At 34.5% G+C, this 72,089-nt stretch overlaps 1 protein-coding gene across 1 annotated transcript; it reads left to right on the top strand.

Annotated features, from left to right (window-relative positions):
- Positions 1–35,114: 35,114 nt before the first annotated feature.
- On the top strand, positions 35,115–53,580 carry LOC145686281 (brachyurin-like). Its single transcript, XM_081759412.1, has 7 exons — positions 35,115–35,224; positions 42,538–42,613; positions 43,176–43,323; positions 47,426–47,595; positions 50,804–50,893; positions 52,790–52,929; positions 53,369–53,580. The coding sequence occupies exons 1-7, from the start codon at positions 35,180–35,182 to the stop codon at positions 53,516–53,518; spliced, it is 819 nt and encodes a 272-aa protein (XP_081615538.1). The 5' UTR covers positions 35,115–35,179; the 3' UTR covers positions 53,519–53,580.
- The last annotated feature ends 18,509 nt before the right edge of the window (positions 53,581–72,089 follow it).

Below are 72,089 nucleotides of genomic sequence, written 5' to 3'. Positions count from 1 at the left end.
CAATAATATTTTCACTATTTACAACTATCTTTTTTTTAAATAAACGTTCTTTAGGACCCCAGGGGCCCGGTTAAATAACTTTTATTCCGGCTCTGTTTTTGTGAAGAAACATAACATTATACAACTTTTGCACGGTACTGAAACAACTTTCTAAAAATATTATTTTAGTCGAGGAGCCGTACATAGGTCCTGTTGGAAAGTTTGACTTCAGAGAATTTCTCTTCAGATATTTGTTAGACAGTTGAAATGCATGATTTTTGGCTTGGGTACGTTGCTCCAGTACCGTCAGTTTTTTTCAAAATGGCCGCCAAATCTAATATGGCGGCCAGATTTCATATGTTTCAAATAATAGAAAACTCATATATTTTTTAAAATACGTTAAATTTTTATTGTAACTTTTTCTACATAAAATTAGCTTTCCGAAGACATATAGAACGTTAGTGTTCGAATTAAACTTTTGGATTGGGGGGTGCTTGTGCTTATTAGTATAATAGATATAAATTAAAATGTAATGTATCTTATAATCTCTTTTTGTTTCGTTCGTTCTCTTCAGATATTTGTTAGACAGTTGAAATGCATGATTTTTGGCTTGGGTAAGTTGTTCCAGTCCCGTCAGTTTTTTTCAAAATGGCCGCCAAATCCAATATGGCGGCCAGATTTAACATGTTTCAAATAATGAAACAGAAAACTCATATATTTTTTAAAAATACGTTAATTTTTTATTATAACTTTTTCTACATAAAATTAGCTTTCCAAAGACATATAGAACGTCTGTGTTCGAATTAAACTTTTGGATTGGGGGGTGCTTGTGCTTATTAGTATAATAGATATTAAATAAAATGTAATGTATCTTATAATCTCTTTTTGTTTCGTTTGTTTCAGATAAACAGTAAATCAACATGGAAGGAGTTCCACTGAAGCGATCACCTTGTAAAAGACGGCACTCTGATTCTTTAGAGGGATCGTCATGTGTCGTGTGCCTCCGCTATGTTCGTGGAAAACCTCTGTATGGAACTACCAACGGACGCAAGAAATTGAACGAAGCTTCCCTGAAATGTGGTGACAATATATTTGAAAGCATTACAGAAGAAGATCGTTGTAGGGTCGTTTATCATATGCAATGTTATAAAACTTACATCCTAAAAGCAAAACGTATTAAGAAGACATGCGATGAAGTTGATGTAGAAAATGTAGGTGATTTGCATCAAATGGGCCGAAAACGACGCTCGAGTAGGCATTCAGGCTCTCTTTCCGCTGACCGGTGTGTTATTTGCAACTACAAGTCCTACAAACGCGACACAAAACTCTATCGAATATGTGAAAAGGATCGAGCCAGTGTCTTTTTGTCTGCCACTCGACTCATAAAGGATGATGTTTATTACCGAACCAGTACTATCACGGATGAAAACAGTGTTTTTGCAGCTGACATTATGTATCACGCGGTGGGTATGAGTGGTTATCTGTCAAAATGTGTTCATGCTCAGAAAGAAGTCAAAGCAGAAACTGAACAATCTAATAACGTCGATGTGCCTTTTGAACTACTACTTCAAAAATTAGATTTTCCCACAAAAGGCTACAGCTTAAGTGAAATGTGCTCTTTCATGAACACTGAATGCAATCTTTCCTCTCCTGTGACTAATAAGGAGCTAAAACACATGCTTATTAAAAAATTTGGTGATCAAATCATGTTTTCGTATACCAAAGAGAGAAATTTGTCGCAACTTGTGTTTTCATCAAACGCTAATATTTCACCTGTTGTAGACAAAATCAGAGCTAATGAACCTGTAGTAAATGCCGCCAAGTTACTACGTAACGAGTGCTTACAGTTTACCTTCGATCTGGATAACAAGTTTGGTGATGAACGTGATCTCGAAGCTTCATTCAGTAAATACACACATAACCGTCCACCTTTGTGGGACCAATTCTTGAGTGTGCTAATTCCGAAAGAAAAGAGTGCAGATGATGTTCAAAGAAAATGCGACACCATTTTCAGATAATCTTTTATCTGGTTCATGGTGGGAAGAAAAAGACTCCGCTGCATGTAAGCAACGCACAAGCAATTCATGATACATGCAGATCCAAATCCCTTATTACTGCTTTCAACCACCTCGGTCTGTGTGTCAGCTATGACACTGTGCAGAGACAGGACCATTCCCTTGCATGGAGAACTGTATCACTTGCAGAAGGCAACAGATTGCCATTACCACCAGTAATTCGTGCGAACCGGCCCATTAGAGCAGCGATGGATAACTTTGACCAGGAAGAAAACATACCATCTGGGATTGGAGGAACACACGACATTGTTCTAGTTCTTTTCCAGGATAGTGCCACTCTGGACAAAGACTTTGCTTTACCAAACATGACACTAGACAGTTTTGAGTTCGATAAATGGAGGAAAACATTTGATAACATTCTAGAGTGCCAAAAGTTAGTAAATTTCATTACACCTAAAACTAGAGGTTCTATTGGGCAGGATTACATTGCAAGTGAAACGATCGTCAGTGTTGAAGAATCCGTTCGAACCGCGATTATTGATCGAATCTGGTATTTGACTAGATACTTCCAACACCTTCCTATTGAGTCTGAAGAAGAGTTTCCTGCAGACAAGCAAATACCTTCCTGGAGTTCCTTTAATTCTATTGTGACGAGTAAACAGTTGCCAAAGACGAATGTTGCATATACTCCTATTCTGCCTCATCCAGCCACTGATGTCTCATCCATTTATACAACAATGCTGAATTTTCAAAACGGGATGTGCCAAGTTCAGATTAATGAGGGTTCTCTATGGTGCGACGAAGGAGTGTATCGAATTGCACGGGAAATACAATTGTGGGAGCCACAAAAATTTTCAAACATATTTATCGGTTTAGGATCCTTTCATATGTGTAAAGTAATAATAAATTGCATTAGGCAATTTCTGGAAAATAGTGGAGTAAAGGAAGTGTTGATCGAAACAGAAACATTTGGTCCGAAAATAGTCGAGAGTATCCTTAATAGTAACCATTACGCACGGGCTGTTCGAGGACTATTTTTATTTTACGAAGCAATACAACGCCTTCCGTTCGAACAGTTTTTCAACACTTCTGAAGGCTATAAACATTTAGAGATACGCGAGTTGTTTCGAACGCTGCAGGAAGCTTGCATAAAGGCAGACGATCAGAAAGCAAGTGCTGAGGTAAAATACGTGGAGTCCAATCTTCACGAATTTGACAAATGTTTTCAAGCATTTCTCAACGAAGGAAATGCAAAGTCAGTGATGTTCAAGTACTGGAATACATTCCTTACTGAAATATTCCCCATTCTTCGTGACATTATTCGTGCTGACCGGGAAGGCAATTGGAAACTGCATCTCTCAGCAGTTCGAAGAGCACTACCTCTTTTTTTGCATTCGGAAAAATCAAATACGCAAGATGGGACTCTCTGTACTTTGAAGACTGCATGAAACTTGAGTTTAGTCAACCCAGCGTTTATTCACTGTTTCTTGCTGGTGGCTTCGTTGTGCAGCATGGAGATCGTAAGTTTAGCAGCGTTGCCATGGATCAAGCTTTAGAGCAACTGTACAACAAGCCTGCAAAAGATCACAGTGGGATTATCGGAATAACGCGAAGAAAACAATCTGTAGCACAGCGTGACCTCATAAAGCATGAAAAATCGAACATACATCAGTTCCACCAAAAGATGTCCGGTCTCCTTGAAGAGTCGGAGTACACTGTGCATCACGAATTTTCTTCATCAATTACCAAAAGGGATGAAGCAAACATAAAATGCATCATGAAATACATCAGTGAACGTGGAAATCCATTTGACTTGAAGCTAAATGGTATCTTTAATACCGTCACTGGGAAACACTTTGAAGAAGATGATCAGCACTATAGATTAAATTGTGTTTCACACGGCGAGAAAGAGTATGAATCTTTTAAACGTGAACGTTTCTTTGATAAGACCAAAAGGGTATTAGATCCTCTTCCAAGGCTGAAGAAAGTTATACCAAAGAAGTTGCAGAAACCAATCAGTGTTGAGAAAGAAACTGCTGAGGCACTCCGTACTATTGATGTTGCTCGGGAAAGAGAATACCCTATCGATAAGTTACTATGTTGGGAGCTGACATCGACTTCATTCTTTCTAACAAAAGATGGCTTTCTTCAAAAACCTAATAAGTCGGATCTCGTTCATGAGCTGGAAAGAGAACTTACGGAATGTAATATTTCTCTTCTTCCACCTTCAAGCTTAAAGACTGCAACTGTGTTTGACTTCATGCTGCATGCTAGAGTAATTTCTTCAGTCAAAACATCAATGAAAATATTTGGAGATTTTGCACATTTAATTTTACAGCGTATTCAAGCTATTTCCAGTTGTTCTTCTCGAATAGATATTGTCTTTGACGTTTATAATGAAAACAGTGTCTAGTCATCGGAACGTTGTCGAAGAGCAAAAGTAGATCCCATAGAGATGACTATTTAAGGGTTAAAAGTTCCTCTTCCAAAGAATATGGAAGCATTCTGGGCATCGGCAACAAACAAACTTAGATTCCAGCAATTTTTCGTGGAATATATGCGATTGACAGACATTGAATGGCCTGACAGAGAGATATACATCGGTGGATTTGGTGAGCATGGAGAAAAGAGTGGGATTATGAATGGTAACGAATTCATTGAAATTGCTGACCTTTCGTCACAACTTGAAGAAGCAGATGAACGAACGATTATTTCTTCACATTCAGCACGCTGTAATTGACACAGGTGTTAAAAGAGTAGTGCTTGCCTCATCCGATGCTGATGTTTTTGTCTGCGCAGTGTATTACTTTTTAAACACTTTTAGGAGCAATGGTTTGAGCGAACTTTGGGTTCTGTGCGGAAAAGGTCTTTGGCGATGTTCTGGACTACAAAGTGATTCAAATCCTTCCCGCTATTCATGCATTAACAGGGTGTGACACAAGCAGTAAAATAGGAAGTAAACGTTCAGCTCTGAATTGTGCCAAGTATAGCCCACAACTTTTAACACAGTTCGGGAAAACTGAATTGTCAGACAATATGGTGGACGACGCAGAGAAATTTGTTTCTCAAGTCTTATCACCGGAATTCACCTCAATAAATGCTCTCCGCATTTATCAGTACAACAGAATGAAGAGACTTGATTTCACTAAATTAGCTCCAACATCTTCAAACTTACGACTGCACATAAAACGTGCATACTTACAAAGTTATAGTTGGTTTCATATTTTTGACAAGATGCCCAAATTAACTCCAACTGAATACGGTTACGTGCGTAAAGATGATGATATTATCCCAGAAATTATTGAAAGTAGTTTGCCAGATGATTTTCCTCATCCATGCCATTGTAAAAAGTGTGCTAGAGAAAATACCTGTGTTTGTCGAGTTCACATTCATTGTCCCAATCAGTATGAATGAAAGTGACGTGCTGCGATGAACGCTTGAGTCTTATTATTTTATAGCTAAATAATCATTGTGATAATTATATCAACACATGTGTTCTGTTTCTTTGTGATGATGTGAAAGTAATAGTGTGTAAGTTATGTTAATGTGAAATTAACAAACCGGCTGAAAGAAATTTACTTTCGTTTTTATTTTGTTTGGTGCAGAATGTTTTGTGGGTACTTATCCTAAATAATATGAAAATGGACCTAAAGTGCAAGCAACATCAACATAGTCTAGAGCCCATAGGTCCTTTTTGAAATTTTTTGTATAGGAATTTCTCTTGAAATCAATGCTACTGAGTCCTTTCATCAAAAGCATTTTCATCAAAAGCATCATTTCATATTTTCGAAAGAAAACACGTTTTTATTTCATTTTTTCACACATGTCAGTTCTGGCCGCCATATTGGATTAGCCGGGCAATTTGAAAAAAAAAACTGACGGGACTGGAACAACGTACCCAAGCCAAAAATCATACATTTCAACTGTCTAACAAATATCTGAAGAGAACGAACGAAACAAAAAGAGATTATAAGATACATTACATTTTAATTTATATCTATTATACTAATAAGCACAAGCACCCCCAATCCAAAAAGTTTAATTCGAACACTAACGTTCTATACGTCTTGGGAAAGCTAATTTTATGTAGAAAAGGTTACAATAAAAAATTAACATATTTTAAAAAATATATATGAGTTTTCTGTTTTATTATTTGAAACATGTTAAATCTGGCCGCCATATTGGATTTGGCGGCCATTTTGAAAAAAACTGACGGTACTGGAACAACGTACCCAAGCCAAAAATCATGCATTTCAACTGTCTAACAAATATCTGAAGAGAAATTCTCTGAAGTCAAACTTTCCAACAGGACCTATGTACGGCCCCTAGACTATTTTAATAATATTTTCATCGGTCGCTACTGTTTTTTTTAAAATTACCATTCTTTCGGGCCCCTGGGGCCCGGTTAAATATCTTTTTATCCGGCTCTATTTTGGTAAAGAAACATAACATAATATTATACAACTTTTGCATGGTACTCACACTTAACTTTCTAAAATGATTATTGCAATATTTTCACTACTCGATACTATTTTTTTTTCAAAATTAACGTTCTTTGGGGCCCCCGGGGCCCGGTTAAATATTTTTATCCGGCTCTATTTTGGTGAAGAAACATAACATAAAATTATACAACTTTTGCACGGTACTGAAACTTAACTTTCTAAAAATATATTGTAATAATATTTTCATTGGTCGCTACTTCTTTTTTCAAAATTAGCGTTCTTTCGGGCCCCTGGGGCCCGGTTAGATATCTTTTTATCCGGCTCTATTTTGGTGAGGAAACATAATATAACATTTTGCATCTTTTGCACGGTACTCAATCTTAATTTTCTAAAAAAAAAAAAAAAAAAAAAAAAAAAAAATCGGTCGTTTTCGGCCCACCCTACTGTCCAGCCCATAATGCTACCATGTGTAGGGAAGTGCTAAATGTTCTATTTCCGCAACGCTGGAACGAAAGAGGTTCCAATCCACAGTTTCCTCCGCGGTCGCCCGACCTTAATGTATGGACTATTTTCTCTGGGTTCGAATTAAGGAACTTGTGTATGCCAACCGACCAACTACAATTCGCAATATGCAAGACCGCATTACAACCGAATTCTGTACCATCAACGTAGCCGAGTTGGAAGCTGTTGCTCACAATTACATACAGCGAATAAATCGCTGTATTGCTGTTCGGGGACATCACTTTGAACTTTTGTGAAAGCCAGAGGGCGTCAACTACACTCCGCAGAAGGTAAGCTGATTCTTTAGCTCTTTGCTCATCTTTCTCCAATGGCTTGATTCCCAAGCCTCAGCCTTCTGTTCCCATGTTTTGTTCCATGCTTTGGCAACAGCACATTCCGTTCGTCTTTCTTCGTTGCAACCAATAGTTTCTTCTTCCGTTTTTTATAGCATCGTACATTGTCCCTCATCATAGTTCTCCCCATCCACTGCGCTTCTGTCGCAGCTATACGGAAATCACTCTCTTCAAATGTCGCCACTTACACGATGTGATTCCGCGTATGTACAATTGTACGTCCCGTTCGTTTCAGACCAGTATTTACTCTTCCCTTTGGTTCCGTATGCAGAAACCCTCGCATCATCCGACTTTGACCTAGTAATGCGATCATATTGCTGCCACAGAGGAAGAAATTTGACAACGTGTTTCCTCTCGACGTTTCTCCCATTGCGCGCTTGTTTCAATGCAGGCACAACCAACCCATGTTTCCGTGTCAAATTTTGCAGATGATCCCCGTTGGAGATATTCACGATACGCCACTGGTGTCGCTACTATTTTTATTGCATTCTACACACACGATTTGGTAGTTCAATTGTTTGTTTGACGGCTCTATGTGCATTATTAGCTGGGATAAACGCATGCTATGGGTAGTCAGATACAAGTCTGCAACAACGCCTCTAGCGGCTAAATGGGAAAGGATATGACAAGATTTGTCCTCTAAAAGTTACGTGACATTTAATGTCCTTTCGAACGATTCCAACAGTTATACCACTTTCCATTTCAAATTTTGATGTTGCCCCCGTTGGAGGTATTCACGAGACGCCAGTGGTCTCGCTACTATTTTTATTCCATTCTACATCTACGATTTGGTAATGCAATTTTTTGTTTGAAGGCTCTACGTGCAGTATTAGCTGCGATATAGGCCTGATACGTTCTTATTGAATCACCCTAATAAATTTTTTATTCCCGCCCGACTATCGTCGTTGTGCAAACAAACATCGCAAGTTAAAGAAAAATATATAATACCAGATATTATATTTTAAAATAATTTCGTCTTAGACTAGCAACGACTACATTTACTTCAAAATTGAGTTTCTCTATTGCACAGTATGAGCGTGCCTAGGAGAAAACTTCAATAAGAATGGTCGTCGGGATTCGAACCTAAGGCCATCCAAGTGGGAATCCCTTATATTAAGCATTCATGTAACAGAAAACGACGCATAGTATTTGACACTATATTATCATATAGTTCTTTCAAATATAACTTAATGAACACAATAAGTACAAATTTTACTGGTTTAAAAAGTTTTCCTGAGGTAAGTAAGCTACAAGAAATCTGCGTCCTATCTGAACGGCGCATCCAATGAGTCAACGCTTGGAATATCCCATTCTAGTAGGTAAATGAAAAGTATGTGAGATGTTACGTAGAGTTCTACGTGGCTGAGTGGATAAAGTCATGGATCGATAACTGAAAGATTCGTCGTTCGAAACTCAGCTCGGAAGCTAAAGATTTTTTAAATTCTTATTTCTCCAAATCTTAAGAGTCTTCATCCCGGTGAAATTAAAATACCACTAATTTCACAGTAATTATGTGATATCTTCAAATAGATAAAAGATAATCGAAATGTGGAACAAGAGCGCCCTAGCCAATATCATTTTACACGAGAAACGGTTATCACGATTCACTTATCTGCTTTCGATTCCGAGCCATTTTGAAAATCTGCATTTATTTTCGCGTTTCTAAACAGCTGAAAACGGAAAGCCACTAGGTGACTTGTGATAACGGTACCTCACGCAAAATAATATTGTCTAAGGCGCTCTTGTTCCATATTTCAATTATCTTTTATCTATTTGAAGATACCACATAATCACTGTAAAATTAGCGGTATTTTACTTTCGTCTGGATGAAGACTCTTAAGATCTTACTCTCCCTTCGTAATCGTCTGATGCTCTAAAAAGAATTCTCCATCTTTATTCAACAACTGCCTAATGTGATTCTCGTGGTTTGAATTCTTTCCTTCTTCTGTTTCACAAAGTCACAAGTTTCATCTTAATACGGATGCTTGCCAATCATTTTTCTCCAATTCTAAACTTATATATGTAAATCATTCCTTTCTGTCTCCATATTTGAATCTCTCTCTCTCTCTCTCAATGTCGTACATGAACTCATATGGCTTGGAATCAAACCTTCGACTCTTGAAACCAAATGTAAGCGCTCTAGCAATGTGCTATCGAAACTATATAGGTTTGTTGTTATAAGCAGCGTCATTTTAGATTTTGCATGAGTCCGGGGAGAAGGAAGAGGCGGAGATTCTACGCTAACATAATAGTTTTATTTTTTATTAGAAAATAAATGAAATGAAATCTTTAAGTTTTCCGTCCCACGATTATGCGGGGAGGATGGAGGAGACGATGACGATAAGCAATGAAGGAAATGGTGGAGTGAAAAAGTAGGAGGAAACGGTAGAACCCACGCTCACGGTGTTTGTCCACCTTGAAGTTTACTTGGCGGGAGCTGGGATCGAACTTTTTTATTATATTACTACACATTTGATCAACTACACATTACATTACTACACATTTTATTATATTACTACACGCTATGGTCCATGATCCCCAAATGGGGATCAATGTCATTGTATATATATTTCAGATCGTAAGTATAGTCAAGCAATTTTATTCAGTTTAGTGCAATGTGGAAGCATTGTATGTACCGTAGTGTGAAACTAAAACCCAAATCTACATTCATTGTAAACTTATTGATAAAATAAATTTATTGTGTATTTTCAAAAGCGAAAATTTGAAAGTGTTTTAATTTATTAGAACGTAACTTATTATTTTGTGTATAATAATGCCAAATATTGGTTGCATACGTTAACTGTAACATTTAACTACAAACCGGAACAACCAAAACACGATGTAAAGTTAAGAGGATTACAGAAAAAAATATTTTATCACCGATCCCCAAATGGGGATCATGGGCCCTAATGGGTTAATACATGTTATAATTAATAATGGGAGAAATGGGAATTTTTTCGGGAATTTATGTACAATTTTAAATAAAATTGCATTCTATTACTATATTATGGTTTTAAAGTTATTTTTTTTTTTTATCACAGTAGCTATATTCTTTCGGTTGTCTCCAGGCCCGGATTCAGGGGGTTAGGGGGTCCCTTAAATTTTGGCTGCCCCCTAAAATGTCCACGATAGACTGGCAAATGAACTAATATATGGTGATGAAATATAATATGGTTGCATCGCCCTCCCCCCTAACTGCAGTCAGACCTAGTGATGATTAGATTCCCGGGAAGATACTTTTCGGGAATATTCCCGAGAAGATTCCCCAAAATGGAAATTTTCCGGGAATTTGTGTACAATCACAAAGAAAAATGCATTCTATTACTATATTATGATTTCAAAGTTAAATTCGTTTATATATCACATTTCTACATAATTCTACATTTCTACATAATTCTACGTTACTGTACAAAATGGATCCTTTTCATCATTTTAAAATTAATTAGTACTTTGCTACTTTTGGCGATTGTTTTGCTTTGACGGGTCAGATTTTGCACCTACTTTTTTGCGATATTCTATTCCGATGTTATTGTTTTATGGTTTCATACGTTACATTACGTTACCAACATTAAATTTAGGCAGCATTGCCGAGCAAACGTTAGCGACTGATGGCGGATTAGAGCCCCGCAGGGCACGTTGTTTTCTATCTTCGTTACCAACAATTCACTTTTTTTTCTCACATAAATCACTTCGACTTACTTTTACGGTTTGTACAAATCCCCTACTGCCCTAAAAAAATAAAAAAAAAAAAACGTGTTCGATACTTTCTTGACTACTTGAACACTGTTTTCAACTCATTTCTTCCGTAAATCATCCTACTTTTTGTTGGTTTTGGCCCCCCAATACTAAACAATTACTCTACTTTTTAGTGCAAATGGAAATGGAACATAAAAAATAATATTATTAGTTATATACAGTAGTCAAAGAATTCTAAACTTTTTAACCTCCAAATTCTTTCAAACCTAGAAGTAAATCATAATATATAAAAATAATGTAATTAGTCATACGGTTCTTATAATTTGGAAGATAAAGTAAAGAAATGGAAATAAATTCCTTCTCGGGAATCTATAGGCCAGGGAAAAAACCCGGGAATATTCCCATTTTTTAAATTCCTTCCCACCGGGAATATTCCCACTGCCCATCACTAGTTATAATACATACTAATCATTTCTACTAACTCACATAAACAACGCCCAAATTTTATCATATTAAATTGGCATATCGGTTTACGAAAGGAAAGGGAAAGAAAGGAACAGGGCCAATTGGTCCTTGTATTGACTAAATCACATTCTTAATTCAAACTGTTAAGTTAATGCCCAAATTATTTATTGAAAAATATAGCCCCCTTATGACAACTATACGTTCAACCCATCCCTGCTGGATGCTGTACCCCCAAGTTGGGAGTAAACAGGGCCCCTCTTGAAACTTTACACATGCATTATGATCACTATACTAACTACAATGAAATTAAATACCGCCATGTTACTTCTAGATACGTAAAAAAGAAATCACATTCATTACATACACGAACAGAAACGGCACCGGGAGAGGCCTTACGTAACCCTAAAAGGAATAATTTTCAGGATAAAAGATTTTAAAGGAGAAACACTACTCTTACGAACTGTTTATGGATCTTTAAGGACAGCTAACGAACTGATGCACTTCACTTGGTAGAACCTGTCCATCACTAATTATATCTGCAAAACATGGCGTCACTGACTTACACTTCCTATTTCAGCTTTTCAGTCCGGTTTTTTACTCTGAAATTTAGTAGATTATGGCTCCGTGGCTTCCTGGATGCTATTTATTGAACTATTAAACTAAATTTACCTTATTAATGCAGCTTTTCTAGCTAATTTCTACTTTTTACTGAGCTGGGAAAATCTGGGTCTGCTGTCTTCGGCTTCTTGGTGTAGTATATGGATGCTCGCGCGTTGTTATGTCGCGTCGGTAACTGCACCAATCAAAACAAAGCTTTTTGGCGGTGTAGCATTTGAAACGAATAACAAATGGTGAAATCTGGATTAAAGTAGATTTTGGACAGACATAGACATCTAAAAAGGGGGGGGGAAGAGAGGTCCAGACAATTCTGCCAAAATTTTAGATTAGTTAAATATTCCAAAATTTCCGTCCAATGGTGGGCCTATATTTCCGAATAGCACTGACACCGTGAGATTTGTAATCATCCATTTAAAATATCCATATACGAGATTTATAATTAATTAATTATATGAATAAAGATATTAATCCCCAAAAATATGATTCCCAATGAATTGTTACCATCTTCCATGTTGATTTGGAATAATATAACGAACAAAGACATAAATTATATAAACAGAAAGAAATTTTTTGCTAAGTGGGAAGTACAGTCGGTGCAAAAAATTTCTGGCACCCTCCCATCAAAAATATCATTACATCAGATTGTAATAGTACATTACAGCCTTGTACTAATTAATTCATAATATTTGTTGACTCGAGTTCTATTTATGAATGACACAGACTAAGAAATCGAAGCGTGACTAGATAGAAATATCTGTGAAAGGTTCAAGGTGGCGACGAAATGGTTTTCTCAACGAAATTAATTTCAAATACCGATAAATTTTGGATAGCTTATATTTAGCTACGGAATAAAGTAACTAATTCATGAAAGTAATATGACCGAGGTATGTCTAATTAATCTTGAAAACCTGAACTAATGTGAGTTAGTCCCCTAGGATTTTTTTTTTATTTTTGTCTCAGTCGTTTGTCGAATTTAATTTTTTTTAAGGTTCACAAGTAAAGGATGGGAAAAGAGTGAATAATATTATAAAGAAATCCTTTTTTGGTATATGTAAATTCCGTACCAGAGTGTCGTTCTCCCCTCCCCCCTTATATCTTCAATTTCCTTAATTTAATATTAGATAGCATGGAAATTTACACGACACTTCAAGGTTGGCGTCCTAGTGTACTGGGAGCCACTAACAAGAATTTGGCAAACAAATTGTTAGTATAAAATGTATTTTTCATCTTTTCTGGTTTTCCCTGTCTGAATATAGTCTCTTTAAAATCTCTTTTACCTCAACCCATACTTTTGTCGTTGGAATATCGAACAGTTTTTTGTTGTTTTAGAAATTTCGAAAACATAGACTTAACCGACCTTACGGCTAGAACGTTCGTAATTCTGATTGATTGGGCTAGATACGGTGAGTATTAATACATTTATGAGAACTATTCTCTTCCTATAAATGTATTGATCTGGGCACAAACGTGCGAAACTTTCCGATCAGAAGACACCCCAGTGTGGCGTTATTTAAGCCCGCCCCGTTTCGAAAAATAGAAATAAATTTCGGCCTAAAATCGACACTTGGTCGTACATTTATTTGGTTCGTTTATCACTTATCGACCCTTCTCTCTTTCGTTTTCTTCTCTGGTTTTTTCCTGCACTTTTCTATTTATTTGTTATTTTTTTATTCTTTCAACCCTCCCTCCCCCTTTTCATTTAATTTTATCTTTCTTTTTTTGATTTTACATTCTTGTATTTGGTTCTGAAATCTTTCGTACGCAGAGTTAACTTGGAACATTCCATTGAGACATTGACGGACAGAACTTGTAAGGTTATTTGCTCTTATCGAATACCAACGAAGCTTTATGTTACTAGTTTTGGCCAGTTGTGTTTGAGATCGATCGCACGGTATGAGACCTTTCCCTTTTCTTTCTTCTCCCACATAGTACAGGCCTACCAATTGTTTATTGAAAATTTCATTTTTTTTATATATAATTTCACTTTTGTTTCCACAAAAACCATTAGAATCGAGAGATCTCTGTAATACCTGCCGAAAAGTTTGGGTAATTTTACTTAAAGAACAATTAAGGATTCGTTAATGTATTTTTTGATATGTTTATTGTGATTTTTAACTACGTAGCTGTATTTAATGTGTGGCAATGAGTAATGAAGCTTGAAATTTATACGGGGTAATTGACGTAAAATAAAGAGTAAAGTAAATATAAGCAGAATAAATATAATATGATGAACATATTAGTAAATATTGATAATATATGTGAATGTGTTAAAGAATCTTTACCTACCCTGCCGGTGTGTGTTTGCCATAATTTTCATAAATATGTTCCACGTAGTTAGATAATCATTGTATGTTGCAGAATGTGAAGCACTATGCCATATTACATGTGAGTCCTTGGTGTCGGGAAATATAAACCCTGTGTCACAAACTAAACCCTATATGTATGTAACAGCATGAAGATGTTAAAGGGCAGGTTATAATAGTGATGAACGTACAATGGAATTTCCTAGCCTCCATATTTTAGAACCTTACCAGTATGAACCTACCAAATTTTCTTGGCCTCAGTGTAATCGTGGTCACAGTGCGACGGAAATTAAGATCTAAAGATGCGAGATTAAACAACTGAATTTGCAAAAAAAAATACTAATCTCTTAAATTGATACAACCAATTTAAGTTTTCTATTAATTGTTTGAAACTTACTTTCCTCCGATGTTCCTGCAACTCCGGTGAACGATTATAACGTTATGATAACTAATAAACTTCATAGTATATTTCAATTTGTGACTTGGACTTAACTTTAGAGAAAATTGAACCGATTTGAACTAAGTAGTGGAAAAACTGGATAATGTATAAAAATATCCACTAGAAATGTTTTGGAAAGGTGTAATAGAAACACCACATGAACATAAGTTGTCCCTTTTAATTAACACTCTCAACTCTTGTAGTACAAGGAGTCAATTAATGTGAACTTCTATGCAAGGATATAATTTATTAAGAGATGTGCACTTTAGTGCAAGGACACCTAACATGGTGCAGTGAACGTGCGGTTTAAGAAGTGAAGTTAATGATAATATGAGAGATGAACTCATTCCAAGCAAAATTTACCTTTTTCCTCTTTTTTTATTGTTTTATTTCGTCTCGTCAGACATATCTATATCTATCTATCTATCTATCTATATCTATATCTATCTATCTATCTATCTATATATATATATATATATATATATATATATATATATATATATATATATATATATATATATAATTATTTTATTCTACCTTATTTTGTTTGAAAATTTATTCGAATATATTGTAACATATAATTTTGTATTGACCAATTCTTATGATTTTGGTCCACTCCTCGACTTTATTTACCATTGAATATGTGTTCCTGTTTTTTTCTGTGATCTGCACAATAAATCTACTCAAAAACTTTAGATAGAATATTTTTTAAAAAAAAAACATCGTCCTGTGTGTAAGCGTGTGTGTATGTGGATGAATAGATTTTTTTATTTTTACGTATTAGTGTTTTTTGTGATACTAAGCGCAGTAACTATATATATATATATATGTGAATGTTTTATAAAATGCACAATAGTCATAGTCAATGTGATAACAAATTCTAGTTTGATATTGCTCTGAAAGGAAAGCCAACATCGAAGAACAAACTAAAGCCAAGTGAAACATTCTGTTTAAATTTTTCTAGTATATATATTTTTTGTTATTTACTTTGAGCAACTCAAAATATTACCAGAATTTAAGTAAATATACCGGTTTACATATAGTTTAAAGATAAACAATCGCCACTTCTTATAAAATGGGGTAGGTTTGGGTAACTTTAAATTGCATAGTTACCTAAATCCAGGTCAGAGTGGTATGAGCGGTATGCAATACAAGAAGGAAATGGAAAAGAAAATTGTCTAATATTTCTACTTTTCCTCTTTATCTTTTCCTCTCTTTCTCTCCTATCTTTTCCTCTCCTCTTCTTCTGTTCTTCTTCTTTTTAACTTCATTATCTACTCTCTTTTATTGAAGTAGAGGTCGTGACTGGAAGCCATCTTCAGGAACACGGTCAATAAAATTAATTTAGATTTTTTTTTTGTCTTCGGAAGCCCGATATTGAAAATCTTAATTAACGAAGATAAATACTTCACATCGCTATTAGTTTAAATTGGCTCCCTCGAGTCAGCCACCTCTACAAATGGTTCCCTCGACTAAGCCACCTATACAAATTGGCTCCCTCGACAGGATTAATTACTTCTACAAGTTTTTAGAGCTCTGCTGCCGCATTACAGACTTTGGGAAGCACAAAACCTACTGCCATGATTAGCAATTTCCGTAGATTTCACATGGAGCATCTTCCTAGGTTGATGTGATATGCAGCCTTTGAAGAAGGACAAGAATGCAAATAAGGGTGTTTATGAAGCTCTATAAACATTTTGTGATGTTTTGTTTTATTCAAGCTCTAGAAAGACATTTCAGAACAAACGAATAAAAGAGACGGTTTTAGAGCGATAAAACTTGTAAACTGATTCCTGTTTTCTCCGTCTGAATGGAAAGAGTACATTACGTCACACACCACTTTAGACAAGGAGAGGTGGAGGAGGAGGGTGAGTTGGGTTTAATACCGGAAGCAACTAGTCGATGAGATGTGTATTTAGGAATGCATAAACACACTGCGCAAGAATTTGTTCTTAAGTTGGACCTAAACTTTTTGTAACATTTTCTATGCTTCGAACTGTACAAAGAAAGATAACATAAGAATAGAGTGAACAAAGAATGGAAGATATATTAAGAAAGGTGTTTGTTCTGTATGTGGTGCTACTAAATCTCAATTCGTTAAAGAGAAAGGTTGACTTGAAGAAGGTAAAAGTGCTAGAGAAGACATTATAGAAGAAATTCACAAACCTGCAAGAAAACAAATATCGTAGACTAAGTGTTGTTACAAAAGGTATAGGTGATCTTTGGCAAGCTGATCTTGTAGAAATGGATAGTGGAGTATTAAAAGATGTTTCTAAATTAGGCAAAGGCTGTAAGTATTTACTAACGATTATTGATGTGTTCTCGAGATATACGTTTGCTGTTCCTGTTAAAGATAAGAGCGGTCAGAATGTTATAGAAGCGTTTGAATCAGTATTAAAAACTAGAAAATCTAGTAACTTACAAACTGATCAAGTTAAAGAGTTCTATAACAAAGACTTTAAAGAGTTGGTGAAGGAATATTATATCAATAATTACTCAGCTTATAGTGGTAAAAAGGCTTCTATCGTAGAACGCTTCAACAGAAATCTTGAGGAAAACATGTGGAAGAAGCTTACTACGCAAAGAAATTATAAATGGATAGAGATATTACCAACATTAATTAGCGAGTACAATAATAAAGTACATAGAACAATTGGTATAAACGCTGTATAAGTTAAGAAAAAGAATGAGCAAATAATATTAGAGAAAGTATATAGGAAAGTATATAAGCGTGTTAAACCTAAATATGAAATTAATGATTACGTTCGTATAGGTAAATATAAAAGTTTGTTTGAGGAAGGACACACGCCTAACTGGTCAATAGATGTACTTGTTATTAAAGAGGTTATTCCATCCAATCCACCAACATAAAGAATAAAAGAATTGGATAACGAGTAAGTACAAGGAAGGTCCTATGAGCAAGAATTATTAAGAACTAAATATAAGGATGAGTATCTTTTTGAAGAACTATTGCGTAAGAAAGGTAATAAAGTATATGTCAAATGGTTAGGGTTTGATGATCCCCATAAAGTTGGATAGATAGAGATAATGTAGTAGTTTAAGTTTATCTTTTTATGATTATTACTCATAAAACGATTGGTAATCTAAAGAGCTTATAATGAAAAAAGCGGTAGACCCCATCCCTGCCACTGCTGTAATTGCCGGTTACTTCAACATATTTAGTAAAAGTAGTTGTTTCGGGTCCCATAAAAATTAAATAAAACTATTTTCTTCATGAAAAAATGAGTACTATGGATAACGCTCACAGTTAAAATGATATCTGTTACGAACAGATTAAAGATAACTATTGGTACGGTTTGTTCGGTGATTTCAAGTTGATCATAGAGAAGGAGACTGGATAATTCAACGCTACGAAGTTGTGTCAAGATGCTGGTAAGAGAATTGGTTACTTGTTGAAAAATAAATAATCACAGGAGTTGTTGGAATATTATAATGAAAAGTTAGCTGACTAGAAGTAGCCAGCTAAATTCAACGTATTATATAGGAACAAAATACACAAACGAGAAAGACCTATTAGTTTCTGGGACATATGTATACAAGAAAATATTTCTCTCTATCGCTGTATGGATATCTGAAGACTTCCATGATAAGTGTTACGATATTATAGGTTATTTCACTCAAGACTTTAAACAATGTCAAGAGAACATCAAAAAATTAGACTCAAGAGTAGAAGAAATCGAACAATCAATGGAAAACTTAAGGATTCCAAACAATACTTTAAAAGAAGTAGCACCACCATATACTAATGACAATTTAAAAGATAATTGTCTAATCATATACAACAAGAACAAACTAGATGATCCTTTCCCTTATTATGCTATCAGATGTCAAAAGAGGAGTTTATACAAACCTATTAATGAAGCGTATGAGAAATATCCAAACCTCAAGATCATTTACGAAAAGTTTAGAGACCCTAACAGTGTTAAGCTGTTTAACCTGATACAACAAGAAATAGATATACGTCAAGGTAAAGATAGTGAGTTTTGGACACCACTATCAAAGGAAGACCTAGACAAAGAAATCGATTTTTTTTGTATGATTGGTTACTATGTGTTTAAATATTTTGTCAAGGTCATCGCACCGGTGCTAGATAAAAAATAAAAATGAAATCTTTTATGAACTATCTCATAAAAGTGAGTATCACATTATGTCTCCCAAAGTTGTTTGTCTAAATGGATATAGTGTTGTTCCTAGAGTCATGGTAAAATATTCTGCTGGCTATGATCTCTATTCTTCTAAGACTGTGAGAATAAAACCTGGACATACTCATCTACTTAAAACTGGAGTTAAGATAGACATACCAAAAGGATACTTTGAAAAAAATTTTTCTAGATGAAGTTTAAGTTTAAAACAAGATATAGATGTATGTACAGCTGTTATAGACAGTGGATATCACGAACAAGTTATGGTAGTAATTAAAAAAAGAACATCAATATTATGATCTATCTGTGAACTATTTGGAGTTAACACGATGCTTAGATATTTTAAATTCCTTCCTTATGGTGAAACTGTTCTACAAAAACTTCAAAGGATTACCCAGTTAGTTTTAATAAAACATGAATCATTACCAATCGTAGTAGTTACGGAATGTAATACACGAAAGCGAAAGAGGTTCCGGAGATTTTGGATAATCAAGTACACTCTAATCAAAATAATGTTTATATAGAAATAGAAGCTAGTTAGGAATGTTTAAATTGTAAAACAAAAGCTTATGATAAACATTATCTCGAAGAAATTCCTATCCAACATACTCTAGCAGCATAATCACTTATAAAGATCTCAGATAAAGTTTGAAACTTCCCAATTAACTTTATCAGCAAACTCTGTTATGAAATCTTCTGATAAGTCATTACATGTTATAGTCAACCAGTTAACTCTATCTGCAAACTCTCCTATGAAATTTTCAGATAAGTCATTATATGTTATGTCTTCCGAATTGATCTTATCCTTGTATTTACGTATGAAATCTTCTGTAACATTTTCACTAAAACGCATATAAGACCATTGTTTGTCTGTAAGTTTATCTAATGTTTCATCTGACAAGTTCATAATATACTTATGAATAATATTTTGTATAAGGCGTTCGTTATCTTCCTTTAGAGCCTTTTTAAATAAATGATCTAATATACCAATAGCAACACAAAAATTAATTAAATCAGGATTAACTCTTTCACCATCATCATGTAGATTATCATATTCATCTGGATTACAATAAATATAATCTGTATCATATTCCACATTTATTAAAAGATCATCATCATCTAAGTAATAAGCAAGTGACATCTTGGATTATGATTTTCTGTATTTAAATATGGATAACTTCATTTTTGTAAAGCTCTATAATTTAAAAAAAATGAAAAATGTTTTTAAAACAATGAAAACTACATTACAATTGAAACGTTTAAGAAAAGATGACCTGATAGAAAAAGTAATACGCTTAGAATATAAATCACAACAACTCAGTGAAGACAACAAAAGCTCCAAATCTATGGTAAGTAAGCTGTTTGAGAAAGTTCCATTGCATGAGTTGATTAAAATGTATGAAGATAAAGATTTTAGACAAGATAATACTAGACTTTTACATGTTAAGAATGTGAATTGGGATAGAGTAAGTAAATATCAAAAGTTGTCACAAGACTTTATAAGAGAATTCAAAGATAAGGTGAATTGGAAAGAAATCGCATGTAATCAAGAATTATCAGAAGACTTTATGAGAGAATTTAAGGGCAACGTACATTGGCATTACATTGGAAGTGAACAAAAATTATCAGAAGAGTTTATAAGAAAATTTGTGTATAAGTTTAATGATGATCTGTGGGCACAGTTGATCGTTTCTCAGAAGTTATGAGAACGTTTTATTAGAGAATTTTGTGATAAATTTAAAGACAGTGATTCTTGGATCATCTTAGCAGTTAAACTTAAATTGAGTAAACAGTTCATTAGAGTTATCAGAGGCAACTTTTCTTGGTTCATTATATTACGTGATCAAGTGTTATCTGAAGATTTCATGATAGAGTTTTGGGATCAAGTCTATTGGTGTGAGATTCTAAGATATTAAAAACTCACTTCTGATTTTAAGTTTAAATTTAATAGTTTTTATGATGAGATAGAGCTAGCTGATGACATCAATTATTCTATTTGTCTTAGGAATAATATTTACAAAGTTAAAACCATATTTAATCATATTTTTTGTAAGAGATGTTTGAGAAAGTGTTTGTATTTAAATGTTAACTGTCCATTAGGTAGAAGAGGTCTTAGAATGTATCCCGGAATCACTGAACATTGTGATATACTTTATGACGATACAACGTTTTATGATGCAGTGAAAACATTTACGGCAATATGTAACATCATAGAAATGGAAGGTGAAGATGAGAGTGAAAATGAAAGTGAGTCAGTAGAGGATCAGAATACAAATACAAATAGACGAAGAAGAAGAAGGAGACGACGATATAGACGAAAAACTAGAAGAATATAAAAAGTGGAATTGTGAAAAATAAATCTTAGAAGGGGTGTAGTATCCAGTTAAACCATGTCCACTTATTACTTAACTGAAAAATCTAAACACAAAAAGCTGCAACCTGTTAAACTTGCCGACCTAGATAACTCGGAGTTTTATGAAATCAGAAGTTGGAATCTTAACCAAATGAGGAATGGTTCAAAGGTATTAGTACCTTTTATATGACACCCTTAAAACTATTACCAACTATATACAAAGAAGACAGTGAGAGAGTACAGAGTGATTTGAAGATGAGAATATTTATGCAGTAGGAAGGTTTGAAGAAGTTTACTAATGGATTTTCAAAACGTATACTTCTTTTAGAATCAAAATCTAGAAACTAGATTAAGTATTGTTTGAGCTAGTTCAACTGAATAACAGTATGTCCTCATCAAACATTATTAGAGTTAGTTCGACTGAATGACAGTGTATCATCTATGTAATGTGGGTTCCTGTCACCACAGCATGGCGCGTCCTAAGGTTCCGGATAAAGGGAAGGCCTCCAGATATATAGGCGTAGCTGCGAGTATAGTGAATAAGCAGTCGCGGACAGACAGCAAGGAGAGATCACAAAAATGAAGTTCGAGGAAAATTTACTTATTCTACGAAATAAGTTGAATTATAATATATGAACTGTCGTTCAGTTGAAGCAGCAAAGGACTCTTAGAGGTTACTCCCGACTGTGGAAAGCTCAATTTATTTACATACTAGGGAAAGATGATCTTAAAACATTCAAAGAAAGCCTAAGATGACAGAAGGTATTCTCATTCCAAGAAGACATCTTTGGAGAACCAAAACCTAAAAGGCTAGATGGAAAGAATGCTTTAACGCTATTCCCATTTGAAGAAAAAGTAGTTAAACAGCCGAAACCTAAAAGACTAGATAGTAAGAAAGGTTTAGGGATATTCCCATTTGAAGAAGAAATTGCAGAACCAAGAGTGAAACCTAAAAGATTATCAATTGATGTAAAGCTCGAAAACTTATCATTTAACTCAAGATTAGAAACATGAAGATTCAAAACCGATTATGAAGATTATGATCCTCTAGAACAATATGTTACTTCAACATGAAAGGCTTTAATAAATAGACTGAACATCAGCTTAGAGAAACATGGCTCGCTGAAAGCTAATCTCTTGATAAACTGTTAAAATAAAAACGGTAAAGAAATTCAGAACTTTTACTTCAACTCTAATAACAAAGAGATATTCCAATCAACCAATCTAATGGATTTCATAAGTGATGCTAAAGAAATATTAAAAACAAGAATGGATGAGTTCCAAGTTAGAGGTTCCGCATGGGCTCTCATGAATATAAACTACATAGAGTTAGCTCTTAATAAATATACACCGTATAGAGGATCATCATACATAGAATACTAAGTGAAATTAAAAGGAAAAAGGCTGTTATTAATATAAAGAACAAAGATGAAAAATGTTTCATATTTTCAACCGCTTCTGAATTACATTCTGTTGAAAAAGATCCACATCGACCATCAAAGTACAAGCCTGTTGTTAAAGACTTGTAAGGAAAACTAAAAGACATTGATTGTCATGTAAAACTAAGTGACATATCTAAAACTGAAAGAAGACTTGATATATCGTTTAACGTTTACGCATACAACAAAAAATATATGGTGTACGTTTTATATCATTAAAAACTAAAGAGACACATGTGAACTTATTATATGTAAAGGAAGATACTAAAATATACTATTGTTGGATTAAAGACTCGAGTAGATTAGCTAGTAGTCAAATAACTAAATGGAGAGCTTGAAAATACTTATGTGATAGATGCTTGTTATACTTTTATTCACAAGATGCATTAGATAAACATGAGAGAGATTGTTCTACTCACGAAGCTGTTAAGATAGAAATGCCACCAGAAGATACATACGTTGAATTTCAGAACTACCAGAAGATGTCATTTGTAGTTTACGTTGATTTCGAATGTCTACTGCATAAGGTTATGGAATGTGAAGAATGATATCCAGTAGACGAATTCATATACCAAGAAATATCAACAACATAAGCCATGTGGGTTCTGCTACTATATTGTAAAAAGCGACGAAAGTAAAACAGATCCTGTTGTGTATAGAAGTAGAGATGCAGCTAAGAAGTTCATAAGAATGTTAAAGAAGCGAAACAAACATCACGCATATATAGACAAAATAACGAGTTACCTTTAACACGTGAACAGATAGAAGAGTTCGACAAATCTGAATCCTGTTTTTACTGTAAAGTAGAATATACTCCAGAGAACCATGAAGTTAAACATGACGATCATATAACTGCATTATGTAACAATTGCAAACTAAAAGTTAGAGTACCGTACCTAAGTTTGTACCAGTGATTATACATAACTTATCAGGATATGATCCCACTTGTATATAAAAGAGGTAGGATGTAATAGAGAGCAAACAGAATTAATACCTAATAAGGAACAACGATACTTATCATTCAGTAAAAAGGTTGGATCTATCAAAAATGAAATGAAATGAAATCTGTAAGTTTTACGTCCCACGGTTATGCCGGTTAGGCTAAAGGAGACGGTGATAATGAGAGATGAGTGAAATGGTGGAATGAAGAAAGTGGGAGGAAACGGGGGAACCCCGAGAAAACCCACGAGCACGGTGTTTGTCCACCACAAAGTTCACTTGGCGGGGGCTGGGATTGGATCTATCAAATTAAAGTTCATAGATTGGTTTAGATTTATGGCATGTAGTTTAAACAAATTATGATCAAACCTAACGAGAGAACAAATGACTCACACACATTTCTATCCTGACGAAAAGGAATTCAAACTTCTAATAATAAGAGGTGTTTACCCGTATGATCTTATTAGTGACTGGGATAAATTTAGACAAAGAGAAATACCACCAAAGGAAGCATTCTTCAACAAGCTTATGAACACACATATAAACGATGAGGATTATGAGTATGCAAAGAAAGTATGGGAAACATTTAGAGCTAATAATCTCGGGGAATACCATGACCTATATCTGAAAACTGATGTGTTGTTATTGGCAGATGCGTTTGAGAACTTTGGAGAAACATGTCCTAAAGCTTATGGTCCTAAAGCTTGAGAAGATATGTAAAAGCAAACAACAAATATACGGAAGATTACATTGAGAATAAAGGAGACTCTTACATTAAGTACCTAGATGCCAATAACCTCCACGGTTGGGCTATGAATCTATATCTACCGTACAAGAGATTTAGAAAATTGAGTGAAGACGAGTTAAGAGAAAGATTTCACAAGTACACCTGTTGATTCCGATACTAGTCATATAATAGAAGTAGATCTTGAGTATCCAAAAGAGATACATGACTATCACAAAGACTGTCCATTAGCTCTAGAAAACATGTGTCCACCTGGTTCAAAACAATCAAAGCTATTAACAACCCTATATGATAAAGAAAAATATGTGATTCACTATCGGAACCTAAAACCGTATCTATCACATGGATTGAAACTTAAGAAAATGCCTAGGGTAATAGGGTTCGAACAGTCAGATTGGTTAAAGAATTACATAGATTTAAACACACAGATGAGAACTAGAGTAACAAATGACTTCGAAAAAGACTTCTACAAGCTCATGAACAACTCAGTATTCGGGAAGAAAATGGAAAATATTAGGAACAGATGTAAACCTGTAAAAATAGAATGTGATCCAGCAAGAGTAGAAAAACTAATTGCCAAACTGAATTTTAAAGATAGAATTATTTATACAGAGAATCTATGAGCAATCATAATGAATAGACTTTCAATAAACCTAGATATGTCGGGATGAGTATCTTAGATCTATCAAAATAATTAATGTACGACTTCCATTACATTTTTGATGAAGCCAAAATACCACGAGAAAATAGAAGTTTGTTATACAGATACTGATAGCTATATATACCAAATTCAAACAGAAGATGTGCACGAGGACGTGAGAAACTATATTGATTACTTCGACACAAGCGTTTACCCTAAAGATAACAGGTACAAGATACCACAGATCGATAAGAAAACTTGGTAAGATGAAGGACGAGGTTAAAGGTACCATTAAAGAAGAGCTTGTAGGTTCAAGATCTAAGATGTACTCAATAAAAGCACCTCATATTCACCTAGCAGACAAAGACTTTAAAGGTAAGTTTGATAAGGAGAAACGTTGTAAGAAAGTGAAAGGTGTAAAGAAGAGTGTTGTATACAAAGAACTTACATTTGATGAGTATAAAGACTATTTGTTCAACCAAAGGGACTACTATAAGAAGATGAATTCGATAAGAAGTTATGGGCACGATATATGTAGTATAGAAGTAAATAAGTTAGCTTTAAGTTGTATAGATGTTAAGAGATGAGTTCTAAAAGATGGGATAAATACCCTGCCATGGGGTCGTTATAAGATGGTAGAATTGTGGATATAAGTTAGTTGTAGGTTTAGATGTAAGTTAGATATAAGTTAGTTGTAGTTGTAGATATAAAAGTATACTTTATGGAATGTAAGTATAAAGTACTATGGATGCTGTATAACTTAAAGTACTGCGCTAAATAATATAGACTATTCGGGGGTTCAAAAGTTATAAGCAGTCAGGGGTGGTGGGGAGGATGTGCTAAAAGTGAGCTTTGTGTTCTACTAAAGCTCACTTTTCTTATTCTGCATTAATAATTAAATATGTACACGGACATCTCTAGCGAGGGAACCAGGGGATGGAGTCACCCAATATTTTGTGTAAACCGCAGGTTGATGGGGGTTGAAAGTATTTAAATTATAAGAAGAAACTTCAAGTTTTTATATTATTTATATTAGAAGAAGAAAACTTCAGATGTTTCCAGATCACCATCTTGTGCTGACTGAAGTTATAATCTACTGAAACATGTTTTCAGAAATGAAATAGGAGACACCAAGATTAGAGAAGATTAGAAAGGTTAGAGGTGGGGAAGTAAAACAGATTCGTTTGAAATTTCGAAGAAAAGTAAATGATTTTATAGGAAATTGATATACGAACTAACCAGTAGCTGAGTACTTTGAAATTTGCAAGTTAAGATTCGGTACCATGAAGGTAGCAAAACAAAGATGTATAAGTTATTCAAGAAACTTTAGAAATAAAGGAAAAATATGGGAACAAGATTGAAATGAAGAATGTGTGATAATGTATAGAAAATTGAACTGTGAATTTAGGAAAGGAAGTTGAGAAAGAGAAGGAAATATATATAAAATCGTAAAGGTGACGGGAGGAATTTTAAAGGATGGACAGAATTTGATTAGTTTATATAGAAGCACATTCAATGGAAAAGAATCTTCAACTAACGAAATGCACCGTGAATTAGATGGAGAGGATACTTTGAGATGCATGGCAGAAGTACAAAGCTGTGTAGTTTGGGCATGAAAAAAACGAAGTAAATGAGAATTGCAAGTAATTACTGTACTAAAGAACAACTTTAAGAACGTGTGCTGAAGTGAAGAATGTAAAGGTAGATAATATACTTATAACGTTTATTAACAACGTAGAGAAAAAGGGGAAAATAAATATTCGAAACTTTTAATCAAATGACGAGAGAGTCATTACAGTCTTCTTACAGATTTAAGAATTCATTCAGTAAAATTTAAAATAAAATATATAGGAACTGTAAGACTAGACTGGCATAAATATATTTAAGAACACGCAATAAGAATTCACGTGTCTGGATCAAAGTTAGTACACAACAAAAAAGCATGATAACTAATACTATTACCAGCATAATAACTTATCATCCATTTCACATCCTGAATATGTCACAAAACATACAGTAGGCCTATTTATGTTAATATAAAGTGTAACCCCAAGCGGTCGCACAAGTGTTCGGGTCAAATTATTAGGCTATGTCTGTCTGGGCGATCATCATTGTTCGGATCTGGTCAACGTCCCTCATATCATACTTCACATATTCTCTATGAGGCTTAGATACAGAGACCTGGCAGGCTAGAGTAGAAATAGTAAAGCGAAATATTCCACTGGGTTAACCGAGCGTAGGTTAAGGCGCGATGTTCTGCTGGAAGAAAGACCCTCAGAAAGTGTCCGGATAAGGTCAGAAGATAGGATTAACATCGTGAAGGCACAACGTACAGGTCATATTCCTCTAAATGAAAACCAGAGATGAGCGGAATATGTAGCTTATTCGACTTTCTCTTATAAAAAAACTAAAAAGTCAAGTGTGAGTCTCGTATGAGGAGTGAGAACGTACAAGATTTTCCCCTCTCACATGCAGGTTTACGTACGCGAAAGAAAACCATCTGTATGTATACTCTCATCGCTGAATACCACTACTATCCATTCACGTTGCTCCTGCAGTCTCTCTAGATGACACGGAACACATTTCTTAGTGATTAGATTTCAGGAGTAATAGTGGGAAAGAAACATAGGATAGTAGACCAATTTTCAATAATCGATTGTTCAATATTTTTCCTAACAGTTAGACCGCCTGAATGCACTTCGGTACATCGTTGAGGCACTAAAGAGGGCACATAAGCTGTGGGAGTTCTCTCAACATGCTACCACGTTCAAAGACAGTTAATTGTACAGTAGACATTTGGTGGCGTCGTGATGAGATTGTACGCACAATCTGATCCATATTTAACTTCACTTGTCTTGTTATACGACTACCTTACGTCACTAGCAACAATCTGTGTTCACGGTGGTGGTCACTGTGATAGGACCTTTAAAATAATACCAGCTTGGCTTCTACAATCACACATTTTATCGTGCTGATTTCTTTCGAATGAAGTAATGCAAATTATACTATATGATCTAAAATGCTTTCCCGTCAAAGTCTTAGTTCACATCATATGAAAAATTCAGATTCGAATACGAGAGATTATTTGAAGTGAAAGTAATATAATTGAAGGGTTTTGATTTGGAAAGAGATAGCCTAGAAATGCAATTGGTCTCCATTGAATAAAGTAGGCAAAAGTTTACAGAGAAGAGAAGGGAGTGTATGTAACATTCGTTGATTTAAAGAATGCTATTAACTTCTACAACTTGTTAAACTGAATGATTCTTGGGGGAAAAGACCAGATTCGAAAGAAACTTACATATGAACCAACCATTTGAAGTTGGAATACAAGAGATGGTGTAGGATAGTGAAGTTGGAAAAACTGTTCAAGAAAAATTTGGCTTTCAGTGACATTATTTACTAGATAGGAGAATAGTGATGTAGAGTTTGATTGGAGAACAGGTTAATTTGATGGGAACTAGAAAGCCCAGCATATTTGCTTTTCAGATGTTATAGTTCTTGTTGCGGATTCTGAATCAAAAATTAACATAGTTGTCAGAAAAGATAAAGAAAAACTTGGAAGATAATTTGAGATGACGTGAGTATGAAAATAATAAACACAACGAGACTGGGATGATTGAGGATGTGGCAATGGTAGAAATCTGATTTATATATTTAGGTCTATCCGTATATTTATACATACATGTGAATATTATACATACATATAAATTTATTTGTACATATTTCTGGGTTGCTAGCATTTGTTACCTCAATCCCGTCACGTGTAAGAGATGATGTTCCTTGGCGTGCAGACTATCTAAGGAAGAAGGGAGAAAGAAAGGAATGGAAAAGGAGAGGCAGCCTTTTGTTTGTGTATTAGGTACCATTCGGAGATTCTCTTGGTGTGAGTGAGGAAACCCCAAGGGATTCTAATTTCAGTATGGCTGGCTTCAAAATAGTGACACCTTTTCGACCGACTGTTCCTGCACTTCGTGGGACCCCTATAAGAATTTGAGCAAAGAAAGTAGGATAGACTATTAGTTTTCAATTCAATTAGGTAGTATTATTAATAAAGATATGAAATGTAAACAATAAATATAAGGCAAGGTGAGAAATGACGAAACATCTTTAAGGAGTTTGTGTTGCTCATGACAAGAAGCACACTATGTGAATCACGGAAAGAAAAGCTACGAAAATGACTCAGATGTTGAGTATTGGATTGTACGAAGGAGAAAAATGGACAATGTGAAAACACCACCGAAAGTATCGTACTTGAGTTTTCGGAAATTTGTACGTGGGAAGAATGAAAAAAAAAAACTGGAACGATTAGCCATTGTCAGTCATTGGGAATAAAAGAAGTAAAAGAATATAATTTGAAATAATTCAAAAAAATAACCATATTGTTCTAGAATCAACTGTATTGTGACTGGTGTGGTATGATGGAAACAAAAGAAAGATGGCAGAGAAATATAAAAGTAATTGTAATGTTAATGGTTTAACTCCTACATCAAGACGATATTTCCTAAGGATAATAATATTTGGTAACTTCTATACATGCAGAAAGTGACCTACCACTGAAGGAACAAAATCATAATTGTACTGATAGAGGTAGAAACCGAAGTTCACTAGCTCCGATTTGAAGTAGTTTTCCATTTACTTCAGGATTTTGACGTTAATCTAGTTGCAGTCAATAAGCATTCTTTGTTCTAGGCTCAATTTTTGCATGTATGCGACTCCCGTGAATATATATAATACGCAGTGTATTGAATACTGGTTAAGTAGTTTTATACTTTATTCCTGACACTATTATATGACATACGTCCATATTTCTAGATGTAGAAACATCATTTGCGTCGTTAGTAGTGTGCTCAACTTACAAAACAAGATGATTTAGTTTAGTTTCTGTTTTAGAACTCGATATGACTTACCATTATTGATTTTATAAAATTGACATACCCCCTGTTAAACATGTCAAATGTTTTTCTCAGCAATACTTACATGATTAATATAGAGTCGATTTGCGAAAAAAGCATTTCTAATATAGCGTTCGTAGATTTTCTGCAATAAATGTATCACTTTTGACCAAAAACAATTCCCTCTTTTACTATAATTTTCCCTGGTTTGCAAAAAATTGCTTTTTCTTTATATGAGACGTCAGTTTACACGTAATCATAAAAAAATCATTTTCATACATGATAATTCTGTCACATTTAATAGATGGAAATCAAAGTAAACAGATCGTGTCTAAAAATACTATTCCATATATTGAATCAATAAAATGATACAAACCTTCTCTTGATGTCTCATGTTGGTGGAGGCAGCGAAATTACCGAGACATCGAAATAAATTGCTTTCAGTAATAAATGAAGGAACTACTTGTGTCTCTTCTTCAAATGAACACGAAAAAACTAGAGGACACAGTAAACTCGACAATTATTGCATTTCCTTCCCTTCCAAATGATATCCACTGTATTTTTTAAAATTGTAATTTTATAAATTACAGTTAAAAGATCACATGGTGAAGGGATGGGTTATTTGTGAAAGCTCAGAAGAGAATTGAGGCCTACTAATTCACTTCATTAGATTGTAGAGAAAAACAGGGCCATAAAATTCGGTTCCTTCATTCCATCACTTTGCTAATATATTCCCTTTCCCTATTTGCTAAATCTTGCCTTGAAATTTTCCTAAATTCTGCAAATTTCTACGAATCTACGACCTCTTTTTTAAATTTATTTATCAATATTGCAGTCTATGAATAACGCTAGTTAATAATAACAGTCGTTGATATTGTACGTTCGCTGCCTGCCTTCCTTCATTTGAAAATAGATTGTGATCATGCTGGACGTGAACGTGTTTTGCTATTTGTTATTAAGACAAAGACTATATTAAATATAAACTAGTCTGTAATTATTCATATAAAATCCACACAATAATATTACGTGGAGGCAGCGAAATTACCGAGACATCGAAATAAATTGCTTTCAGTAATAAATGAAGGAACTACTTGTGTCTCTTCTTCAAATGAACACGAAAAAACTAGAGAACACAGTAAACTCGACAATTATTGCATTTCCTTCCCTTCCAAATGATATCCACTGTATTTTTTAAAATTGTAATTTTATAAATTACAGTTAAAAGATCACATGGTGAAGGGATGGGTTATTTGTGAAAGCTCAGAAGAGAATTGAGGCCTACTAATTCACTTCATTAGATTGTAGAGAAAAACAGGGCCATAAAATTCGGTTCCTTCATTCCATCACTTTGCTAATATATTCCCTTTCCCTATTTGCTAAATCTTGCCTTGAAATTTTCCTAAATTCTGCAAATTTCTACGAATCTACGACCTCTTTTTTAAATTTATTTATCAATATTGCAGTCTATGAATAACGCTAGTTAATAATAACAGTCGTTGATATTGTACGTTCGCTGCCTGCCTTCCTTCATTTGAAAATAGATTGTGATCATGCTGGACGTGAACGTGTTTTGCTATTTGTTATTAAGACAAAGACTATATTAAATATAAACTAGTCTGTAATTATTCATATAAAATCCACACAATAATATTACGTGTTAAACACAGTATAATTTTACTAAGTAAGCGACCTGACCTGATTATATCAACTACAGATAGCTGTGACTGTTTACCTTTCGAGGAGCAGGCCGCATTGAACCGATTGGACCGATTGCTCCCAATCGGGCCGCGCGTCTTAGGAGGCTCCGCGCTAGTAACATCTAGTCTACTGTCCAGTCTAATCTACTCTCCAGTATCGTTCTAACAGCGTATTAGGCCCTGGGGCAGTCAAGTATGTTGTGGTCTGTATGACTAAATTTTGTTCCTAATACATGCAATTAAATACATGCCATGTCTCTCCGATCGATGAGACCCCAATACTTGCGGAGCCCCTGACCAAGTGGCTATGGTACCGTTAAGGTTGCTCTGCTACTCTCAGTTGTCAAGTACACACAACAACATATTGTAATACAGGTATATCCGTGGACTCCACAAGGGAGTGTATGGCCTCTCCCTAAGATTAAATGAATATTCCCTGGCATAAGCAAATATTTTCTGAGTTTAATACTGCAGTAGTTTCTTTATTTTTATACATTTACAACTTCCGTTGCAAAAATAGATATTATGTCCATGGAATATTCTGTACACACCCCTAGTCCCCCCACTACTCTCAAAATTACCTTACACACACCCCTGGGAATAAAAATATTGTTTTCTTTCAGTTGAGTTGAGTGGATTTTGAGTTTAATGTCCCGTTTAGCAGCGAGGCTATATGAGACGTGGACCTACTGATTAACGTGGAATCTGAACCACATGAGTTCCCGCCGTTGTTTTCTTTGAGTTTGTGTAAAGATGTATATCATTATTCTGGGTGCACACTCTCTTTCGTTTTGAACACCTCACTACGTAAAACTTCCTGTCGTTCTTACTGATTATGTTATGTGATACTACCGTGAATACCGAGATGGTATCAAGTAAATCAGCCACAGCCACTTTGCATATTCTTTTCTCTTACTATAGGTATATTAAAAATACAAAACTTGAGGACAAACTTGCCCTCTCCTGCGAAAAATCCGATGGATGTATTTTTTTCTTGGAAAAAATCAAGTCAGTAAAACGAAATGTATACTAAGTCCTTACTGAATAGGAGGCTACTTATGAAGGTTTGTCTTCTAACTCAAATAATCAAGTTGAAAATATCATCCATCTTCCATCAGTTCCTTAAGGTTTCTGATCGTCTCATCACCCTTTCATTTTATTTGCAGTCGATAACGATATCAAGTTGATTATATCTTTCATATGTAGCTAGCTATGATGTTCTCACTAGCGTACATTAGGAATATCTGACTTGAATTATTTTCAAAAAGATACAGCTGTTAAGATATCTTTAAACCAGGGAATTTATATCAACGTCCATTTCATTATGTCTTATAAATATAAATTTATAGAAACATAGACTTCAGCATTGTATTACTGGTAAAATTCTAACCCAGTTTGATATATTCCATGATCTCCTTCTTACGTAAAAAAGTCGAGCGAGATACAAGATGGCGACCATGATAAGCGTATCCTCAAATAGATATCTACTTCCTCCCAGTGACTGTTAATGTGTTTTTGTTTTTCATCCCTTTGTCCGTTTCAAAATAAAATGACATTTTCAAAGTTGAAACACATTGTTATGGTTTATTCTGATCAATCAGGATTTTGGTCACTATGGCGTCTTTGTGGGCGGAAACACTTTAAATTTTGCTTATACTCGTTTCTTGATATTCCACACTTCTCTGCTAAGTTTGGTCAAGAAACTAGATTTCGACATCGACAGGTTTACTTGTAAGGGAAGAAAACCATGAAATACTGGTACAGAACCTTCTTGAAAAATTGCGAGGTACAAGAGAGAAATATATACTTTAAAATCATTCACTCTCTGCATTTTGAGTTATTTCTCTGACAAATTAGCTCCTATAAGCAATGAATAGGGTGAGGGTTTTTACCAAAACATTTTGCAGATGCAAAAACGTTATAAAGGGAAATGAGTATAACAACTAGATCAGCAGGGAGAGCGTAATATATACAGGGCGTTTGAAAACAACACCGACAACGTTTGGAAGGTGATTTCTGACACCAAGTTGAGTTAATTTTGAGTTTAGCGTCCCTTTTCAGCAGCGAGGCTATATGAGACGTGGACCTACTGATTAACGTGGAATCCGAACCACATGAGCTCCCACCGGGAATCGAACCCGGGTGTCCCGCGCCAAAGGTGCGTACGCTAACCGTTTAGGATTTCTGACACCAAGATAAGACTAAAAGTATAGACCAACCTGGGTGCACAAATGCTTCCTTTCCGAGTTATAGCTGCCGAAAACATGACAAAATGGACTTTAAGGGTCCATGGCTCCAAAACCATGAGACCTACTGTAGTCGGGTCAAAACTTCACTTAGGAACTAATATGTGCCCTATCGAAAAATACATGTTTCAGAATCCTGCGGTATTCATGCAACAATTTTTATAGAGGGAGTTTGGCTACGGGCGTATAATTTGAAATACTCACCAACTACCTCTGTAAAAACTGTTGCAGAAGTACCGCAGGATTCTGAAACATGAATATTTGGATAGGTGACATACTAGCTCTTAAGTGAAGTCTTGACCCGACTAGGGTAGGTCCCATAGTATTGGAGCTATGGACTCTTAAATTTTATTTTTTTTTATATATTTTCGGCAGCATATAACTCCGAAAGGAAGCATTTGTGCACCCAGGTTGGTCTACACTTTTGTCTTATCTTGGTGTCAGGAATCACTTCCTAAACGTTGTCGGTGTTGTTTGAAAACACCCTGTATATAGTTTCTTGATAGAAATTAGTTGTAAACCTGGGACCGCGCAAAATGTTCCCAATGGAGCCCCACACCACCTAAGGCTGTCCCTGTCGAGGAATGCTATATTTGTCAAACTTTATCGCCAACTCACATGAAAATACTGCTATTAATACCCCGTAATCATATTTAAGTTCAAGCATTAATAATTGTGGAACCGAAAATTAGTTCGTGAACAAAATAACCTTAAGTGCAATGAATTAGATCTTTCAATTAAGTGTTTTTTTTTTTTTTTTTTTTTAACCTTTAACGTGCTGCAAACCTAAGCCTTGGGGGAATCAACCTGTATGTATAAAGATAAGACGAACACTGCAACACAAATGTCTGTAATCTTAAGATTTGAGGTGAAAACATCTTTTGATTTTTTAATTGGTAAGATTAACAGGGAAATTTCGTTATTTCCACACTCAACTGATTGTTCTATTGAGTGATTGTCACTACAATATCTATTCAGTGTTAAGATAATTGCTCAATTACTTCAGGTCATAGGCAACGAAAGTTATCTTTCTTCAAATATAACTTCAGCTGATAAAAAAAGAAAACAATGATAACAAAAACCGGGAAATCCTATAGATTATCGTTATTGTTACTTTTTCAGTGAAACGTTTTGAAATGTTATCTTTTAAAGGACTAGAATAAACCTGAAATTACAACACTTACTAAATTTGGTACTATAAAAATACGTTTCACAATTAAGTATAGACCAAAACCCATTACTTCTACGTACACCATGAAGTTGTTGGTAGCTCTGGTGATCCTTGCCACGGCAGTACAGGTAGATAATATCAATTAATAGTATTTGCTCATTTACTACCATAACGTAGTGGTTCGGATAGTAGAATACCTAATGCGTTTATATATATATAAAGGAAAGTACAAACTATAAATGTTTTGCAGCAGTTCCCGCTATAATTCTTACTTGAAGAAGGGATATAAATATTTATCGACTCCGGGAAGGCAACAAAAATTGTGAAAAACTATTAAAATATTTTACAGTTAAACTTATTAATAGAGAGCAAATTTTTAAATTTTAGAAAGTTGGGTTGTTGATATTCATATAAATTTGAACTGGCAATTGAAAGGCACACACACACAAATACTGGTAACCTACATCGATGATAAACGAGGATATGACGTAAGGAAATTTTGTTAATATATAAAGAACTTATACATTTTTCTGATCATTTGTACAGCTTATAATTGTGTCTCATACAAGTAGACAAATCTGCGCAATAGTTACAAAATAGCATTTATTATAAATATCATAATATATTAATAATAGATGATACTTTATTCTTAAACTTAAAAAGTTCTCAAACTTAACACTATTGTTAAACTTCAAATTTCAGTATTTCCACTTCCTTTCTAACTGACGATAACGCAATTATAAGTAACAAATGGCTATCAATATGAAAAAAGTAGTATTAACTGTAAAATCCACAGCATTGAAAATGTTTAATTACACTGAAAGACAAATGTCGAGATAGACTTGCTTAACCGATAAAACGTACGCACAAAATCTGTAAATGAAATGATTTATTTTAAATGTTAAAAAAAAGCTTGTTGAGTTTTCAAATCACAAACACTATTTCAAATTATTATAAAATGTAACAAGTTAGAGCAGTCACATTTTTGCAATCAGCCGAATGCGTCTGAGTTTCTTCACAGCATACCTGTTGACAAATCTCGTGAATAAAATCTTCTGTAAGCTCAATGTCTCCTTCGATCGATACTTTTAAATATGACTGAAGAATATCTTGACCGACACGATTTCGCAATTTTATCATGATTCTGTTCATAGCACCTTTCTACAGTATTAGTAGGAACAGGGATACATAACACACACTCAGCCAGAGATTTAAGAGCCTTGTAATCAATATTGGCTTCTAAAATGAAAGAGCCAACATCTGTTCCAGAATCTTCAAGTTTGCCTCGTGCAACATATTTAAAAGAACGTACACCCACAATGACAGCATCAACATAATCAATTCCAAATATAACACAGAGTTCTTTATATTCATTCTCACTGAGCTATAAAAATGTATCAAATTTTTGAAAATACGCACTTAGTTGAATCTATTTCATGACCTTATAATTGAATCTTTCCTGCATTTCATTAACGACTCTTTCCACAAATTGCTTTGCGCTTTTTAGCCATATCGGTCCCAGTATCCCCTACAGGGCACATAAAATATGACGATATTATTCTTTCTTTACAACTTTAAAATCAGACTGGCAACATTGAGAACTACTTACAGGGCATGATCCATTTATGATCACCCCCTATAAATTAGAACTTACAGAAAATCCATCTGCACTTCGACGATGGTCTATATGTGGGCCAAAGGTTGCACGACTTGTATCACGGTTCCAAGAAATGATTAATCATTCATCTTCCACTTCTCATCTTCACCTCGATGAAAATTTTGGTGTTCAGTAGCATTTTATGAAAGACACGAAACAGATTCTAAACACCTGGAAAAACCTTACAACGATAAATCAGAAGTTTTGATTAGTATTGTCACAAAGCAAGTCGCCCATGATCAAGTAAAGAAGACTATTATGCAAATTGAAGATGTTGCTCTAACTCATTTTCAATAGTGTATGAATAATAAAATTAAAGAGTCAAAGGAGCCAATTCTACCACACCAACAAAGCCATCAAAACTGAAGAGTACCTTATCATCAATACGCTATGACGTGAAATTATTTTCAGGCCTGTACAGAGGGTGCGAAGCTCGAGGCGGTGATTCGGATGAGTTTTGTTTCGACATGAAAACCATTTTTGGCCCTCTTCTCTTGCAGAGTATGGTCAACTTCGTTACACAAAAGAGAATGACATAATAGAATGTGTGGAGCAACTTGTTCCAGAGCATTATGGCCTAATGAAATAAACATAGTATTACTTGCGGTTGTGATTGTTCATTTCATACGACCAACGGAGGGATGTAAAATTTTAAAGATCATGCGGATAGAGGTGTAATTCCATATGTCAAGGCACATTTTCGTACAGCTGGCACGGTAGATATTGTTTTGAACAGCTACCGAATGGATTCATTAAAGAGAGTTACAAGACAACGAAAAGGTGTTGACATTCGTGCAAGAGCTACGCCAAGTACTCCTTTACCTAGAAAGTGAGACGAGTTTCTACGGTCATCTCATAACAAGGAAGAGTTATTCTCTTTCCTGAGTTCATGTGTAAGAAGTATATCACATGACAACTGAACAGTAATAACAATAATGGGAGATAGTGTTGTTAGCAACACCGATATCTCTACTGTATCTCTCTGTTCATGTAATCATGAAGAGGCTGATACTAGACTCATACTGCATGTCCATTCTGCTTTTGAGTGTGGATCCTCTAAAATTATTATAAGAGCTGTAGATTCTGATGTGGTACTGTTGAGCATTCTTTTGCAGGATAGCATCCGGGAGTACAAATTTGGGTTGAGCTGGAAATGGGAAAAGGTCAGCGGATCATCTGAGAGTGTAATGTGGCTTCTGCTTTACAGTATGAGCATTAACAATATTCCATTCCATAAAAGGATACGATACTGTTTCTGGATTTGGCACTCGAGGGGAGAAATCAGCGTTGAAATCATGGTTAAGATACCCAGATGTGACAGCAGCCTTCCTTTCCCTATCCCGTTCTTGTGCTGGAGTGACGCATATCAATCGTTTCGTGATAGTTACGTATGACAGTGCATCTTCAGATATAGATGAAGATGTTGCCATAGTCGTCTTTTCACTCAGAAGTTGAAAACTCTGGAGAGTATTCCACAGACAAAGGAAGCTCAGCTACAGCACATTAAAAGAGCTGCTTATCAATCAGGACATATTTCGAGACAAGCGTTGTTAAAATGCAGGATTTGCCCTCACCGATAAATAGGGGCTGGCTGAAAGGGGAAAGTGGATGGGAACCTAAGTGGATAACTTTGCCTGAAGTATCAGCAGCTTAAATAGAAAGTCTATTTTGTCAATGCTGAAATAAGAAATGTTCCATTCACTATAAGTGCGTGTCACATGAAATTCAGTGTACCGCATTGTGTAAATGTGAAGGAAATTGTGAAAATTAAGATTTAATTTAACAGTAACTTTGCTACCAAAAACAATAAAATTTGTCAAGAGTACTCACTGAAAAAAAGTAAGTTAATTTTCTTGATATGTGATCTTTTAAAAAATATCGATTACAGCACTGAACAATAACAAAAGGCAGTGCATTATTACATTATTAATTTTTACTATGTAATACATATTCTAGCATCAACATGATTAACAAGAACGAAAGTAATATGTGAATGATCTTTCTTCTCAGTTGCTCTTTCTCTCAAGTAGGTTTCTAACTTTTTAACAATATCTTGAGAACCACTCATCAAACAGGAATAAAATACAAATCCTTGTAATCATTACAATGTTCTTGTTTTGTTATAGATATATAATGAAAGTCATCGCAATAAGACCACCAGGAAAAAAAGCTATTGTTGAATTTGTATCTTCTTTCAGGTTTATTTCCCATGTTGTTTCATAGTTTCGGATAATATCTCGGAAAATAACAATCAAAGAACAAATCAAATGCACATCCTTGTAATCATCAGAATATCCTGGTACATTTTTATAAAGAAAGCCATCACACTAAAACAAGAAAATTACTATCGGTTTTCTAATTTCATATTGCATGGCACAACGCGGCCATTTTAAGATGGCCGCCAGAGGTCGTTACTGGACATATATTTTTGGCTCCCTATCATATTAGTACTAAGTTGTATGTAAGCTACATTTCCACCACGTTTTATGCTTTCATCACTAAAAGCACAATTCTTTCCTTTATTGACCAAAATCTGCTACACTAGAAGGCCAACCTGAACAGCAGTTTTTTCAATCCCCGTTGCATTGACTTTTTCACTTATATAGTCACAGCATACTTATATATTCTTTCCTGATGTGTCCAATTTAAGGAATTCTTGAACAAACAAAAATCCGTTCAATTCTTGAACAAACAAAAACAAACAGTAATAATATGTGGGGACAATACCAGGTGAATATATTGGGTGACCTGAAACTTTCGATTCAAGCTTTGGTACCATTGCTGTGATGTTAAACAAACATGAAATCCTGAGTTCTCGTAGCAACACAATAACACATTATCTGTTTGTTAAAGATGTTTTTCTATTTTTTTTTTTTGCACTCATTGGTTCAGTTGTAAGCAATAATTGTTAAAATTGGTTTTCTCATTTGCTTTTAGTAACTCATAATGAATAGGTCTTCTTATATCAACCCTATATTCAACAATCTCTTCTTCGGAGGGAATGGTTTGCTCTAATTGGCAGTAAGCTCATTTTCCAACAAATCACCACGTATATTATCTTTTTCATCTCCAGTTACTACATGGTCTAGAAATACCCCATTTGTATGTCTACCAAGAAGAGGAGAACTGATAGTCACCCTTCCTATCGACTCTTCTCGGACAGTTCGTGTGGAATTCGTTTGGAATACTTTATCTCAAGTCTCAACTTCCTAATATATTCAGAAAATGTTCGTTGGCTAAAGATTTTTTCTGATATACTAAAAATAAATCATCTGTTAGAAAAATATTAAGAGTAGGATCATCAATCACGAAAGTTCATGCAGAGCATAGTTTATGTTCAAGAATTAGGTCTGCCTTCTTCAATTTCTTGAACAATCTTCTGCGCATGTTATCATGTACCAAACACAGCACATAACATTTAGTGATACCTGTTGCATTCTTCGGTTGTTGGAACTCATACATTATACTGTAATGCAAATGAACTTTATCCACATTCATCTTTCAAGAGCATAAATTGTATAAGAAATGTAAAAAAGCCTATAAGAAATATTTAAAAAAATTCTACTTTTAAAATTATTCAGTATCCACACAATAAGTGTACATGAATTATGATATTAATGCTTAAATCCTGGAAGAGAATTCAATGTTACACAACAAAAAGAACTTTCAGGTAGACCTTGTATTTCTCATAATGGTAAATGAACACAGTCGTCTTAATTCGACCAACAATTTCTTTGTGAACTTTGGAAATAAATATAATTTCAAGCGTCTTAATTCAATCAACAATTTCTTTGTAAAGTTTGGAAATAAATATAATTTCAAGCACCAGTGGTGCAAATATGCACCTCACGAATAGTTGGGGAAAGTTGTCTTCGATCGAACTTAAAAATATATCATATCAAAATATATCATTCCCTTTTAAATAACGAAGCATTAAATCCGATTTATTAAACTATGATTAAGCTAACACTTTAATACTAGGTCTGACGTCTGGACGAAATCGAACATAGGAATTTGTCATCAAAGGTATTACTGATAGTTCTGACAAATGGAGCAATGAAACGAAATTAGACTAAGCGAATTACTTTTTCTATTAAAAATTCCCATTTCAGTACTGTTCAACGTATATACATTCAAAAGAACAGATTCTATTATTAATGATCGTGCTTCACATTTCATATATGCATTCCATAAAGTCATGAGTTACCAGGGTTTTATTAACAGGGTACCATTCTCAAAAATAAATAATATTTTAAAATTCCTTTGAAACGTAATGGATTAATGCAACGAAACAAAGAGGAACTTAGCAGTTTTTCTCTTACGTATTATTGTCCTATTAATTAAATTGGAAATTATTCTTTGTTTTCTCAAAATTGTAAATAAAAATTGATACCATTAAGGTGGAACAAATAAATATAATAGACATATTTTTTGGTCTCGTAGGAAGAGATAGGAGGAACGGAATTAAATAATCGCGTACAAGAAGGACATGGATTACTTTCCTGATATTTATTATTTTATTTAAAGCAAAATACATCAATATTCCTTAGTTCGGTCTTTTTCTTTGACAGTGGATTTAATGCCACGTTGTTGGGCTAGTGTAACAGGTAACTCATTGCTCCATGTGACACTTACATGTGCAGACTATTTGAGTATCAATCAGGTCTTTCCTTTAGCATATTCTGTATTTGAATACATAATATGAATCAAGGCTACTCTCAAGTCTGTTACGAACTTGGTTCATATTTGTCCTAAGATTGGCCTCGTAATTTTGATCAAAATGTTCAGTAATACAATCTTCATGCCACAAATCACTAAAAATCTGAGTGGCTACACATTGGAGGCGAAACAACATGCTCCACTGTAATACAACTCAGTATTTGAAAGATCCAAGAAGATATACGTGTAAGCGTTGGGTGTGGATATTAGCATTTCATTAATTTTATTAAACATTTACGAAATAGTGTATCTTGATTCATGCCGGAGATCCAGATTGTTCAATGGAAAAGCATATGTTGTCCACGAGTAAATGGTCACCTGGACAAATCTGACTGTGGCACGAGGAATATTGATCTTTTAATTTCAAGAAAGCCCGCTTCTCACACTGTCTATGAAACAATATATTTATTCCATTGTATCATATAGTTATCCATACTCATCGGTTTTATTCGCCGCATTGGCCAATTTTCATCTCTCCTTCTTCCGGAAGAGGAAGTTAAGGTGAAGGAACCATTGTGAAAACGTTTAGAAGATTCACCTCAAATCGCAGAAAGTACATAACACACTTAAAACTGGGCCATAACCGAAGTTTTCCAAACTGACAATATGTATAGTGCCACAAGTGCACTGTTTTGAGGAAGATTGTGACCAAACATAATTTGAGTTAGTGTTTCTGTTAGTTTCTGACGGCTATACGTGTACTTAGTATTTAGTCTTCGTATCACTTATTGCACGCGTTCTTCGGTAGTATACTCAAGGTAAAAGAATACGCTTATTAATGTTTGTAATACTTGATTCGTTTCAGGTCATAATGCACTAAATAATTACATTTGATTACTTCATGTAGTATATATACAGTTTTTAAGAAACAATACATTCAAGGAAAACATTTGTACATATAATCAAGTATGTCTTGATCTTGAATTTCTAATGCCTTTCGTAGAAAATGCAACTTTGGAGTTTACATATATTGTAACTCTACGTAATGTAAATTCTGTTAGTCTTATACTTTTATATACTGTCTATTTCAAACTTTCATCAATATCATCTCATCTCTCTTTCAAGGCCGCCCCAGAAAAACGACTGCAACTGATAACAAACTTCCCAAAGGTGCCTTTGCTAGATAGTGCACCCAAGAGAAGTAAGTACTTCATTTTCACGTATTCTTCTTCTTTCTTTCTTTTAACTTGAGAGAAAGTGATATTTGAATTAAGCATACTCATTCCTAAAAAAAAAGTTAGCGATAAATTGGGAAGATTTCTTAATCAACTTCGAGTAATGTTGGTGAAACTATAAAAACAGGTGATACAAATTGTGTTTAAATTTGAATCAGTTCTTTCATAATAAACCTGACAAATTCGGATACCGTACACCTATTGTAATCATTTTTAAATAATTTAAGGAATTGTCTGGTAGTAAGGTACTGAAAGACTTTTTACCCAACATACATTAGTAATCGAGTTACCTAACATCAATTACAAATAATTATCAGAAAATATTAAACATATTACTGTAAAGATTAACTATAAACATTAAACTAGATGTTTCTAACTATTGAGTGTTTACATCCAAATTGAATGTTCACTTATGCGACTTTTTCATAATTAGCTGAAATATTTCTGTTATGTGTAAAAATAAGTTTCGTTAGTAAATGAAAGGAAGAAATCTATGACATTCTTACGTACATTTCTTTCTGGTTTCAGCTCCCGGCAGCAGAATTGTTAATGGAGAGATTGCTACTCATGGTCAATTTCCTTACCAAGCTTTCCTTATTCTTGACGACTCAGTTTTATGCGGAGGATCACTCATTTCAACACGTTGGGTCGTTACAGCTGCTCACTGTGCAGACGGGTATGTTGTTACATTAAAACAAGAGGTTTCCTTTTGTAGTTTAGATTGTTGAATTTATAGTTGCAAAACTCTAAAATTTAGAAAGCGTCATCAAAGTTTATAGAAATCTATGTGTTTTGCTATCTGACACAAACGTACATACAATAGCATAAGGAAATTATTTGTTATTCTAATTTCAAAACTTTGGATTTTTATCAGAAGAAATCAACATTAGCTACATTTAATATTTTTTCAGGTATTATTAACTATTCGAAATTGATCGTTAAATTTCACCAAAACTAAATTTCTCTATATACTAATAGTGGTTTGGAATTTTGAGTTTCGGAAACAGTACTTATAAAATTATAATGCAATACCTTTTCATTGATAAGCTATGACGTTAGAGTGTATTCATATATATATATATATATATATATATATATATATATATATATATATATATATATATATATATATATATATATATATATATCAGTATAGCTTCATAATATTAATAAAATTTATAGGTGTCTTATGATAAAATTCAATATTCTCTAAGAAGGTACCAAGAAAATTGTATGAAAATTAAATGCGATATATACGTAAAATTTAGAAGTCCTTTACCATTTGAATTATATGGGAAAAGTCTTGATTTTTAACCTTAACTCCAACGAACTTATATACATATCAAGTAGTTTAAACCACATTTTGTTATCTAGTAGTAGTTTATTAGAAAATTGACAAGTGCTATATAACTGTATTTATTAAAAATAACTTGTGTCATTAAAGCTCTTAGAGGCGACAAAATTGAATACCAACATAAAGTGGGATCTTCATATCAAAATCTTCCATAAAACCTATTCGAAAACGATAAAAGATATCTAGAAGCGGCTTTCGTAATTGATTCAGCATTCCAAGAATAGGTCACATCTCCATTGAAACTATCCACGCCAGTTGTGGTTAAAACTATCCATTTCCAGTTTCAATATTTATCGCCAAACAACGAAACAGCGAGATGCGCTATTTTACCAACGATTCACCATCTCAAGAGAACATAATATGACTTTCGACAACGGTATTAAAATTGGAAACGGTTGAAATTTAGTATTACCTCCGATTTCAATACTAATTTGTATGGAGGAAAATGGTAGAGATATTGAGATATTGCGCTTTGCAATCGATTCAGCTTGCCAAGAATATGTTTAATCTTTTCCGTTAATCTTCTGTTTAACCATTTCCAGTTCCAAAATTTATCACCATAGAATAGAAATGGTAATAGATGCCAACAAACGATTTTTGCAATCGATATAGTGTTTCAAGCGTATATCATCACAAACCGAAATACTACATTGAGACCGGAAGTGTTCAATTTACTAGTATTTCTGGTTTCAGATTTTCATAAACCAAAAACTGTAAAAGATATCGAGAAGTGCTTTTGTTGCAAACGAAAGTTCTTGAATAAACGATTTGTTCTTTCTGCTTTTATCGCCATAGGACAAAAATAGTAAGGGATAGCGAGCAATGACTTTTTAATATGGTTTCAGCATCCGAGGAACATATTCAATCTTTGATCTTCTTACTTTATTGCAACCAGTGCTTATACATGCATTACCTCAAATTTGATCATAGTTTGGAAGTCTTAGTTTCACACTGTAAAAGGATAATTATTTGTTTATTATTTATGTTCTCCTGTAACAACAGTGTATGGAATAAATAAATATGTATTTCTTTCTTTAATATATATGTAATATTAACAAAATAAATTGACCTCGAAAAGTACTTTATGCTACTCTCACTGAAAGCGACTTTTGCCATGTTTCTGAGTTGTGCTCCACAGCCTATAGGAAGTCTAGTGTAGCGTTTACATGCGTAGCGACTAAGGAGGATTCTTAACTTGACGACACTGCAAAACTGCACAATAATAATTTGCTTTGTACAACTTACGTTGAACCAATGAACTCTTATGGTGTTCTAATTTCATGATTAGAGATACCTGCTTAAATTTTGTTACTGTATTACTCATTGAACTTCACCGCTGTATGAAATATTTAATTATTCTAGGTACAAACTGTAAAGGTACCGAACCAAATTTATCACGAACTAATTGTTAACAAATTAGCCTTGCACTACCACAGTTAATTTGTATTGACTTACAAATTAAACTCTTATTTCATGAAATATTAATTTAAATGTTATAGGCTACAGTTAACACTAATATAAATCAGTTTTCATTTTGCATGTTCAATTTTACTTCATGCATTTCTTTCAGTTTTGAAAAGCATTTTACGTATTAAAATCTCTCAAATCAGCCTAATTCACAAATCAAATAAGAACAAATTTGTCCTTATTTCAGAGATTCAAAATAAATAAGATCGACAAAAGTAAGATTTAACCAATAAGAATTAATTTTAAATTGTATTTCAACAAATGCTTCTACATTTAAATAGCTCATTTACCTCTTTCCTCCTTTCATTTCAGGTAAAGTGTTTGTTTGTTTGGAAATAACAAATATATTATGCCATGCCGGTAGTATGATAGTGAATTGAAAGTTTTAACAGAGGTTTAAGAGAGGAAAAATCAATATTGCGTGTAAAGAATTCAAATTTACAACTAATAAATATAATTGATCAGTTTTCAGAATTACTTCTTCCTAGAACTGTTACGGTTATTATCGCAGAAAATTCAATTTTTCTCTATAATATATTCAAGTATCAAAACGTTTTCTAAAGAATGTATTTAAAGGGAAATTTTGAACTAATGTTTTATATTTCTAATGAATTTAAACATTAAATTCGTATTCGAACGGAAATCCCCACTTTGTTTTAAACCTTTCTTTCTAAATCAGCATGACTCTAAAAATAGACAATTCGTATTTAGATTTCGGTTTTATAATATAAAACATGTTTTTCTTTAAACATCAGAAAATGTATTTTCTAAACTACATTTTAAACTTCGTTTATAACAGAATGTTATGGAATTGAATAACTGAATTTTCTTTCCATAAGATACCTAACGTTTACTGAGTATTAGAATTGAGTCTCTGTAGAACCCATTTCAGTTTATTTCACTGCAGATATGGTAAAACTATGTGTGAGCAGGATAAATAACTTTCAAGTGGTAAATATTGCACCTCATAATATCAAAAGTTGTAATTAACCTATAACGACAAGTTTACTCTTGAACAGGGATGTAATGGGGCCTATACGGGAGTAAACGACGTATACCCTCCTAATAATCTTGTAGTCCAGCGTATACTCACCTCAAATTTATTAGAGAACGAGCATATACGGGATAAATACATGCTTTATTTTCGAAAATGGTCAAGCATATACCTACCAAAAATTGTAGCAATACATCACTGCTCTTGAAGTATTGTAATAAAATTTGGCGTATTTCAGCGAAGATCATCAGTTGTCCTAGAACAAACATTTAATAGCGCTTTCATGAAGAATCAAATCTTAGATAATGTTTCCGTAAACCGACCATATTGGACTCTTATTTGAATATTTTAAACGCACCAACAGTTTACTCAGACTACATTAAATAAGATGAAACATAAGATATAATCTCAAAACTTAACATTTGCTGGTATCATTTTTGTCTCTGTTGTTAGTCTAAGATGTGAACATTTATTTTTGCTTCTAAATCTAACGGTAGATTTGTGATTAGTAATATCAGTCACATCTCTAGTTGTAGATTTCATTACTTTGAAGGAAAGCTCAAAGACTAAATGGGAGCATGTCTCAAATTATCTACACAATCAAGTTTACCATTTTAAAAAAAAGTCATCGAGTGATGACTTCAGATGACCTTCCCTGCGGCGGAAAATAAAATATGCAGGGTAGGGGACAGAATGGAGTTTATGACAAAGACGTTGCTTGAATTCTGAAGCGGAAGCCTGTCGATGACAATCCATTGAAGTCACCAACGTAATGTTTCTAAATAATGCAAGTATCAACATACACACACACAAAAGAAAACATAGTATGAAATGAATAGAGTTTCATAATGTTTTTAATAACACAAATGCTTTCTCTTTACGTTTGTTTTAAAACTGGTTTCAAATTTTTATTTCTTAATATTAATTTATAGATGAAATTAACATTGTTTGATTAAATTTCAGAATTAGAACAGCAGATGTTTACTTGGGAGCTCAGAATGTGGATTTAAGCTCTGAAGTAGGACGAGAGATTATTCGTTCTATCAGATTGATTGTCCACGAAGATTGGGATTACAACACTGTTAGCAACGATATAGCCGTTATTCAATTGTCAGAAGATGCTCCTCTTAGCGGTAAGCATCTCCATCTCTTCCTTAGCTAGAGGTCTAAGAAAAGATCGATTAAGAATAATTAAAGACACTTTCTGAGTATGGAAACAGTGTGGACACAAAGACTTCATAAAATATATTTAGTTTAATCAAAATTGTTTATTAACTGTTAAGTTACTATATATGTCATATTCACACAGGTTTTGCACTAATTTTCGTAAGTGTTATTATTCAAAGTGACAAATATAAAGGAGTTATTTCAATGCTTACACAATATATTTGCTACATTTCGGGAATTATGAATTCTTATTTAAGATCAGTCCTCAATTGTAACGATGCGGAATAAATTACATGTACATCAATTTCATAATACAATTTATGAATTATACATAATGTAACTTATGAATACAATTTTTTTCATTAAAAAGCCAGATCTTAACAGAGTGTACGTGAGGAATATTTTTAAAAATAACCTATAGTTTTCAAAGAAGTATTAAATTTAAGTATTGGATTAAATTTACTATATGTTATTTTATAGGAATCACAATTCTAATTACGAAGTTAAGCTGCACTGTTACGATCGTTTAGAAACGTGTTATAATGTCAATGTTAGTCAACTGTGATCGATGCTAAGGTATCAAAATATCAAAGGATGGAATCCTTTCGAAAACGCTGATGATTTCATTAAAGAAATATACGGGTATATTTGAATTAGAATGAAGATATAATATTTACCTGTTCCTCAGTTTTGAATACTGTTGTAAAGGCCTCGGAAAAGAACCGGAAATTTTGGGTAAAAAAAGAAAAACAGTTTTTAACCGTTTCTTTCCCGAGCTTGGAAAAAAATTGGGAAAAATTGAGAGTTTCGAATATTTTACTACGCTATGCTTTTAAAATGAAAACTATTTAATATTTACTAGTTTACAGTTAAGATCAATGAGTAGTTATATTTCTTGTATTAGAATAGGAAAATTTTGGGGCAACAAATATATTTGCACCACTCCTTTAAAGTAAACACCGTGATAGAATGGAGTTATGGCTACAAAAGAATCTAAAATATAATCCTAGTTAGATTAATTAATATAGACGTATTTAAATTATCTTAAGTAACATTATAAAGTTACCGTTTTACGGCAGACAAGTGTTAGAATAACAGGGCCTAAATCATTTCAGTTATAACCAGTATGTTAAAATCAAATATATATTTTATGGAGATACGTATCTTCCTTTTGCTGTGTAAAATTTCCGGAAATTTTTAACCCATTACAAAAAATCTTTTGTTCGGAAATATTGGCAAAACCTGGAAAATATAATGTAAAAACTATTTCTTCGCCTGATGCTAATCTTATTTGCTGTAACGTGTCTGCAGAATGTATATAATGTACTTCGCTAGCAGGAAAAATATTTAAAGCAGCAGCTTTTTCATTTTACTTTTTAGTTTTCTGATTTCTGATAAAAAATCCCTGTTTATTATTTGTATATTTTTCGAACAACTCAAAAAGAGAGATGATCTTATTTATATATACGCACATACGCAGTACAAGTGCATAAATTTGAGCAGCGACAAATATATTAATAAATTTAACATGTGTAACTTCCGTTCGTTATTATTAAAGACCAGCAGAATACCCGTTCTTCGCACGAAGAGAACACGTTTCATTTTTGGTATAAGGGGCACCAAAACTGTCACCAATAAACTTAGGGATCCCAGAAACTATGAATTCGACACTAGTATCAGTCATTTTCAATTATTTTTACGTCACCCTCCCCCTTTACTAGTACTAATGGAGCTGAATCTTGATTTCAACAGCTTCGGAAGTGTTAATGTTCATATCAGAACCCCTAAAACCATGGATTCGACACTAATATCGGGCACCTAAACCCGCCCCCAAGTTACAAGGCCGAATTTGGATTTAAACGGCATCGGAAGTGTTACTGTTCATCAAAGCAACCCCAAAAACTATGGATTTGACACTAGTATCAGTCGTTTTCGATCGTTTTTATATATATCATCCCCTTCCCCCTCTCTAAAGTTTTGGTATTGAATTTGTATTTAAATTGCATCGAAAATGTCACTGTTCATCTCAGGGGTCCTGAAGACTATGGATTCACACTAATGTCGATAATTTTGCATCATTTTTATATAGTCTACCTCCCCCTCCCCTAATTTGTGGGGGTTAATTTGGACTTAAACGGCATCGAAAGTGTCACTGTTCACCTCAGCGTCCCCGAAAATTATGGATTCGATACTGATATCGGCTACTTTCCATCTTTTTATATACCTCCCCTTCCCTTCCCCCAAGTTGCAGAGCTGAATTTGAATTTAAGCTTCATCGGAAATGTCACTGTTCATCTTAGGAACCACGTAAACTATGGGTTCGACACGAAGATCGGTAATTTTCAATATATGTTCGTACTTCCTTCCTCCAAGTTGCACCTTCAAAGTGAAATGATAAAATCCATCCTAGGCCCTAAATTCATCCACGTTGAAAATTTTTTATTGAGATCAGTCTGGTGGTTTAAGAGGTTTTAAATTACAAATATATTCACTTTCATTTATATAGGGCTATATATATAGATAATTTGTCGCAGTAGAAAATAGGTATTTGTTTACTTACAAAATTTTGTACATAAAGTTTATAGTAAATTCTGTATTTGAATATTAAATGATAGAAATTATATATCTAAGTGCATGAGTAATAGAGAAATTTGCCTACTGCTCTTTCTTTTAAGAAATGATTTGGTTAAAATTAACAAAATTTCACCAGATCAAAGAGCACATTAAGGAATCAGTTTCACTCAAGAGCCCTATTTGTTGCAAAACAGAAACGCTTCATGATGGTAGATGTGTATGCAATTATAAAAGTCCTGTAATTAATACACATCCATATGTAAACGACTAAAAGGCACATAAAGGAAATGAGTGCAGACTATTAATTTTCAAGAATAATTACAACAATTTTATTTTGGAATACATTTTTTTTTAATATTTGCTATATTGAAATTTCTCAACTTACATTTTTCACGCGTTCGAAAAGAAGGTTCCATTACTAGTAAAACTAACCTAATACAAAGATTTTTGTTATTTTCCCAATTTTTCCAATTTTCCGGAAAGAAACCGAAAAGAATCAGTTTTTTATCAGCAGGTTCAAACTTTCCGGAAATTTTACACTAGGTTTGAATACTTTGATGTATAGGCAAATTGACATCCAATAAATTAATTCTCTTTCAGATTACATTGATACTATTGACCTTGCAAGTGGTCCTAATGACTACGTTGGTTCAACAGCTACTGAAAGTGGTTGGGGAAAGCCTTCTGATGGTAAGCACACAACTAACTGTCTTTCAAGCTATGTTTATTATTGTTCCTAATATGCCACGGACGTTTAGACTTACGAATTTTCTGGTGTTTTTAAACAATATATTTGCAAAGATAAACACGGCTTACTTATTTTCTCTTGTGAAACGCAGTTGTATTTATAGAATTTCTAGAATAGTATTATCTTAATCTGTATCGACATACCATTTATTGACTGATCAATATATTTGTAAAACATCTTACTCAAAACTACTAAATTTGAACAGCTTTTTATTCTCAACTCATTAGCTAGAGCTAAAACAGCTGTTGAAATCTCCAAACTCGGAAGAAAAGCGAGTTTGTTTCGACCCACCAGACGTAACTCACACATATCTATTCCAAAATTTTACATAATGATTCTCATATGGATGATGCATAGGCAGTGAAATGGAGAGAATTAACTAATTTTGTTTAAAATTTTCAAAACATGATATGCAATGATTTAAATAAATCGAATATTGAAAATAGTCATTTAAGAATATTGTAGAAACCTTCATTACATTGAGTAATGTCTTTCGTGAAACGTGATTCATACACTGTTTTCAGATGTTAGTAAGCGACATAGATAAGATTCATCTTGGAATGAGTGATTTAGGAAAAACACATTTCGATAGAAGGAATAACGAGAACCTCTAATGATTTTCATGAAGGAGATAAATGTGCCGTTCGATCTCAATAGATCTAAAGCTTGTCCGGAAAGTTATTTAATGGAAACATTAGGAACATTGTCATTAGTACATAGACAACTATTTCCGTGAAATAATGAACATTTATCGCTTCAAATTGCCGATAAGAAATGTAAATAAATATTGTCTTTTTATAACATAACAGAGAACGAATAATTGAAAAGTACTTTTGAAAATTATAAAGATTTAACTTAGTGTTGAGCTCTTGTACATGAAACTGGATATGCATGGCTCTAAATTTGGTAAAGTAACTTAGGAGCGACATTTTAAAGTTCGGAATTCTAAGTTTTATCAACGATTTTCTGAGACAGAAACCAGATAGTTGTACAACTTCCAAATGTCTTTTTATCAATCTCTTTTCCTCCTGGTCCACTTTATATACGTATTTGTATATTATGAATATTTTATCCAATGCTAGTATATCAGTTTGAATGAGTCTATCAAAGGGTTGAAATGTGGCTTTCAACGTCACCAGAGATTTTGTATTGATATTGAAGTCTTGCCAAAGTAATAATTTGATGTTTACCGTGAACCGTTATCTTCATTAATACGTAAGGATAAGTAAAATGAAAGTACGCAAATTCGGTAATGGAAAAGGAGTGTGCTCACGCTCGAACACGTTTCACTATCTCTAACCCATTCCCCCCCTCTCTCTTTTTTTTTTTTTTTTTTTTTTTTTTTTGTAACATATCTCGTTCAAACACCCATATATGTGAGTGAAATCACTCCTACTTTTTCTTCTGCACACAATGTTCAACAAAGGCTTTTTACATTTCCTTTCAATTGCCGAATCACGTCAAAATAGCTTATGGACATATCAGATTTTGTTAAAACACTAATGGGTATTATTACCTGTATAGAAACTATCGTAATCGCGTCGAATAATGCCATGCTTTCACACAAAAGTTCTTGGCCTCGATTTCCTCGATCAATCCAAAACCATTTATGGATTGACATAAATGGTTACATGTCACTCTGAATTTCGTAAGTACTGCTCCAAGATGGTCTTAGATGCCGAAAGCCAAGAAATCTAAAAAAAAAATCTCAACTAACGTTTAGTTGCTCCATAAAACAGAACTATTAGGTGGGGCATATATGTGTGTATTGTATTACGGCCTAAAGTGTCCGAACATAGGATCTACTTTTATCAAGTCTTTTTCTTGTTCTTTTACAGATACAAATCAAATTAGTCCGCAGTTGAGGTTTGTAGAACTACCTATTATCAGCAATGATGAATGTGCGGACTATTATGGAAGCATTATTGACGAGACTAAAATTTGCGCTGGTGCCCCTGGTGGAAAGAGTCCATGCAACGTAAGTGTACACTCACATAGAACGGAAAAGAATGAATAGATTTAAGTTATATCGTATACATATGTTACTATCTCGGAATGTTTTCTAATTCCAGCATTTATGATCACAATAGTTTTGAATTAGTTAACAGTCTTACTATATATTATGTAGATACTAAGTTCAAGATACAATATTTCGTGTGATAAAACCTGCAGGATGTAAAATCAAACGAAATTGAAAAATATAACTTAATATCACAGGTTTAACACATGTTGGAGAAATAAGACGGGTTGTAAACCAAGTGAACGATGATAAAAGAAAATTAATAGGAGACAAACGATAGAAGCATAAAATAATCCACAGAGCAGAATTTTAACTGAATTATTATAACTCTACGTGAAGATACATATAGTTTGATTGGAACACTTAAATCCGTTTATTTTTTCTTTGATCATTGTAGGGTGACAGTGGTGGTCCATTGGCAGTTGATGGCGTTCAAGTTGGTGTGACATCTTTCGTCAGCAATGAGGGATGTGCAAGTGGTGCACCTTCAGCATACACTAGAGTTTCGTCATTTAGAGATTGGATTCAGTCCACCACCGGAGTTTAATTATATAACATCTTTATTTTTGTATTTATTTTTGAATACAATAAATTTTAATATGTATTAGAGCTTTTTATATTCATAGTATATCCTTATTCGAAGTTGGTGTTCGAGTGAACAACTATTATTAAATGTTACGTATGAGATTAACGTACACGTGTGCTCGTTAAATCTTGCGTGTATACTATAGTTCAGGATTTTTCGCATTTATTACATTTTTCTCCCGCCTTTGGTATTGAAGTCTAGTGGTAGAGAGTGGCGATGCTAAAAAGTATTGTTCCCAAAATCTTCTCAAAAATGTTCCCAAAAATGGTAGAAAATAATAGAATTATAAGCAAAAACAATATTAAGATCAATTGAGTGAATCATGGCAATCGTGCTTTCGAGAGATGTTTGCAGTAATGAAGACAAATTCACATATTTCTAGTAAAGGAGCTGGAGAAAGGAAAAGATGGGGTCGGAGAAGGGGAGAAGAAAGTAAAATGTTGAATGTATTGGTTTAAACTTAATGTCTAGATTGACTTCCAATATATATATATATATATATATATATATATATATATATATATATATATATATATATATATATATATAAGTTTTTGTAATCAAAATTTCGTACACAAATGTAGAAAAAACAGAGAAAACCTTTCGCTTGAGGTTCGAAGCGACGCATTACGGCTATGAGTGTTTAATGTTTGCTATAAATAAGAATCTGCTTGAAAGGAGTTTTTACTAAATATTTTATTTGTTCACATTACATTATAATAAACGGCAAGTGTATTTTGGTACACCATTGTTTAAAAAAGAGAATCTGTGTAGTATTTGGTGTAATTTTCATGAATTTATGTATTGTTGTTGTTGTACTAATTTATACCAAATTTAATATGAGCTTCTCGGTGGGAATATGGTTAGTATACTTGCCTTTGGCACGGGAGACCGGGTTCTATTGCTGGTTGGATCTCATGTACTTTGGATCCCACGTTAGGGGTCGGCTACTAGGCCATGCGTTACGAAGTGTGACAAGGAGGGAAGAGTAGGTTTACGTCTTCGTTAGGTAATGCTTTTATTGTTGTAATTTTTGTTTTTATTCTCAGGTTTATGTGCAACTTTTTAAACAAATAATTTTATTGTTCTTTTCGTTTTATATATAAGTAAATAAATATGGGTCTAGGTCAAAACTCCCACAGTCAAAACTCAAACACTCAAGAAATGTCAAAACGCCCACACAATCGGTCATAATTCCCACACAAACGGACAAATCTCCCAAATGCACGAACGGTCAAAAACCCCACAGCTAAAACTCCCACATTCAAGAAATGTTAAAACGCCCACAGAATCGGTCATAACTCCCACACAAACGGACAAATCTCCCAAATGCACGAACGGTCATAACTACCACAACCAAAACCCTCGCACTCAAGAAATGTCAAAACCTGCACAGAATCGGTCATAACTCCCACAGAAATGGACAAAACACCCACACATAGCAACGGTCACAATCCCCACTTAAAACGGACAAAAGTCCCACACAAATAGCAAAACTCCCACACGCAGAAATTGTCACAACCACCACACAAATGGACAAAACTTCCACACAATCGGGCAAATCTCCCACACTTTGAAATGATCCTTGTACGTTTCACACGCTGAAAATAATAAAAAGAAGTACAAGGGTGTTTTGATCGTTCATGCATTTAGGAGATTTGTCTATTTGTGTGGGCATTATGACCGATTGTGTAGTTGTTTTGACATTTTTTGAGTGTGGGAGTTTTGTCCATTTGTATGGCGATTATGACAATATGTGCGTGTGGGAGTTGTGTCCATTTATGTGGGGATTGTGACCGTTGCTATGTGTGGGAGTTTTGTCCATTTGTGTGGTAATTATGATCATTTGTGTGGGCGTTTTGACATTTTCTGAGTGTGGGAGTTTTGGCTGTGGAAGTTTTGTCCTGCTCCCATAAATATCTCCACTGTTTTGGGAAATTGCGAACACATAGCCTATAGATATAAATTGAATCATGCGGAAGAGATTCGAAGATGCGACTAGACATCAGTATGACTGATGACGAATCCTGCATGCATACAATACGATAAAACTCCGTTCTTTTGGCTATCGTAGCATTGCATTTACCGCACATGCTTTTCTGGAGTTAGATGCTCAAAAGCCAGTTCACAAACGAGAGGTCCCTGCTCCTTCAGGTGTACAGCCACTTCGAATCTGCTGTCGACGAGAAAGAGAACTTTACACTGTCGACACTGGGGAATTTTAAATACACGAAGCAAGAATCCCGGAAAAAGAGGTCGATGCTGTTTCATCTATATCTTCCGGCAGTTTTCTGTCCTTGCCAATATCGATGAACTAAAAGAATAGAATCCAATCATTAACTGGTTTATATTAGCTTTACTATCTTTAATAACTTAAAGTAGAAATAGAAATCACTGCAAAATTAAGTTTGGTTTCATTTTAAAATAAAAACTGTGTAACAGGTTCGTCAACTAACTGAACATATTGGCTTTATCAAATACTATGAAACCAGTATGTTCAGTTAGTTGGCGAAAATGTTACACAGTTATTATTTTAAAGTAAAACAAACGTTGCTTTATTCCGTGATTTATATTTGAAGTTTAAGTTACGTTAAAAGATGGGTTGATCTCCTTAGGAAAACGACAGTATGGAATTTCGCAGAAGAAGACTGGTTAATTAAATAATCTTATTGGGTTAAAATATTATTACGGTAGTACAATTTTTAATATTTTTATCTATTGGAGAAAAAAACACTAGACATGTATTTAGAATACAAGCATTTTATAATAAAATGTTCTACCATTAAAATAGTTTTTATTGTAACAAGTCCCACAAAAATTCCACTATTAAAATAGTTTTTTTCTTATTGTAATAACTCCCAAAATAAAATATATTGGTGAAGAAACAAAAATAAAAACGTGATACGTAACAAAGGGGGAGGGGTTCGGTTTCGCGTTACGAAGTGTGACAAGAGGGAGGGAGAGGGTAAAATTGGTCACAAATAGCGTTACGTAATATGTGGACAGCCCCTTAAGCAGTAGGTCCCGTATCATTTAGCCTCGGTGCTGAAAAGGGACGCAAAACCATAAACAATCAATCAATTAACCAAATTTCATATATGTTATTTGAATAATATTTTCTGCACTTGCTACTTCTTTCAGATTGATCTATATATGTATGTTCTATAATGGAATTTCTTGGAACAATGTAAACAGTAAACAGTTAGATAAATTGAGCTGAACTTGAAAACAACCATGAAATTGCTATCGTAACCATATTCGATGAGGAAGACAATCATAAAAACTCCAACATTGTTTAGGAAGCAGAAGTTTCAACTCTTGCAAGTCATTATATTTCTGTTCCCGTATCTTCCTTTGTGATTTGTACAAAGATTCAGGAAAAGGCAAAGGTCCTCTGCTTACCCGTTCGGGCAAAGGTCTCCAACCATCACTAAAGTGCAGTTTGTAATGGATTCCTTCTGCTGTTGTACACAGAAGACTGCAAATATAATTGACTGTTGGGTCACCTGTTTTATATCCTGGACATGTCGATTTGTAATATGTCGTAGCAGAATGGTCGCGGAAATCATCGTAGCTTAGGTACTTAACTGTAAAAGGTTGTTTAGCACCGGCTTCCCTGCAAACAACAACATAGTCTCAGGGTAGATATATCTCCTTATTGTTTTGTCTCTTTTCGATGGAAGCATGGACAGAATCTACTTCCATTTGAGTATGACCTCCTTCTAAGTAACTTCTACATTCTGCTACGCGTACTATTTCTACATTTTTGCTTGTAGCAAGCCAAAGCAGAGCATTTGAGAGCACAACATTTTTGTTTTGATATCTGCAGTTATCGCTGTACAGGATGATCTTCGTGAAAGGGTGTGAATCAATGTAGCAAGTTAAATGATCTGTTATTATAGATGTAAACACATGCCGTCTCTATTCCACCCTGCCCTTCATTCCAAAGGTAACATGATACATTCTTTGAAGTCAAAGTAAATATTGTAAAGCTATGAACACAGAGTTTTGTCTTACAGTAAACAGTAGTTGCATTCAAAATGGAGCAAGTTTCACAACTTGTACATCCATTGTAAATACACTATTTTCGTGCGATTTTCTACCCTATCACTTTTATCTTTAATTCTTTCTTCGCGGGCTTGTTCCGTAAGTTTAATGTGTTTATTGTACTCTTCATCAGACACATTACCAAAATTATGCTTCACACTCATGCCATATTGATGTTTTTTCGGCTTGAAAATGGAAAGATTTAATTTTGCAGGTTCTGCTTTGAATATTGATAAAGACAAAGTCTTAATATTGTGCTCAGCATAGCACTTTAGTAATGCAAATAAAAAGCTGAAAAGTTTTTGAAAGTAGGCTCAAGATATTGATTACACGTGGTGGATTTATAATAGTATGAGGAAACTTTTGGTAAGTCGTTTAAATATGAAAACAGAAAAGTTTTCCCATCTCGTATACTTCAAATTACCCTACTTCTCAATGGGCACTCCATCACTTCGCTATTGATATGCATTCCAGTTCTCTTACACTGCACTGTACCCACGCTCTGACGCTTCACTCTTCTAAATGTAACGTGTTCAGAAACATGATAATCTTCTTTTCCTTATTTGGTTGTCACATTATCCACTAATGACGCCACAAAAGTTTTCCTCGTGTCCCAGGTCACTGAGTCCCCAAATGTACAGAAAATATTTTTTCCGTTTCTCTTCAATGAACATGACGCAATGAAGAACTCCAGATTTAGTACATTTTTGGGAATAGCTAGTCGGTCCTATTTTCCTTGCTGGTTGTTCTCACAAAACATACCTTCTTTCTTGTATCCTATATATGTTTTCCCATCCATCCTGAGATGTTTGTTTTTTTCTCTACGAATATTGTCTGAAGCTCGCTTCTTGGTCTTTCCAATGTCTTCACCATCTCCTTCACCAACTACTTTAAATATCTACTGCAAAGGAAACCGCCGTTCCTAGATCAGTAACCTCTGTGTTAACATTCTTTTCTAAAACTATGCCCATCGATACCAAAATCCTTTCCAGTTACAACAGGAATATCATCAAGGAAAAGGAAGTAATTTTCCGAGTTCTCATAGGAACTGTTCTCAAGAATTGTATTTTTGGTTACTTGTAATTCTTATCACAATCGCCGTTTCCTTCTTGTAGGGTATTGTTTCCTCTACTTGACACATCTTGCACACTCCGATCTACTATACAACACTTAGAACTTAGATGCAGTATTAATGCCGCACTATTAGCAAAGGATTTCTCGCAGTTATCACAGAACAGGATATTGCAATTAACATAACACAACTAAGACTTCACCGCGCGAACGAAGATAATGTTGCAAAGAACAATGCAGTGTGGGCAGATTCTCTGTTTAAATTCCCTAAAATAGGCCCTGGCAAAACTTCGTATCATCCATAAACATGAATTGACGGAACAAAATAAGCGTGGGTAAAAGTTAGTATAATTTTTAAAGAGCTTTTACCACAAAAAATGAGATACAAGGTTCGAAAAGCTAGTTTCTCGAGTTTTCTTTATTAGATTTTCGTTTACAAGCTCTTGCACACACGTAGATTCAGATGTGGGGAATTGAATGCAACCAAAATCTAAAATTCCATAAAAAGTGGAGATACGAGATTTTGCACTTCCGCCGTCGATATATATTTTGAACCATGATTCTCAAGTTAGCAATATTGTATATGGAAAAAGTCGAAGCTGGCTTTTTTCAATATAAATAATTGCTATTGTGAGTATCATTTTTCTAGAACTCCCTTGGCTAAGCGGTTAGCATACACACCTTTGACGTGGGAGACCCGGGCTCCATTCCGGCGAGAGCTCATGTAGTTCGGATCTCACGTTAAAACTGTAGGTTCACGTCTCATATAGCCTCGCTGCTGAAAAGGGACAAATTAAAACCAAATCAAATTAAATTAAAATCGTGTTACTAAAAACAGAAATTAGCATCACGCGTTAATCACTCTTAATATGAGGCTAAAATCGACTCTACATAGGACTCTATAAATTTAGGTGAATGAATACTTTAAAAGAACAATGTAGAAATTAACCCAAACCATACGTTTCTAAAACATACAAGAGAGTTAAACATTGATATTGGAAGATCACCACGAAACAACGTTAGTAACCTTTCTTTTTCTTTTTTTTTAAATTTTTTTAAGCGTAAGAACACATTAACAATATATTTTTAAAGTTTACATCTACTCACAAAATTCCTAACCAAATTGAAAGGAAAAATTTCGAGTACCTTTTTGTAGCCAAGTGGCTAAAGCATATGGTTCCAGGTTCGATTCATGGTGGAAGGTAAAGCACTTTGTTAACGCGTTAAGTTCTAGAAGTCACCTTGATACGATGAAGAGTGTTAAAGGAACGAAACTAAACTAGTCAAACAAACCAAAACAGTGTTACGAAAATACATGGTTAAAATAGTGTTTGTGTGACTAAAATGTCTTACATTTGTCAGTTTGAAAGGTTAAAAGAGCTTAAAACTATAATACCACGTTAGTCAGTAGTGACAGACTAAATAAATCTACATAGTTTGTCATGCTTCAACCAACGACTAACAAAGAAAAGGTGAACCGCACGTTGCGCCGTTCTGCCACCAGAAAGATTCTTCCCTAAATAAAAATATTGAAACAACGAACGATGTCGGGATAGGTGAAGATATTTTAGGAGAGTAGGTTAGATGAAGAAGATGTTTTATGCTATAGATCACGAACCATCTTGCTTGCTTTGAGGACTTGCCTTGGAGTGCATAATGTAAGAGAACATTAAAGTGAAACTTGCAACATTATGTCTATCGATCATCGTTGCTGATTGGTTGCTAAAGATTTCAAGAGCATTTCCTGGAGTTCAACATTGTAATGATCATGATGGCTTAACTTCGAATAAGAAAGACATTTTGCTTCCGTAGATTACAAGAGTAGCAACAAAACCTTCTAAGGTTAGAGGCTGTTTATTGAATTTTTCCTGGATGTGGATCACGATACAAAAACTATCCTGACTTAGAAAACTTTTACAATTATCCGTATATTCAGAGAATTTCACACCTTCTGACGGTAGTCCTTGTTACCTAGTGTCAACTCATGCGGCAACCACGAGCTCTACATTTTCATCTGATCTGCTGCACAAATCTGTGAAACGACTGTCATACACACTTTGTCTTCAAAAATACAAATCTTTCTCGAAGGTTCATTTCTATCTCTTCTTAGGAGCTCGGGGAGAAAGGATAAGTATATTAACTGGAGTCTCAGTAGATATATTGGCGAGGCCTTATCCTAGCACGTAGTACTCGACAAACCTGTCATCATACTCTTGGTGGGTTCATTCATTACTCGCGGCGAAAATCCATTCTTGAGGACTATCACGGCTAGATGTGCACTAAATACGGTACCAGTTTTAACTCCTAAAGGAAAGTCACTTACAATTGTGTTATCTCCATGCTGCACTTTTACATTACTCTAATCTAGTGTTCCGCAACCAGTGTGCCCTATTGAGGTGTAATGTATTATTTGTACTTCTGTCTATTGTATGAAATTAATTATCATGTATTTATTATTACTATTATTTTATCCCAGCTACTGTCTTTTACATACTTGTATAGTATTTCATTCTCTAAATAACTTTATTTTCTGTAAGAATATTTTTGACAATTGTTGGAAGAAAAAAATTGAAACATTTATTGTTTCCGATTGGCTCACATCAACAACATTGAAGAAAGTGTGTCGTTCTAACTATTCTTTTACTTTCGGCCGAAAATGCCATTAGACTCTCGGAAACTTATGTACAATAGGGATGGCCACAAAGTTCCGGTTCCGCGAGAAAACGGTTCTCGAATATCCGGTTCCAGAAGCGGATCTTAGGAACCAGTTCCAGACCTGGATCCTAAAACCCGGTTGTAGAACCGAATCTTGGAGCCGGTTCCAGATCTGGATCCGAAAGCCCCCAAAGACCCGTAAAGGAGGCACAAAGTTCATCTTCAAAACACTGCAAAGAGGATCACGCGCTTGTGCTTTCCAAACCCAGACCCGCTTGTGCCCCCCAGAAAAAAATATTGTTCCAGCAGTGAGTGTTTAGCCAAATGAGTTTGCCAGTTACCCAGTTTGTTTAGCCAAATGAGACAAGCGGCCGCCGCCTGGGCGCTTGCCTGTCGCTTTCACTATTTCATCTAGCACACTGTTCACAGCCTGGCAGCTGCTCGGGTTTAGCGTAGGAATGGCCACAAAGTTTCGGTTTTCAGAACCGGTTCCAGAACCAGTACCACACCTGAATCCGAAAACCCGGTTCCCGAACTGAATTTTGGGAAGCGGGTCCAGGCCTGGATCCGAAAAACCCGGTTGCAGACCTGGATCCGGAAAACTGGTTCCGGAGCCAGATGTTCTAGAATCAGATCCGGTTCTGGCTATCTCAAATGTAGAAGCGACTCCGAAAGTTCACCGGGAGAAGTAAATTTGGATGGTGTATGAATGTGTAAGGAAAACCATGAACTGAATTAACGCTGTAGGATATTTTTCATCCTGTTTGGAAAGAATTCCACATGTCATTTCATATTCAAACCGAGATTTATCAGCGTTAAATATGCCGTCAAGATTGTACGGTTTCAAATGTATGATGGCGTTAACAACATTGACAAACATGTAGGCCTTCTCAAGTAATTTAGCTTCGTGTTGCATGTCTGCTCTTGTAACAAATTTTTTATTCTTCTTGGACGGATCCTATGGTTTCGCTTAAATTTACAGATAAACGAATGTGACTCACGGAATGAGTGGATGTATTTCTTCGCTGCTGTTACCATTCACGAGCGCAAATTGTATTCTTCAACAGTAAGATACAGTAACACCTTACCTCCGATAGGCTTTGAATGTTTCCACAACTTCTTTGTTAATATGAACCATGACATAGAGGCGAGGGGGCGTTTTACAGAACTGTAAAGCCTTATACACATACGTAAGTGCGAGAACATTTGAACTTTTCAGTTGTTACTTTAATATAGTTTTTACACGTGCCTTTCGCTTGCAAACGTACATAACCCTGAATGTTTTTTATTTTGTGACAACGGTGTCCGTTATTACTGTACGATTTCGCCCTACTGGAGAGGACAATTCATATTCAGTGTTCGAGGGGCCCGTGTCTTTCGTTGATGGATCAGTCACATTGTTCATTTGATCACTCATTGCGTGGCCCGAATCATCCACTCGTTAGTGGCGTACGTATATACTCTAACGTCTCACATATTTTTACGATAACATCAGCATCAGATACACTTTCTATAAGGCAAGTAATGTGTCTAAGAATATCTTGTCCTCCACTCCATACTCCTTTTTGTCATTATATTTTTCCGTTTCTGCCAAACTTAAAATTCGAACAACATTGCTGAGATTAATTGGTCGCATTTTACACATACCACTGCTGTTACGCATTTGACAACGATATATATTTCACATACCTGTAGACTGACTGTTGTTCTTCAGGTTTACTATTTCCTGTCAGACTATCACCCTTTCTGACGCAGGCCAACACACACGCCTTCTGATTTTCCCGTGTAGAGGCTGCGGTGGCTCAGTGGTGGAGCGGTCACCTCTGGTGCCTGTGATCCTTGGTTAGATCTGATCTTTGTGATGGATAAACAACGTGTCCGTGGTTTTTCTCAGAGTTCTCCCGTTTCCTACCACTATTTTCATTCCATTATGACATTCATTTCTCATCATCACCGACTCCTTTAGCCTAGCTGGCACAACTGTGGGACGTAAAACTTAAAGATTTAATTTCATTCTTTTTCTGATATTCCCGTGAGTTCTCATGTTTATCTCCTACTATATGACTCTCTAGCAGACTGTATTCACTGCTCTGGCAGGCAACACCCTCGTGTTTCTTTCACACGCAACTAGCGAATATATATATCTATATTGTAACCTTTCACGTACCATCTTCCACTTATATTCGACCTTCGTACGTTAGCTTCTTGCCAGTTGTTGTTTATACTATTTAGAGAAGAGTGTCAATAATATTGCCATATATTCTTCTGGCGCTAACATTGGGCATGTTCATACTTCAGGCAGGATCAACTTCCTGCTTCGATTCATATTACTACTACTACTACCAATAATAATAATAATAATAATAATAATAATAATAATAATAATAATAATAATAATAATAATAATAATAATAATAATAATAATAATGCGCAATGACGATACTAAACAAGAAGATATGGGATGTTAATTATTGCGGCTGCCTGGACTCAAAACACACATATATCTCCCTACAACCGTGTGTCTATCTATCTATCCGTCTATGTGCATTCCGAATCCCCAATTTCGTCGTTGTAGCAGGGTCGTGCGGATAATCAGGGATTTTGAAATCAATTATGTGGTGGACTCTGCTCTATAAGCCGTGGATACGGCATGGATAAGCGTTACACTAACCATAGTTACTCTTAACTGACACATATCACAAATCATTAATATTTGCGAATCGATTTTGACGTATATTCTTGTGAGTTATGTTATCCTTCGTGCCGTAGTTTCTGTGGGTTGGAAGGCAAGCAGGATTTTATGCAGTGCTGCAACCCTAAGAGAGCTTTTCTATAGCTCTCGGGAACGGTTCGACATATTGATTCCACACAAAAGCCATTGGCATTCCTGCGCTACAGGAAAACTTGCTGACTTTCTGTTCATATTTCTGCATTATGTCTCATAAGACCTCTTCTTTCTACGGCTACTCTAACATGTGTCTTTTTGTGGGTGACTCCGGTATCAAATCCGTTCGTCACTGGATGTTGTGTATGCTGTGGTTTACTCCCTACTATACATTTATTCCTTCTGCACTCTTGTTGCTATGCATTTGTTTGTTTCTCTGTATGTACCTCATAATTTCTCATCTTTAGAGGCTCATATATCCCTTATTTCGCAACACTTATACCCACCTTTTGCTTGAGGAGGCGCGGTGGCTCAGTGGTAGAGCGTTCACCTCTGGGTCCCTGGTTAGATTAATGCACTTTTTACTAAAAAGTTTTTATCGTTGAACTTTAATCAAACAGTCCTAACCGCGGTTACTTTGGCAGACATCTGCTAGCAGAAATTTAAAAAAAAAACAGGGTTGCCAGAATACAAAACAAATATTTTAATACAGTTACCTTGGAAGAAACAGGCCAATTGGAAACATAAATTTATAACTAATAAAACAATGATGAGAATTACAGAAGGGGTTTCATCGTCACGGAATGGTTTAAAATATATGAAGGTAAAATTAATTACCATAAGAAGGAAAATTGGGTATACAGTTTACAATATAATGTAGCGCAACATAAAAATTATATTTTAGAAAACTAGACAAAACCATTTCAAATAGTAAAAGAACTACGAGAATTGAAAAGGGTGCAAACATCGTAACGGCCCGGTAAAGTGAAGTAACACATTAAATTAATAATCACGAGACAGAAAATTGTTTCATCAACTAACAATATAAGGTAGCGAAACCAAATAATTAACTTTTAGTAAACTAGACCCGACTATCTATAAATAGTAAAAGAACGACGAGAATTGGAGAGGATGCACTCATCGTAACGGCCCGGTCAAAAATAAAAAAACCTTAAATTAATAATCATGAGGCAAGAAACTGGGTCCGAAACTAACAATATAATAGAGCGCAACCAAATAATTAACTTTTTGAAAACTAGAGACGACTATATATAAATAGTAAAAGAACGACGAGAATTGGAGAGGGTGCACTCATCGTAACGGCCCGGTCAAAAATATAAAAACCTTAAATTAATAATCATGAGGCAGAAAACTGAGTCCGAAACTAACAATATAATAGAGCGCAACCAAATAATTAACTTTTTGTAAACTAGACCCACCTATCTATAAATAGTAAAAAACGACGAGAATTGGAGAGGGTGCACTCACCGTAACAGCCCGTTCAAAAATATAAAAAAGCTTAAATTAATAATCATGAGGCAGAAAACTGGGTCCGAAACTAACAATATAATAGAGCGCAACCAAATAATTAACTTTTAGTAAACTAGACACAACTATCTACAAATAGTAAAAGAACGACGAGAATTGGAGAGGGTGCACTCATCGTAACGGCCCACTAAAAAATCTAAAGATCTTAAATTAATAACCATGAGGCAGAAAACTGGGTCCGAATCTAAAAATATAATCAAGCGCAACCAAATAATTAACTTTTATTAAACTAGTCACGACTATCTATAAATAGTAAAAAAACGACGAGAATTGGAGAGGGTGCACTCATCGTAACGGCCCGGTCAAAAATATAAAAACCTTAAATTAATAATCATGAGGCAAGAAACTGGGTCCGAAACTAACAATATAATAGAGCGCAACCAAATAATTAACTTTTTGAAAACTAGAGACGACTATATATAAATACTAAAAGAACGACGAGAATTGGAGAGGGTGCACTCATCGTAACGGCCCGGTCAAAAATATAAAAACCTTAAATTAATAATCATGAGGCAGAAAACTGTGTCCGAAACTAACAATATAAGGTAGCGCAACCAAATAATTAACTTTTTGCAAACTACACACGACTATCTACAAAGAGTAAAAGAACGACGAGAATTAGTTAGGGTGCACTCATCGTAACGGCCCGGTTAAAAGTATAAAAAAACTTAAATTAATAATCATGGGGCAGAAAACTGGGTCCGACACTAACAATATAATAGAGCGCAATCAAATAATTAACTTTTAGTAAACTAGACACAACTATCTACAAATAGTAAAAGAACGACGAGAATTGGAGAGGGTGCACTCATCGTAACGGCCCACTAAAAAATCTAAAGATCTTAAATTAATAACCATGAGGCAGAAAACTGGGTCCGAATCTAAAAATATAATCAAGCGCAAACAAATAATTAACTTTTATTAAACTAGTCACGACTATCTATAAATAGTAAAAAAACGACGAGAATTGGAGAGGGTGCACTCATCGTAACGGCCCGCTAAAAAATATAAAAAGCTTAAATTAATAATCATGAGGCAGAAAACTGGGTCCGAAACTAATAATATAATAGAGCGCAACCAAATAATTAACTTTTTGTAAACTAGACACGACTATCTATAAATAGTAAAAGAACGACGAGAATTGGGGAGGGTGCACTCATCGTAACGGCCCGGTCAAAAATATAAAAAGCTTAAATTAATAATCATGAGGCAGAAAAATGGATCCAAAACTAACAATATAATAGAGCGCAACCAAATAATTAACTTTTTGTAAACTAGACTCAACTATCTATAAATAGTAAAAGAACGACGAGAATTGGAGAGGGTGCACTCATCGTAACGACCCGGTCAAAAATATAAAAAGCTTAAATTAATAATCATGAGGCAGAAAACTGGGTCCGAACCTAACAATATAATAGAGCGCAACCAAATAATTAACTTTTTGTAAACTAGACACGACTATCTATAAATAGTAAAAGAACGACGAGAATTGGAGAGGGTGCAGTCAACGTAACGGCCCGGTCAAAAATATAAAAAGCTTAAATTAATAATCATGAGGCAGAGAACTGGGTCCGAAACTAACAATATAATAGAGAGCAACCAAATAATTAACTGTTTGTAAACTAGACCCGACTATCTATAAATAGTAAAAGAACGACGAGAATTGGAGAGGGTGCACTCATCCTAACGGCCCGGTCAAAAATATAAAAACCTTAAATTAATGATCATGAGGCAGAAAACTGGGTCCGAAACTAACAATATAAGGTAGCGCAACCAAATAATTAACTTTTTGAAAACTAGACACGACTGTCTATAAATAGTAAAAGAACGACGAGAATTGAAGAGGGTGCACTCATCGTAACGGCCCGGTCAAAAATATAAAAAGCTTAAAATAATAATCATGAGGCAGAAAACTGGGTCCGAAACTAACAATATAATCAAGCGCAACCAAATAATAAACTTTTAGTAAACTAGACACGACTATCTATAAATAGTAAAAGAACGACGAGAATTGGAGAGGGTGCACACATCGTAACGGCCCGGTAAAAATATAAAAAGCTTAAATTAATAATCATGAGGCAGAAAACTGGGTCCGAAACTAACAATATAATAGAGCGCAACCAAATAATTACCTTTTAGTAAACTAGACACGACTATATATAAATAGCAAAAGAACGACGAGAATTGGAGAGGGTGCACTCATCGTAACGGCCCACTAAAAAATCTAAAGATCTTAAATTAATAACCATGAGGCAGAAAACTGGTTCCGAATCTAACAATATAATCAAGCGCAACCAAATAATTAACTTTTATTAAACTAGACACGACTATCTATAAATACTAAAAGAACGACGAGAATTGGAGAGGGTGCACTCATCGTAACGGCCCGCTAAAAAATATAAAAAGCTTAAATTAATAATCATGAGGCAGAAAACTGGGTCCGAAACTAATAATACAATAGAGCGCTACAAAATAATTATCTTTTTGTAAACTAGACACGACTATCTATAAATAGTAAAAGAACGACGAGAATTGGGGAGGGTGCACTCATCGTAACGGCCCGGTTAAAAGTATAAAAAAAACTTAAATTAATAATCATGGGGCAGAAAACTGGGTCCGAAACTAACAACATAATAGAGCGCAATCAAATAATTAATTTCTAGTAAACTAGACACGACTATCTATAAATACTAAAAGAACGACGAGAATTGGAGAGGGTGCACTCATCGTAACGGCCCGGTCAAAAATATAAAAACCTTAAATTAATAATCATGAGGCAGAAAACTGGGTCCGAAACTAACAATATAATAGAGCGCAACCAAATAATTAACTTTTTGTAAACTAGACACGACTATCTATAAATAGTAAAAACACGACGAGAATTGGAGAGGGTGCACTCATCGTAACGGCCCGGTCAAAAATATAAAAACCTTAAATTAATAATCATGAGGCAGAAAACTGGGTCCGAAACTAACAATATAATAGAGCGCAACCAAATAATTAACTTTTTGTAAACTAGACACGACTATCTATAAATAGTAAAAACACGACGAGAATTGGAGAGGGTGCACTCATCGTAACGGCCCGGTCAAAAATATAAAAACCTTAAATTAATAATCATGAGGCAGAAAACTGGGTCCGAAACTAACAATATAATAGAGCGCAACCAAATAATTAACTTTTTGTAAACTAGACACGACTATCTATAAATAGCAAAAAAACGACGAGAATTAAAGTGGGTGCACTCATCGTAGCGGCCCGGTCAAAAATATAAAAAGCTGAGACTAATAATCATGAGGAAGAAAAATGGGTCCGAAACTAACAATATAATCAAGCGCAACCAAATAATTAACTTTTTTAAACTAGACACGACTATCTATAAATAGTAAAAGAACGACGAGAATTGGAGAGGGTGCACGCATCGTAACGGCCCGGTCAAAAATATAAAAAGCTTAAATTAATAATCATGAGGCAGAAAACTGGGTCCGAAACTAACAATATAATAGAGCGCAACCAAATAATTAACTTTTTGTAAACTAGACACGACTATCTATAAATAGTAAAAGAACGACGAGAATTGGGGAGGGTGCACTCATCGTAACGGCCCGGTTAAAAGTGTAAAAAGCTTAAAATAATAATCATGAGGCAGAAAACTGGGTCCGAAACTAACAATATAAAAGAGCGCATTCAAATAACTGACTTTTAGTAAACTAGACGCAACTATGTATAAATAGTAAATGAACGACGAGAATTGGAGAGGGTTCACTCATCAAAACGGCCCGGTCAGAGATATAAAAAGCCTAAATTAATAATCATCAGGCAGAAAACTGGGTCCGAAACTAACAATATAATAGAACGCTACCAAATAATAAACTTTTTGTAAACTAGACACGACTATGTATAAATAGTAAAAGAACGACGAGAATTCGAGAGGGTGCACTCATCGTAACGGCCCGGTCAAAAATATAAAATGCTTAAATTAATAATCATGAGGCAGAAAACTGGGTCCGAAACTAACAATATAATAGAGCGCAATTAAATAATTAACTTTTTGTAAACTAGACCCGACTATCTATAAATAGTAAAAGAACGACGAGAATTGGAGAGGGTGCACTCATCGTAACGGCCCGGTCAAAAATATAAAAACCTTAAATTAATGATCATGAGGCAGAAAACTGGGTCCGAAACTAACAATATAATGGAGCGCAACCAAATAATTAACTTTTTGTAAACTAGACACGACTATCTATAAATAGTAAAAGAACGACGAGAATTGGAGAGGGCGCTCTCATGGTAACTGCCCGGTCAAAAATATAAAAACCTTAAATTAATAATCATGAGGCAGAAAACTGGGACCGAAACTAACAATATAAAAGAGCGCAACCAAATAATTAACTTTGTGTAAACTAGACGCGACTATCTATAAATAGTAAAAAAACGACGAGAATTGGAGAGGATGCACTCATCGTAACGGCCCGGTCAAAAATATAAAAAGCTTAAATTAATAATCATGAGGCAGAAAACTGGGTCCGAACCTAACAATATAATAGAGCGCAACCAAATAATTAACTTTTTGTAAACTAGACACAACTATCTATAAATAGTAAAAGAACGGCGAGAATTGGAGAGGGTGCACTCATCGTAACGGCCCGGTCAAAAATATAAAAACCTTAAATTAATAATCATGAGGCAGAAAACTAGGTCCGAAACTAACAATATAATAGAGCGCAAACAAATAAATAACTTTTTGTAAACTAGACACGACTATCTATAAATAGTAAAAAAACGACGAGAATTGGAGAGGGTGCACTCATCGTAACGGCCCGGTCAAAAATATAAAAACATTAAATTAATAATCATGAGCCAGAAAACTGTGTCCGAAACTAAGAATATAATAGAGCGGAACCAAATAAGTAACTTTTTGTAAACTAGACAGGACTATCTATAAATAGTAAAAAAACGACGAGAATTGGAGAGGGTGCACTCATCGTAGCGGCCCGGTCAAAAATATAAAAAGCTGAAACTAATAATCATGAGGCAGAAAACTGGGTCCGAAACTAACAATATAATCAAGCGCAACAAAATAATTAACTTTTTGTAAACTAGACACGACTATCTATAAATAGTAAAAGAACGACGAGAATTGGAGAGGGTGCACACATCGTAACGGCCCGGTCAAAAATATAAAAAGCTTAAATTAATAATCATGAGGCAGAAAACTGGGTCCGAAACTAACAATATAATAGAGCGCAACCAAATAATTAACTTTTTGTAAACTAGACACGACTATCTATAAATAGTAAAAGAACGACGAGAATTGGGGAGGGTGCACTCATCGTAACGGCCCGGTTAAAAGTGTAAAAAGCTTAAAATAATAATCATGAGGCAGAAAACTGGGTCCGAAACTAACAATATAATAGAGCGCAATCACATAAAAACTTTTAGTAAACTAGACACAACTATCTATAAATAGTAAAAGAACGACGAGAATTGCAGAGGGTGCACTCATCGTAACGGCCCGCTAAAAAATCTAAAGATCTTAAATTAATAATCATGAGGCAGAAAACTGGGTCCGAATGTAACAATATAAGGTAGCGCAACCAAATATTAACTTTTAGTAAACTAGACACGACTATCTATAAATAGTGAAAGAACGACGAGAATTCGAGAGGGTGCACTCATCGTAACGGCCCGGTCAAAAATATAAAAAGCTTAAATTAATAATCATGAGGCAGAAAACTGGGTCCGAAACTAACAATATAATAGAACGCAACCAAATAATTAACTTTTTGAAAACTAGACACGACTATGTATAAATAGTAAAAGAACGACGAGAATTGGAGAGGGTGCACTCATCGTAACGGCCCGGTCAAAAATATAAAAACCTTAAATTAATAATCATGAGGCAGAAAACTGCGTCCGAAACTAACAATATAATAGAGCGCAACCAAATAATTAACTTTTTGTAAACTAGACTCGACTATCTATAAATAGTAAAAGAACGACGAGAATTGGAGAGGGTGCACTCATCGTAACGGCCCGGTCAAAAATATAAAAGCCTTAAATTAATAATCATGAGGCAGAAAACTGGGTCCGAAACTAACAATATAATAGAGCGCAACCAAGTAATTAACTTTTTGTAAACTAGACACGACTATCTATAAATAGTAAAAGAACGACGAGAATTGAAGATGGTGCACCCATCGTAACGGCCCGGTACAGTAACATTAAACCTTAAATTAATAATCACGAGACAGAAAATTGGGTCTGCAGCTAAAAACAGGACGTAGCGCAACCTAATAACTTTCTTTTAGTAAACTAGAGGCAACCATTTATAAATAGTAAAAGAAAGATTAGAATTGGAGAGGGTACAGTCATCGTAACGGCTCGGTCAAATATATACAAATCTTAAATTAATACTCACGATACAGAAATCTGGGTCTGCAGCTAGCAATATAAGGTAGCGCAACCAAATATTTGTCTTTTAATAAACTAGACACAACTATCTATAAATAGTAAAAGAACGACGAGAATTGAACAGGGTGC

The sequence above is a fragment of the Thermobia domestica genome, chromosome 5 (genome assembly GCF_964235325.1).
Source record: "Thermobia domestica chromosome 5, izTheDome1.hap1.1, whole genome shotgun sequence".
In the NCBI taxonomy this organism is placed as follows: Eukaryota; Metazoa; Arthropoda; class Insecta; order Zygentoma; family Lepismatidae; genus Thermobia; species Thermobia domestica.
The sequence above is the reverse complement of the archived record's forward strand: the minus strand, read 5'-3'. Positions and strand labels throughout refer to the sequence as shown.

Bases quoted from the DNA above. Each gene is read 5' to 3' on its own strand.
- LOC145686281 (XM_081759412.1), top strand. From the start codon at position 35,180: ATGAAGTTGTTGGTAGCTCTGGTGATCCTTGCCACGGCAGTACAG. The intron at 43,324-47,425 runs GTATGTTGTTAC...ATTAAATTTCAG, and splicing joins GCTGCTCACTGTGCAGACGG to AATTAGAACAGCAGATGTTT. The intron at 47,596-50,803 runs GTAAGCATCTCC...ATTCTCTTTCAG, and splicing joins AGAAGATGCTCCTCTTAGCG to ATTACATTGATACTATTGAC.